The following is a 72,089-nucleotide window of genomic DNA, read 5'->3' as shown; positions in this document are numbered from 1 at the left end:
ATACCACCAAAGCAACTAATGCTAGGGAGGAAAATGAGAGGAAGAACAAAAGAAGAACACGAAGAACTCCAAGATCTAGATCCAAGAGGTTCCCCTCACTTAGAGGAGAAAGTGATTGATGGAAACATGGATCTAGATCTCCTCTCTCTTTTCCCTCAAGAACTAGCAAGAATCATTGGAGGGATTGAGAGTTAGCAAGCTCGAAGAAGGTCAACAATGGGGGAAGAACACGAGCTCAAAAGATAAGGTTCATTGGGGAAGAAGACCCCCTTTTATAGGTGGGGAAAAATCCAACCGTTATGCTCACAGCCCGCACCGAGCGGTACTACCGCTCCAAGGAGCGGTACTACCGCTAGGGCGGTAGTAGCCCTTTGAAACACAACAGCGAGGAGGCAAAAAAGCTAGAAGAACCGTCAGAGCGGTAGTACCGCTTGACCTCACGGTACTACCGCTAGGGGTAGTGGTACTAAAAAAATTACATCCGTGCCTACCACCGCTGTACTTGTGACGAGTTTTTTGTCCCGAGCGGAAGTAGCCATGGAAGTAGTCGCGGTAGTACCGCTCCAAGCGGTAGTACCGCTCCCAAGAGCGGTACTAAAAAATTACATCCGCAGCAGCCCCTTTTAAGGACACCAAAACTGACACAATTTCTGCAAACGGACTCCGAATTCGACGAAACAAAGTTTGTTGGAAAGCTAGTGTCAAGGGCTAACACAATCTTGATAGAAATATCAATAAGAAGCAAATGAGAAAAGGCCCAAAAGAAAATGGTGAGAACCCTTCCTCGGATAAGACCGGTAAAACCTCCAACACCGAAAACATCATAGAAGACGCATGCAAACTCTGTTTTCGATGAACTCAAGCTTGTCATCAAGATGACCATAAGCTCTAAGACTCACAAAGAGAACCAAACAACAACCAAGAAACATGATGCAAGGATGCAATGGTTTGAGCTCTCAACAAACGATACGATCAAGCTACTCACTTGAGAGCCCCCCTTGATAGTACGGCTATCGATCCTATAACCCGGTCTCCCAACTACCACCATGAGACCGGTAAAATAGAAAACCTATCAAGGGCAAACCTTTGCCTTGCACATGATCCACTTGAGCTAGATGATGACGATCTTGTCCTCCTCAAGATGGACCACCTTTCTTGATTGCGTTGGGTCGATGGAGACTAGATGATTGCTCCCCCATACTCCACTATGGGTGAGCCACTCTTCGGCACATCTTCACAAGTCCATTGACACCACAATGGATGGCAAGCTTCAAGCACTTGATCTCTTCGTGATGCTCCACTTGAACTTGCACACGGCAATCTTGATGAAGATCACCACTTGATGTCATCCTTTCCATGGGTTGTATGATATCTTCCTCTTGACGCAAGCCCATGGACACGTACCTAACCCCACATAGACTCTCACATAGACCATGGGTTAGTACACAAAGTGCAATGGACAATGCTTACCATACCATGGGCTCACTTGATCCCTCTCGGTACATCTTCTACGCTTTGTGAGTTTATCAACTTGATTCACTCTTGACTTAGTCTTGATCAACCTTGAATCTTTCCAACTCTCTTCGTTTGGATGATGTCTTGAAGGTAAACATGAATGATCACACAATATTCTTCTTCAAGACATGCTTGCAATAAGCTCAACACTCACATGACCAATCTTTGGATAATTCCTTAATAGCACCTTGGTCAACCCATAAACTCCTTGAAACCAACACATGGACTTCAAGAAATGCCTATGGAAAAATCCTTCAAATATAACTCAATGCAACCATTAGTCCATAGAAATGTCATCAATTACCAAAACCACACATGGGGGCACCGCATGTCCTTTCAATCTCCCCCATTTTGGTAATTGATGACAATCACTTTCAAGAGAGTTTATATAAGGAATTATGCATCACCATGCAATGCAACAACCAATAATGCATGCGTAGGAGATGCGTATGCTTAGGAACAAACCAAAGCCAGAAGAGACAACTCTCTAAACTTCTCCACAAAACTCTCTTAAACTTCTCCCCCATTGGCATCGATTGCCAAAATGGGCTAAAAGCTTAGAAGGCCAATATAAAATGTGTTCCTCCATAAATTGTGTATTTCTCAACAAGAGAGTGGAATGCAATACACATATCCAACGGTAAATACTTGGAGGAAGACAAACTATATTGAGGCCCAAAGATTGCAAAAGGAAGATATGCCACAAAGACATAACAAAGAGAGAAACAAGCAATCAAGCAATCAAAAGATACCAATTGAACCAACTAGGCCAATGATCCTACGAGCCACATGAATAAAGGATATTATGATAAGAGCAGAGCAGTGTTCTAAAGAAACTAGAGAAGCTCCCCATGATTTGTGCACATCAACAATTTTTGTATTTGGATACAAAGTGCACAAAATAGGATCATAGCTCCCCCAAAATCAATAGAAACTTACAACAAGTGCAAGAGAGCATATAGGAAACTAAGACTAGTACTTGCAACAAACACATGGTTGAGCAACAAGTAAGAGAGGCAACTTAAGAGTGGGCTCAACCAAAAAGATGTGTGTGAGTCAAGGCAATGCACTTGAGAAGACTAATGTACAGAAGAGCATTAAGCATCAATAAAGTCTTGAAAGAATGAGGCACACGGTGCAAGGCCTATCATTCCCACACACAACTAGCAAATGGGTTCACAAGCTTACTAATAAGCATATAGAGAACCTATGCTTGTGACAACCCGCGGTGAAGATAGAAGATGAAAGGCTCATCAAGACGAGGGATACCAATTAAGATGGCAAAAACCTCGTAAAGATAAGCATGAGGAAAATAATCATCACCACACAAGAGCGCATCAAGATGCAACGATAGAAGACACGCACTCAAGGCAAAAGCTTTCACGGAGCCACCAAAGAAATAACATAAGAAAGACAAGGTGGACGTGAAAGAAAGGATATCATCTAGATATGCAACTTCTCTCAAGTGTATAAGATTCTAGGTAGACGAAATCATGATGATATATATATCTACAAAGAAGGATGTACACCCGAAATAGTTACAACACGAAGGAACAAGATATCCAAAAGGAAGTCATACATATACCAATAAGATATTTGCTTGGAAGCATAGCACATGGCTAGATATGGTCTTACAGTATATAAATGAATTCCTACCACACACCCATCAAAGACATCACAACTAGCAACATGAGATCATCGTTGAGATGCTTTGAGAAAGGAAACAAGTATCACAAGATGGAATGAAAATCATGCTAAGATGCAACCTACACAAGGTTGAATGCAAGAAAAGAATGCATGAAGAGATACTTGTTACCGAGATATCATTGGAAGGATGTAGTAGATACCAATTAAAGGTAGGTAGTAGTTCATTGATCATCCTAGCTTGACTCCAATTAGCACATGATGACACCACCTTCCTTGTGAGTGAGCCAAGCGTCCAATGCATCTCCAATTGTTCCTGGAACAACAACACAAACAAAATGGTACCCAAACTCATTGGGACCAAAGAGTTAGAGAACCAACAATACATAGGACAAACTCAACATAAATATGTGCATATAGATATGAAAATGAATTTCATGCACATCTCATCCAATTTGAGACTTGGTGGAGTTTCCCCTATATATTGGGTCAAAGAAGGAAAGCATGCCAAAGAAACTACATGAAGTTAATATGCATGCTCAATACTTTCAAGAACCGATACCAATTGACAAAGAATTACCAAGTGAAGAAGAGATACCAAATGAATAAATCAACACTTGGAGGATATCAAATGAAAGATACATCAAGGAATGAGATATCCAATGATACACGCAAAAAGAAAGATGTCAAACTCCCAAAAGAGAGAATGGTTCCAAACAAACCAAGTGCTCTACAAAGTTTCATGATGGCACAAAGTACCAAAAAGAAACATTTTGCATTCCACCAACATACACTTGATAAGGATCACAAGGTGAGCGTTCTAAGAAAAGTAGGATAGCTCCCCCAAGCATTGTGCATTAAAGAGAATTTGCATTTGAATACAAAAAGCACAAGATGGGATCACCACTTTCACTATATCTATACAAACACTAGACAAGCTCAAGGAAATAACAAGATCCACAAGTGGTATGGAATACAATGGGAGTTGACACAATCCTAGGCATGAGATAAGGCAAAGAAAAGCAAAGGCCAATGTAAAGATGATCAATAATTTCTACCACACATAAGTGAGTACCAATTGTCATAAGACAAGAAGTATTTGGAAATAATTCCCGTTGGTAGATAGCAAGGATATCCAACATCATCTTCACACCAAACACAAGAAAATTGCAACTTGTAGAGCTAACATGCCACCTAGGAACAAGATAATCTACAATATCAACACTAGGTGACAATATCTCAAATGTACACATTTTGTAGGCTAGTAATATACATAGCATGTTACTCCCCCATAATGTGATACCAATTAAAGAAAACTTAACAAGAGGCAATAAGAGGATCCAACAAGAGATAATTAATGGACTATTTAGAATTTGAATTTCTCATGAGAAGATATACCACATAGTGACTAGATAAGCTTGCAATATCAATACTAGGTGGTATTCCTCATGTACACACATTTATGGGATTGCGAGGTGCACAAAGCACATCACTCCCCCATAATGGGATATTCCATTAATCTTTCACAAGAGCCAACTAAGATACAAACAAGATGCACAAAGGCTCAACGAACGACACACATGTACATGAAGTGCAAACCAACATACATATACTTGATTACTCAAGATAAGCAATTTGGAGACACAACATATACAAACACATGCAAGGAACAAAACCAAAACATGCAAATGGGCAAGTAACTTTCAATGTAAACAATTTAAGTACAAGTTACCGGAAGGAGGCACATTGGATATAGTATAGAAACTTGATAACCCAATTGACTTGGCTTGAGACAATAAGAATGATGAAGTCCCCTTAGTTCTTCATAATGTAGCCAAGTCTCCAATGCCCTCCAACAACACCTATTGATCAAGTTTGAGCTTGTTGGTCCCCAACCAAGTTGGGTCCTAAGAGGTTAGTCACAATAGGCTTGGCAACCCAAATGGTTCTTTGCTTGAAACCACTTTGAGTACCAAGAAACTTGGCAAACGCATTGCCAACCTTATCCTTCCCAAGAGAATAGATATCATCAATAATAATTGGGTTGGATAAGTTACCACTAGTGCATGAGGACGCAAGGTGACCTTTCTCACGACATAGGTAGCAATGTCTACTCGTCACTTTCTTCTCACTTGATTTCTCAACTTGAGAAGCATTAGCTTGAGTTTTCTTGGGAAGAGGCCTTTCTTCAACTTGAGGTTGAGCATGAGAGTGAACTTGTGTCCGCTTCCCTTGTTGCTTGTCACTAATGGCCTTCTTCTTCAAAGGGCAAGATCTAACATGATGCCCTTCAATTTTGCACTTGAAGCAAACAATCTTGGCCGAATTCTTGACTTGTTTTTGGCCCTTCTTCTTGTTGCTCTTGGACTTTTTCTTCTTATTGGAGTTGAATCCAAGTCCACCTTTGTCATTGGGGGATTTTTGCACACTCAAGATATTGTTGAGTGTGGACTGAAGGAAATATGCCCTAGAGGCAATAATAAAGTATTATATATTTCCTTATATCATGATAAATGTTTATTATTAATGCTAGAATTGTATTAACCGGAAACATAATACATGTGTGAATACATAGACAAACAGAGTGTCACTAGTATGCCTCTACTTGACTAGCTCGTTAATCAAAGATGGTTATGTTTCCTAGCCATAGACATGAGTTGTCATTTGATTAACGAGATCACCTCATTAGGAGAATGACGTGATTGACTTGACCCATTCAGTTAGCTTAGCACCCGATCGTGTAGTATGTTGCTATTGCTTTCTTCATGACTTATACATGTTCCTCTGACTATGAGATTATGCAACTCCCGTTTACCGGAGGAACACTTTGTGTGCTACCAAACGTCACAACGTAAATGGGTGATTATAAAGGTGCTCTACAGGTGTCTCCAAAGGTACTTGTTGGGTTGGCGTATTTCGAGATTAGGATTTGTCACTCCAATTGTCGGAGAGGTATCTCTGGGCCCACTCGGTAATGCACATCACTATAAGCCCTGCAAGCATTGTGACTAATGAGTTAGTTGCGGGATGATGTGTTACGGAACGAGTAAAGAGACTTGCCGGTAACGAGATTGAACTAGGTATCGAGATACCGACGATCAAATCTCGGGCAAGTAACATACCGGTGACAAAGGGAACAACGTATGTTGTTATGTGGTCTGACCGATAAAGATCTTCGTAGAATATGTGGGAGCCAATATGGGCGTCCAGGTCCCGCTATTGGTTATTGACCGGAGACGTGTCTCGGTCATGTCTACATGGTTCTCGAACCCGTAGGGTCCGCACGCTTAACGTTACGATGACAGTTTTATTGAGTTTTGATGTACCGAAAGAGTTCGGAGTCCCGGATGAGATCGGGGATATGACGAGGAGTCTCGAAATGGTCGAGACGTAAAAATCGATATATTGGACGACTATATTCGGACTTCGGAAAGGTTCCGAGTGATTCGGGTATTTTTCGGAGTACCGGAGAGTTACGGGAATTCGTATTGGGCCTTAATGGGCCATACGGGAAAGGAGAGAAATGCCTCAAAAGGTGGCTGCGCCCCTCCCCTGGTCTGGTCCGAATTGGACTAGGGAAGGGGGGCGCCTCCTTCCTTCCTTCTCTTTTTCCCTTTCCCTTTTCCTATTCCATGTGGGAGGAGGAATCCTACTAGGACTAGGGAGTCCTAGTAGGACTCCAACCTTCTGGCGCGCCCCAGGGGCTGGCCGGCCTCCCCTCCTCCATCCTTTATATACGGGGGCAGGGGGCACCCCATAGACACAACAATTGATCCTTGAGATCTCTTAGCCGTGTGCGGTGCCCCCTCCACCATATTACACCTCGATAATACCGTTGCGGAGCTTAGGCGAAGCCCTGCGTCGGTGGAACATCATCATCGTCACCACGCCGTCGTGCTGACGAAACTCTCCCTCAACACTCGGCTGGATCGGAGTTCGAGGGACGTCATCGAGCTGAACGTGTGTAGAACTCGGAGGTGCCGTGCGTTCGGTACTTGATTGGTCGGATCGTGAAGACGTACGACTACATCAACCGCGTTGTGATAACGCTTCCGCTATCGGTCTACGAGGGTACGTGGACAACACTATCCCCTCTCGTTGCTATGCATCACCATGATCTTGCGTGTGCGTAGGAATTTTTTTTTGAAATTACTACGTTCCCCAACAGTGGCATCCGAGCCTGGTTTTATGCGTTGATGCTATGCACGAGTAGAACACAAGTGAGTTGTGGACGATATAAGTCATACTGCTTACCAGCATGTCATACTTTGGTTCAGCGGTATTGTGAGATGAAGCGGCCCGGACCGACATTACGCGTACGCTTACGCGAGACTGGTTTCACCGTTCGGAGCACTCGTTGCTTAAAGGTGACTGGCGGGTGTCTGTCTCTCTCACTTTAGTTGAACCGAGTGTGGCTACGCCCGGTCCTTGCGAAGGTTAAAACAGCACCAACTTGACAAACTATCGTTGTGGTTTTGATGCGTAGGTAAGAACGGTTCTTGCTAAGCCCGTAGCAGCCACGTAAAACTTGCAACAACAAAGTAGAGGACGTCTAACTTGTTTTTGCAGGGCATGTTGTGATGTGATATGGTCAAGACATGATGTGATATAATTTGTTGTATGAGATGCTCATGTTTTGTAACCGAGTTATCGGCAACTGGCAGGAGCCATATGGTTGTCGCTTTATTGTATGAGATGCAATCACCATGTAATAGTTTTACTTTATCACTAAGCGGTAGCGATAGTCGTAAAAGCAATAAGTTGGCGAGACGACAACGATACTACGATGGAGATCAAGGTGTCGAGCCGGTGACGATGGTGATCATGACGGTGCTTCAGAGATGGAGATCACGAGCACGGTGCTTCGGAGATGGAGATCACGAGCACGGTGCTTCGGAGATGGAGATCACAAGCACAAGATGATGATTGCCATATCATATCACTTATATTGATTGCATGTGATGTTAATCCTTTATGCATCTTATCTTGCTTTGATTGACGGTAGCATTATAAGATGATCTCTCACTAAAATTTCAAGATAAAAGTGTTCTCCCTGAGTATGCACCGTTGCAAAAGTTCTTCGTGCTGAGACACCACGTGTTAATCGGGTGTGATAGGCTCTACGTTTAAATACAACGGGTGCAAAATAGTTGCACACGCGGAATACTCAGGTTAAACTTGACGAGCCTAGCATATACAAATATGGCCTCGGAACACAGAGACCGAAAGGTCGAGCGTGAATCATATAGTAGATATGATCAACATAGTGATGTTCACCATTGAAACTACTCCATCTCACGTGTTAATCGGACATGGTTTAGTTGCTTTGGATCACGTAATCACTTAGATGATTAGAGGGATGTCTATCTAAGTGGAAGTTCTTAAGTAATATGATTAATTGAACTTAAATTTATCATGAACTTAGTCCTGATAGTATTTTGCAAATTATGTTGTAGATCAATAGCTCGCGTTGTTGCTTCCCTGTGTTTATTTTTGATATGTTCCTAGAGAAAAATTATGTTGAAAGATGTTAGTAGCAAAGATGCGGATTGGATCCGTGATCTGAGGATTATACTCATTGCTGCACAGAAAAAAAATTATGTCCTTGATGCACCGCTAGGTGACAGACCTATTGCAGGAGCAGATGCAGACGTTATGAACGTTTGGCTAGCTCAATATGATGACTACTTGATAGTTTAGTGCACCATGCTTAACGGCTTAAAATCGGGACTTCAAAGACGTTTTGAACGTCATGGACCATATGAGATGTTCCAGGAGTTGAAGTTAATATTTCAAGCAAATACCCGAGTTGAGAGATATGAAGTCTCCAACAAGTTCTATAGCTAAAAGATGGAGGAGAATCGCTCAACTAGTGAGCATGTGCTCAGATTGTCTGGGTACTACAATCGCTTGAATCAAGTGGGAGTTAATCTTCCAGATAAAATAGTGATTGACAGAATTCTCTAGTCACCATCACCAAGTTAGTAGAACTTCGTGATGAACTATAGTATGCAAGGGATGACGAAAGTAATTCCCGAGCTCTTCGTGATGCTGAAATCGACGAAGGTAGAAATCAAGAAAAACATCAAGTGTTGATGGTTGACGAGACCACTAGTTTCAAGAAAAGGGCAAAGGGAAGAAGGGGAACTTCAAGAAGAACGGCAAGCAAGTTGCTGCTCAAGTGAAGAAGCCTAAGTCTGGTCCTAAGCCTGAGACTAAGTGCTTCTACTGCAAAGGGACTGGTCACTAGAAGCGGAACTACCCCAACTATTTGGTGGATAAGAAGGATGGCAAAGTGAACAAAGGTATATTTGATATAAAGATTATTGATGTGTACTTTACTAGTGTTTATAGCAACCCCTCGGTAATTGATACTGGTTCAGTTGCTAAGAGTAGTAACTTGAAACGAGAGTTGCAGAATAAACAGAGACTAGTAAAAGTGAACAAAGGTATATTTGATATACAGATTATTGATGTGTACTTTACTAGTGTTTATAGCAACCCCTCGGTAATTGATACTGGTTCAGTTGCTAAAGAGTAGTAACTCGAAAACGGGAGTAGCAGAATAAACAGAGACTAGTAAAAGGCGAGGTGACGATGTGTGTTGGAAGTAGTTCCAAGATTGGTATGATCATCATCGCACACTCCCTATACTTTCGGGATTAGTGTTGAAACTAAATAAGTGTTATTGGTGTTTGCGTTGAGCATGAATATGATTTGATCATGTTTATTGCAATACGGTTATTCATTTAAGTTAGAGAACAATTGTTGTTCTGTTTACATGAATAAAAACCTTTTATGGTCACACACACCAACGAAAATGGTTTGTTGGATCTCGATCGTAGTGATACACATATTCATAATATTGAAGCCAAAAGATGCAAAGTTAATAATGATAGTGCAACTTATTTGTGGCACTGCCGTTTAGGTCATATTGGTGTAAAGCGCATGAAGAAACTCCATACTGATGGGATTTTGGAATCACTTGATTATGAATTACTTGATGCTTGCGAACCATGCCTCATGGGCAAGATGACTAAAACGCCGTTCTCCGGTACTATGGAGAGAGCAACAGATTTGTTGGAAATCATACATACAGATGTATGTGGTCCGATGAATATTGAGGCTCGTAGCAGGTATCATTATTTTCTGACCTTCACAGATGATTTGAGCAGATATGAGTATATCTACTTGATGAAACACAAAGTCTGAAACATTTGAAAAGTTCAAAGAATTTCAGAGTGAAGTGGAGAATCATCGTAACAAGAAAATAAAAGTTTCTACGATATGATCGCAGAGGTAAAATATTTTAGTTACGGGTTTGGACTACATTTGAAACAATGCGGAATAGTTTCGCAACTCACGCCACCCGGAACACCACAGCATAATGGTGTGTCCGAACATCGTAACCGTACTTTATTAGATATGGTGTGATATATGATGTCTCTTACCAATTTACCACTATCGTTTTGGGGTTATGCATTAGAGACAGCTACATTCACGTTAAATAGGACACCATCAAAATCCGTTGAGACGACGCCTTATGAACTGTGGTTTGGCAAGAAACCAAAGTTGTCATTTTTTAAAGTTTGGGGTTGCGATGCTTATGTGAAAAAGTTTCATCCTGATAAGCTCAAACCCAAATCGGAGAAATGTGTCTTCATAGGATACCCAAAGGAGACAGTTGGGTACACCTTCTATCACAGATCCGAAGGCAAGACATTCGTTGCTTAGTATGGATCCTTTCTAGAGAAGGAGTTTCTCTCGAAAGAAGTGAGTGGGAGGAAAGTAGAACTTGATGAGGTAACTGTACCTGCTCTCTTATTGGAAAGTAGTTCATCACAGAAATCTGTTTCTGCGACACCTACACCAAGTAGTGAGGAAGTTAATGATAATGATCATGAAACTTCAGATCAAGTTATTACTGAACTTCGTAGGTCAACTAGATCAAGATCCGCACCAGAGTGGTACGGTAATCCTGTTCTGGAGGTCATGTTACTAGACCATGGCGAACCTACGAACTACGAAGAAGCGATGGTGAGCCCAGATTCCGCAAAATGGCTTGAGGCCATGAAATCTGAGATAAGATCCATATATGAGAACAAAGTATGGACTTTGATTGACTTTCCCAATGATCGGCGAGCCATTGAGATTAAATGGATCTTCAAGAGGAAGACGGGCGCTGATAGTAGTGTCACTATCTACAAAGCTAGAATTGTCGCAAAAGGTTTTCGACAAGTTCAAGATGTTGACTACGATGAGAGTTTCTCACTCGTATCTATGCTTAAGTCTGTCCGAATCATGTTAGCAATTGCCGCATTTTATGAAATATGGCAAAGGGATAAACAAAACTGCATTCCTTAATGGATTTATTAAAGAAGAGTTGTATATGATGCAACCAGGAGGTTTTGTCAATCCTAAAGGTGCTAACAAAATATGCAAGCTCCAGCGATCCATCTATGGACTGGTGCAAGCATCTCGGAGTTGGAATATACACTTTGATAAGTTGATCAAAGGATATAGTGTTATACAGACTTGCGGTGAAGCCTGTATTTACAAGAAAGTGAGTGGGAGCACTACAACATTTCTGGTAAGTATATGTGAATGACATATTGTTGATCGGAAATAATGTAGAATTATTCTGCAAAGCATAAAGGAGTGTTTGAAAGGAGTTTTTCAAAAGAAAGACCTCGGTGAAGCTGCTTACATATTGAGCATCAAGATCTATAGAGATAGATCAAAACGCTTGATAAGTTTTTTCAATGAGTACATACCTTAACAAGATTTTGAAGTAGTTCAAAATAGAACAGTCAAAGAAAGAGTTCTTGCCTGTGTTACAAGGTATGAAATTGAGTAAGACTCAAAGCCAGACCACGGCAGAAGATAGAAAGAGAATGAAAGTCATTCCTTATGCCTTGGCCATAGGTTCTATAAAGTATGCCATGCTGTATACCAGATCTATTGTATACCCTACACTGATTTTGGCAAGGGAGTACAATAGTGATCTAGGAGTAGATCACTGGACAGCGGTCAAAATTATCCTTAATGGAATAAGGAAATGTTTCTCGATTATGGAAGTGACAAAAGGTTCATCGTAAAGGGTTACGTCGATGCAAGTTTTGACACTAAATCTAGATGACTCTAAGTCTCGGTCTAGATACATATTGAAAGTGGGAGCAATTAGCTAGAGTAGCTCCGTGCAGAGCATTGTAGACATAGGAATTTGCAAAATCCTTACGGATCTGAATGTGACAGACCCGTTGACTAAAATTATCTCACAATCAAAACATGATCACACCTTAGTACACTTTGGGTGTTAATCACATAGCGATGTGAACTAGATTATTGACTCTAGTAAACCCTTTGAGTGTTGGTCACATAGAGATGTGAACTATGGGTGTTAATCACATGGTGATGTGAATTATTGATGTTAAATCACATGGCGATGTGAACTAGATTATTGACTCTAGTGCAAGTGGGAGACTGAAGGAAATATGCCCTAGAGGCAATAATAAAGTATTATATATTTCCTTATATCATGATAAATGTTTATTATTAATGCTAGAATTGTATTAACCGGAAGCATAATACATGTGTGAATACATAGACAAACAGAGTGTCACTAGTATGCCTCTACTTGACTAGCTCGTTAATCAAAGATGGTTATGTTTCCTAGCCATAGACATGAGTTGTCATTTGATTAACGAGATCACCTCATTAGGAGAATGACGTGATTGACTTGACCCATTCAGTTAGCTTAGCACCCGATCGTGTAGTATGTTGCTATTGCTTTCTTCATGACTTATACATGTTCCTCTGACTATGAGATTATGCAACTCCCGTTTACCGGAGGAACACTTTGTGTGCTACCAAACGTCACAACGTAAATGGGTGATTATAAAGGTGCTCTACAGGTGTCTCCAAAGGTACTTGTTGGGTTGGCGTATTTCAAGATTAGGATTTGTCACTCCAATTGTCGGAGAGGTATCTCTGGGCCCACTCGGTAATGCACATCACTATAAGCCTTGCAAGCATTGTGACTAATGAGTTAGTTGCGGGATGATGTGTTACGGAACGAGTAAAGAGACTTGCCGGTAACGAGATTGAACTAGGTATCGAGATACCGACGATCAAATCTCGGGCAAGTAACATACCGGTGACAAAGGGAACAACGTATGTTGTCATGCGGTCTGACCGATAAAGATCTTCGTAGAATATGTGGGAGCCAATATTGGCATCCAGGTCCCGCTATTGGTTATTGACCGGAGACGTGTCTCGGTCATGTCTACATAGTTCTTGAACCTAGGGTCCGCACGCTTAACGTTACGATGACAGTTTTATTGAGTTTTGATGTACCGAAAGAGTTCGGAGTCCCGGATGAGATCGGGGATATGACGAGGAGTCTCGAAATGGCTGAGACGTAAAAATCGATATATTGGACGACTATATTCGGACTTCAGAAAGGTTCCGAGTGATTCGGGTATTTTTCGGAGTACCGGAGAGTTACGAGAATTCGTATTGGGCCTTAATGGGCCATACGGGAAAGGAGAGAAAGGCCTCAAAAGGTGGCTGCGCCCCTCCCCTGGTCTGGTCCGAATTGGACTAGGGAAGGGGGGCGCCTCCTTCCTTCCTTCTCTTTTTCCCTTTCCCTTTTCCTATTCCATGTGGGAGGAGGAATCCTACTAGGACTAGGGAGTCCTAGTAGGACTCCAACCTTCTGGCGCGCCCCAGGGGCTGGCCGGCCTCCCCTCCTCCATCCTTTATATACGGGGGCAGGGGGGCACCCCATAGACACAACAATTGATCCTTGAGATCTCTTAGCCGTGTGAAGTGCCCCCCTCCACCATATTACACCTCGATAATACCGTTGCGGAGCTTAGGCGAAGCCCTGCGTCGGTGGAACATCATCATCGTCACCACGCCGTCGTGCTGACGAAACTCTCCCTCAACACTCGGCTGGATCGGAGTTCGAGGGACGTCATCGAGCTGAACGTGTGTAGAACTCGGAGGTGCCGTGCGTTCGGTACTTGATCGGTCGGATCGTGAAGATGTACGACTACATCAACCGCGTTGTGATAACGCTTCCGCTATCGGTCTACGAGGGTACGTGGACAACACTATCCCCTCTCGTTGCTATGCATCACCATGATCTTGCGTGTGCGTAGGATTTTTTTTTGAAATTACTACGTTCCCCAACATGGACTTCCCTTCATGACACTTTTGCAAGTCAATCTTCAAGGAAGTGACTTGGGCCTTGAGCTCTTTGATTTCCTCTACATGGTTAGTATCAACACAAGTACTAGATGAAGTATAAGCATCATCGTTAGAGCAACAATGCAAGGAAAGTAATTCATCACAAGATGTATCAATATTGTGAGTAGATGAATTACAAGGACTAGCACATGGTAATATAGCATTTGGCTAGAGGTAGTGCTAGTACCCATACGAGACTCGCTAGATGTTACCTTAGTGATCATAGCCTCATGAGCTATCTTTAGCACATTATGGGATACTAGAAGATCATCATGAGAGCTTGTGAGCTTTACATGATTTTCTTCCAACATCCCATAATTGCTAGATAGCAACTCAAGTTGAGCCCTTAGCTCAACATTCTCCTTCAACATGTCTGCTTCACAAGAGATAGAGTTAGTAGCACAAGCATCATCATTTACAACAAGAGGAGAAGATAACTTGGCAAGATCTTTTGAATATGAAGCTTTAAGTTGAGCATGAGACTCGGTGAGTTTGATGAGCTCACTCTTAATGACCCTTGAGCCATTTTCGAGGTGTTCAAAGTCCTCAAGGAGTTTAGCATGTGCAACTTCAAGCTCCTCATTTTTATTTTCAAAATCATTGGCCACCTCAAGAGCTCTATCACGAGATTCCCTCACTCTAGATAATTCTAGAGCAAAAGTCTCCTCAAGAGATTCCTTGGTGGTTTTTTCAAGTTCAAGAGCTTGAGAGAGGTCCGCAATCTCATTAGCGTAATCACGCTCATGACCTTCCATTTTCTCAATGGTGACCTCATGCTCCTCGAGATGAGATTCCAACTCCTCAATATATTTCTTGCCCTCAATGGCAATGGACATAATTTCCATGAAGTTGGAACGAGCAATTTTATTTTTATGAAGAGCTTTAAAAACCATTTCCCCCTTAATTTTTAAGGAGGCAACATTATCATTCTCTTCATCATAATCAACATCATCATCAGTTTTGCCATCATCAATATCATCACAAGATATATTGGGATTCAAAGTGGGAGATACCTTTGAAGCCTTAGCCATAAGGCAAAAAGCAATCGATGATGATGTAGGATCCCTTGAAGCACCGTTCAAGACCACATCTTGTTCCATGGAGTGTTGGGTTTCCTCTACATTGTTAGCACAACAACTCGAGGAAATAGATACATTTTTATCATGGCAACAAGACATAGCAAGCATATCATCATGAGATTTGAGCAAGCAATTTCTACAAGATATGCAAGAACTTTTAACACAAGCATGTGAAACATTTAGAGTGCTCGAAGTGTTAAAGTCCAAAGGTGAAGCATTGCAATAATAAAGTGATGAAGGATCATCAATAATAAGCTCACTATAATCATTACAATGAGCACCACTACTCACCATATCATTACCTTGTGGCAAACCACATGTAGGTGAAGTAGAAGAAGTTGAGAATACTATACGACCAGAGGTGGAAGGAGGACAATCATCTCCACAAATCTCGGACATGCCATATTTGTCTTGAAGCTTTGTCCACAACTCATGAGCATCCCGAAACGGCATGAGTTGAAATATAACTACATTGCTAAAAGCATCAAAAAGCACATTAGAAGCTTGAGCATTGAGATAAGAGTTTTTCTCATCCTCTAAAGATAATCTTTGTGGATCCTTTGGAGGAGAAAAACCCATATCTACAATTCGCTCTAAATTTGGGTCCATGACCCTAAAGAGATTAAGCATGCCAATTACCCAAACATCAAAATTTGTGCCATCGAAACTAAGAGTGTCAGAGAATCCTAAACCCCTAGTCGACATCCTTACTCTCTAGGCGGTTAAGCCCTATAAAGAGAGACGAGGGTATGATACCAATTGAAAGATCGTGGATGTCGCCTAGAGGGGGGTGAATAGGCGCTTTAAAATAATTACAGTTTAGGCTTGAACAAATGCGGAATAAACCTAGCGGTTAATTTGTCAAGCACAAAACCTACAACAACTAGGCTCACCTATGTGCACCAACAACTTATGCTAAGCAAGATAAACTACTAGGTGATAGCAAGATATATGACAAGAAACAATATGGCTATCACAAAGTAAAGTGCATAAGTAAAGAGCTCGGGTAAGAGATAATCGAGGCACGCGGAGACGACGATGTATCCCAAAGTTCACACCCTTGCGGATGCTAATCTCCGTTTGGAGCGGTGTGGAGGCACAATGCTCCCCAAGAAGCCACTAGGGCCACCGTAATCTCCTCACGCCCTCACACAATGCAAGATGCCGTGATTCCACTAAGGGACCCTTGAGGGCGGTCACCGAACCCGTACAAATGGCAACCCTTGGGGGCGGTCACCGAATCCGTACACGTTGGCAACCCTTGGGGGCGGTCACCGGAACCCGTCAAATTGCTCCGGGCGATCTCCACAACCTAATTGGAGACCCCGACGCTTTCCCGGAGCTTTACACCATAATGATTGAGCTCCGAACACCACCAACCGTCTAGGGCGCCAAGGCACCCAAGAGGAACAAGCTCTAGGGTGCCCAAACACCCAAGAGTAATAAGCTTCTCAAACTTCACTTCTACGTATCACCGTGGAGAACTCAAACCGATGCACCAAATGCAATGGCAAGGGCACACGGAGCACCCAAGTCCTTCTCTCCCAAATCCTACCAAAGCAACTAATGCTAGGGAGGAAAATGAGAGGAAGAATGAAAGAAGAACACGAAGAACTCTAAGATCTAGATCCAAGGGGTTCCCCTCACTTAGAGGAGAAAGTGATTGCTGGAAACGTGGATCTAGATCTCCTCTCTCTTTTCCCTCAAGAACTAGCAAGAATCATTGGAGGGATTGAGAGTTAGCAAGCTCGAAGAAGGTCAACAATGGAGGAAGAACACGAGCTCAAAATATAAGGTTCATTGGGGAAGAAGACCCCCTTTTATAGGTGGGGGAAAATCCAACCGTTATGCTCACAGCCCGCACCGAGCGGTACTACCGCTCCAAGGAGCGGTACTACCGCTAGGGCGGTAGTAGCCCTTTGAAACACAACAGCGAGGAGGCAAAAAAGCCAGAAGAAACGTAGGAGTGGTAGTACCGCTTGACCTCACGGTACTACCGCTAGGGGTAGCGGTACTACTGCTAAGGGTAGCGGTACTACTCCATGCGAGCGGTACTAAAAAATTACATCCGTGCCTACCACCGCTGGACTTGTGACGGGTTTTTGGTCCCGAGCGGAAGTAGCCACGGAAGTAGTCGCGGTAGTACCGCTCCAAGCGGTAGTACCGCTCCCAAGAGCGGTACTAAAAAATTACATCCGCAGCAGCCCCTTTTAAGGACACCAAAACTGACACAACTTCTGCAAACGGACTCCGAATTCGACGAAACCAAGTTTGTTGGAAAGCTAGAGATAAGGGCTAACACAATCTTGTTAGAAATATCAATAAGAAGCAAATGAGAAAAGTCCCAAAAGAAAATGGTGAGAACCCTTCCTCGGATAAGACCGGTAAAACCTCCAACACCGAAAACATCATAGAAGACGCATGCAAACTCCGTTTTCGATGAACTCAAGCTTGTCATCAAGATGACCATAAGCTCTAAGACTCACAAAGATAACCAAACAACAACCAAGAAACATGATGCAAGGATGCAATGATTTGTGCTCTCGACGAACGATACGATCAAGCCACTCACTTGAGAGCCCCCCTTGATAGTACGGCTATCGATCGTATAACCCGGTCTCCCAACTACCACCATGAGACTGGTAAAATAGAAACCTATCAAGGGCAAACCTTTGCCTTGCACATGATCCACTTGAGCTAGATGATGACGATCTTGTCCTCCTCAAGATGGACCACCTTTCTTGATTGCGTTGGGTCGATGGAGACTAGATGATTGCTCCCCCATACTCCACTATGGGTGAGCCACTCTTCGGCACATCTTCACAAGTCCATTGACACCACAATGGATGGCAAGCTTCAAGCACTTGATCTCTTCGTGATGCTCCACTTGAACTTGCACACGGCAATCTTGATGAAGATCACCACTTGATGTCATCCTTTCCATGGGTTGTATGATATCTTCCTCTTGACGCAAGCCCATGGACACGTACCTAACCCCACATAGACTCTCACATAGACCATGGGTTAGTACACAAAGTGCAATGGACAATGCTTACCATACCATGGGCTCACTTGATCCCTCTCGGTACATCTTCTACGCTTTGTGAGTTTATCAACTTGATTCACTCTTGACTTAGTCTTGATCAACCTTGAATCTTTCCAACTCTCTTCGTTTGGATGATGTCTTGAAGGTAAACATGAATGATCACACAATCTTCTTCTTCAAGACACGCTTGCAATAAGCTCAACATTCACATGACCAATCTTTGGATAATTCCTTAATAGCACCTTGGTCAACCCATAAGCTCCTTGAAACCAACACATGGACTTCAAGAAATGCCTATGGAAAAATCCTTCAAATATAACTCAATGCAACCATTAGTCCATAGAGAATGTCATCAATTACCAAAACCACACATGGGGACACCGCATGTCCTTTCACGTATGCATAGGAAGTATGTTAGACTTAGATGTGTTTGTCACATGTTTTATGATGATCTATTTGTGCTTCAATTCTTCTCTTTTATGTGAGCATCATTGAAATTATCAATGCCTAGCTAAAAGGCTTTAAAGAAAAGCGCTTGTTGGGAGACAACCCAATATTTTTCTTTCCTGTTTTTCAATAAATAATTCATATAGCCTCTGGTTAGATGTGTTTTTGTGTTCTAATTAGTGTTTGTGCCAAATAAGACCTTTGGGATGGCTTACGGTGATAGTTGATTTGATCTTGCTGAAAAACAGAAACTTTTGCGCCCAGAAAAATAATTTTCATAATTCACAGAAGCGTGCTTTTGATCTGAAGTTTTTACACAAGATTGATATACAAATTTCCCAGTTTGTCCTAATTTTTCAGAATTTTTGGAGTTACAGAAGTATTCGAAGTTCTCTGATTACTACAGACTATTCTGTTTTCTTTGTGTTGTTTGCTTATTTTGATGCATCTATGGGTAGTATCGGGGGGTATGAACTATGAAGAAGTTGGAATACAGTAGATATTACAATATAAATAAAGAATGAGTTCACAATAGTACCATAAAGTGGTGATTTGCTTTCTTATATTAACGGATCTCATAAGATTTTCTGTTGAGTTTTGTGTTGTGAAGTTTTCAAGTTTTGGGTGAAGATTTGATGGACTATGGAATAAGGAGTGGTAAGAGCCTAAGCTTGGGGATGCCCAAGGCACCCCAAGGTAATATTCAAGGACAACCAAGAGCCTAAGCTTGGGGATGCCCTAGAAGGCATCCCCTCTTTCGTCTTCGTCTATTGGTAACTTTACTTGAGGCTATATTTTTGATTCACCGCATGATATGTGTTTTGCTTGGAGCGTCTTGTATGATATGCGTCTTTGCTTTTTAGTTTGTCACAATCATCCTTGTTGCACACACCTTTTGAGAGGGACACGCATGAATCGAGATTTATTAGAATACTCTATGTGCTTCACTTATATCTTTTGAGCTAGGCAATTTTGCTCTAGTGCTTCACTTATATCTTTTTAGAGCACGGCAGTGGCTTTATTTTATAGAAATTGTTGAACTCTCATGCTTCACTTATATTATTTTGAGAGTCTCTCTAAACAGCATGGTAATTTGCTTAGGTTATGAATTTAGTCCTAATATGATAGGCATCCAAGAGGGATATAATAAAAACTTTCATATAAAGTGCATTGAATACCATGAGAAGTTTGATTCCTTATGATTGTTTTCAGATATGAAGATAGTGATATTAGAGTCATACTAGTGAGTAATTGTGGATTGGTAAGAATACTCGTGTTAAATTTTGTGATTCCCGTACCATGCACGTATGGTGAACCGTTATGTAACGAAGTCGGAGCATGATTTATTTATTGATTGGCATCCTTTGTGTGGAGGTCGGGATCGCGCGATGGTTCACTCCTACCAACCCTTCCCCTAGGAGCATGCGCGTAGTACTTTGTTTCGACGACTAATAGATTTTTGCAATAAGTATGTGAGTTCTTTATGACTAATGTTGAGTCCATGGATTATACGCACTCTCACCCTTCCACCATTGCTAGCCTCTCTAGTACCGCGCAACTTTCACTGGTGCCATACACCCACCATATACCTTCCTCAAAACAGCCACCATACCTACCTATTATGGCATTTCCATAGCTATTCTGAGATATATTGCCATGCAACTTTCTACTGTTTCGTTTATTATGGCACGCTTCATCATTGTCATATTGCTTTGCATGATCATGTAGTTGACATAGTATTTGTGGCAAAGCCACCGTTCATAATTCTTTCATACATGTCACTCATGAGTCATTGCACATCCCGGTACACCGCCGGAGGCATTCATATAGAGTCATATTTTGTTCTAGTATCGAGTTGTAATTTTTGAGTTGTAAGTAAATAAAAGTGTGATGATCTTCATTGTTAGAGCATTGTCCCATGTGAGGAAATCAAAATAAAAGAGGCCAAAGAAGCCAAATAAAAAAAGAAAAGAGGCCAAAGAAGCCATTCAAAAAAAAAGAGAGAAAAGAGAGAAGGGGCAATGTTACTATCCTTTTTTCACACTTGTGCTTCAAAGTAGCACCATGATCTTCATGATAGAGAGTCTCCTGTTTTGTCACTTTCATATACTAGTGGGAATTTTTCATTATAGAACTTGGCTTGTATATTCCAACGATGGGCTTCCTCAAATGCCCTAGGTTTTCATGAGCAAGCAAGTTGGATGCACACCCACTTAGTTTCTTTTTCAGCTTTCATAAACTTATAGCTCTAGTGCATTCGTTGCATGGCAATCCCTACTCACTCACATTGATATCTATTGATGGGCATCTCCATAGCCCGTCGATACGCCTAGTTGATGTGAGACTATCTCCTACTTTTTTGTCTTCTCCACAACCACCATATTCTATTCCACCTATAGTGCTATGTCCATGGCTCACGCTCATGTATTGCGTGAAAGTTGAAAAGGTTTGAGAATACTAAAGTATGAAACAATTGCTTGGCTGAAATCGGGGTTGTGCATGATTTGAATACTTTGTGTGATGAAGATGGAGCATAGCCAGACTATATGACTTTGTAGGGATAGCTTCCTTTAGCCATAGTATTTTGAGAAGACATGATTACTTTATTAGTATGCTTGAAGTATTATTGTTTTTATGTCAATATTAAACTTTTGTTTTGAATCTTATGGATCTGAACATTCATGCCACAATGAAGAAAATTACATGGATAAATATGTTAGGTAGCATTTCACATCAAAAATTCTGTTTTTATCATTTACCTGCTCGAGGACGAGCAGGAATTAAGCTTGGGGATGCTTATCTATAATTTTTTATTGTTCTATGCTATCATATTATTTGTTTTGGACGTATTATATGCATTAATATGATATGTTATATTATTTTTGGGACTAGCCTATTAACCTAGAGCCCAATGCCAGTTTTTGCTTTTTCCTTGTTTTTGAGTTTCACAGAAAAGGAATACCAAACGGAGTACAAATGGAATAAAACTTTACGATGATTTTTCTTGGACCAGAAGACATCCAGGAGACTCGGAGTTCAAGTCGGAAGAGCCACGAGGCGGCGACAAGGGTGGAGGGCGCGCCCCCTACCTTGTGGGCCCCTCGTGACCCCCTAACCTAGTTCTGCCTCCTATATATATTCACATATATTCCCAAACCACCAGAAGTATCCATGAAAACACTTTTCCACCACCGCACCTGTGAGATCCCATCTTGGGGCCATTTCCGGCATCCTGCCGGAGGGGGATTCAATCACGAAGGGCATCTACATCAACTCTATTGCCCTTCCGATGAAGCGTGAGTAGTCCACCTCAGACCTATGGGTCTATAACTAGTAGCTAGATGGCTTCTTCTCTCTCTTTGATTCTCAATACCATGTTCTCCTCGATGTTCTTGGAGATCTATCCGATGTAATACTCTTTTGCGGTGTGTTTGTCGAGATCCAATGAATTGTGGATTTATGATCAGCTTATCTATGAATATTATTTGAATCTCTTCTGAATTCTTATATGCATGATTTGGTATCTTTGTATTTCTCTTCGAATTATCGATTTGGTTTGGCCAACTAGATTGGTATTTCTTGCAATGGGTGAGGTGCTTAGCTTTGGGTTCAATCTTGCGTGATTTCACCCAGTGACAAAGTAGGGGTAGCGAGATACGTATTGCATTGTTGTCATCGAGGATAAAAAGATGAGGGTTTTTATCATATTGCTTGAGTTAATTCCTCTACATCATGTCATCTTACTTAATGCGTTACTTTGTTCTTATGAACTTAATACTCTAGATGCAGGCAGGAGTCGGTCGATGTGTGGAGTAATATTAGTAGATGCAAAATCGTTTTGGTCTACTTGACACGGACGTGATGCCTATATTGCATAATCATTACCTTGGATATTGTCATAACTTTGCACTTTTTCTATCAATTGCTCGACAATAATTTGTTCACCCACCGTATTATTTGCCTTCAAGAGAGAAGCCTCTAGTGAAACCTATGGCCCCCGGGTCTATTTTCCATCATATTAGTTTCCGATCTACTATTTTGTAATATTTTATTTTCCAGATATATACACCAAAAAACCCAAAAATATTTTATCTTTTGTTTAGTTCTATTTATTTATCTCTATCAGATCTCACTTTTGCAAGTAACCATGAAGGGATTGACAACCCCTTTATCGCGTTGGGTGCAAGTGTTTGATTGTTTGTGCAGGTATTGGTGATTTGCGCGTTCTTCTCCTACTGGATTGATACTTTTGTTCTTAACTTAGGAAAATACTTATCTCTACTGTGCTGCATCACCCTTTCCTCTTCAAGAGAAAAACCAATGCAAGCTCAAGAAGTAGCAGGCACATCGGCCAGCGGAGCTTCCCGACGTAGTCTGTGACCGTTAGAGCTGTCATGACTCGTACGTCGGGTCCGGAGGCGTTCGGATCCTGTGTGAAGTCATTAGGGATGCCCGACCATTGTGAAACAGGAATGCCATAGGGAGCGAGTGTGGCGGATGACGTCGGAGGGTACTCCACATCTATGACCTCCTTTGTCGGCACCTCCTTCCTGGCCTTCTAGTGGGCACGTTGCCGGGCATGCCGCTCATTGTGGCGATGGTCTCCGCTTTAATTCTAACGGCAGGGACCACCGAGCCAAGGTCCTTGGTAGACGGACAGCAGACTGAGCGTTGACGTCTTGGAATATGAAGGAGGTCGATGGTGCGGACACGGAGCACGGTCGAAGGAGGGCGATGACGCATTCACGAGAAAGGGAGGACGGACGCGGGAGAGAGGATATCAATTTCGGATGAAGGAGAGGGTGGTGGGGGTGGATCTGACCTGTCGGGCCAGATGCGATGGATGCTGTCGACTTGACCCTAAACAAACCCGCTTTCATGAGCTGCATTTCAAAGGCTGCACTTGGTCCGTAGGTTGATGGTTGTTCAGCTTACCGACCAACCAAATATTTTTCACTGGAAGTTAACTACAAATGATAGTTTTTCGGTGAAATCTATGTATTTAGGCCTTATCGACACTGGGCCTATTCCGAGATCACTTGATATCTGGAAGATTAAAGTTCCGCACCGAATTAAAATCTTTACGTGGTTTGTCGACAAGGGTGTGATCTTAAGTAAGGATAATTTGGTAAAGCATAGATGGGTAGGCAGTACTCGATGTTGTTTTTCTGATCAGGACGAGACTATAAAACACCTCTTTCTCGATCGTCCGTTAGCCAAACTCCTCTAGCGTACTTTGCATATAGCCTTTAATGTTAATCCTCCACTTAGTATCAACGCGTTATTTGGGATGTGGCTAAATGGAATCGAATCAAACTTACCTCGACATATTCGGATAGGGATATGTGCACTGCTTTGGGCTATATGAAACTGCAGAAATAATATGATTTTTAACCAATTTTTTACCAACTTTTTGCAGCTTATTTACAGAGCCACTGCTTGGATCCGTACATGGTCGCTACTCACTCATGCGGACTCCAGGGAGCTTTTGGTTACTGGGTATAACCGGTGAGAGATGGTAGCGTGGGCTATCTTCAACCGATTTGGATGGTGAACTACTAATAGGCTAGGTCTTTAAGTCATCGTAGCCTGTTCTTTTCTAGCCGGCTATGGCAGCCTTTATTTAATTATTTTGGGCTCCTTTTGTGAGCGGACTTTGGACCTCGTACTTTATTGGACTTCTTTTCTATCTATACCTACTAATAAAGCAAGGTACATTTCGCTAATTTTTCCGTTCACCGCCGAAAGAATTTTTTTCTATCCGAGGTGGTACTAAATTCTTATGTGTTCATCTGCTAGAAAAAAAAGGCTTTTCCGACATTTCGTACGAATTCTATTTTCTGCATAGGGCGAAAAATAGTCGGAGCTTCGCATAGGGCAACCAATAATGGGCTTGGCCCATTTTCTTTGTTCTGGGTTTTACTTCTATTTTTATTCTCCTTCCCCTATCTCTTTTTTCCCTTCCAAGTTTATTTTTCTTATAGAAATTATTTCATAAATTCAAAATTTTAGAAAAATGTTTGGAATTTCAATTTTTTTTATAAAATGTTCAAAATTCCAAAATTTTGCTGCTATTTTAAAAAACATTCAGAACTTGAAAAAAGTTTCCCGTTTTTCAAAAACTTTTATAGTTTTCCAAAATTGTTCAAGATTTCTAAAAAGAAAATGTCATTTTTAAAATGCTCCAAATTCGAAAAAAATTTGTTTTAGTTAAATTTTCACAATTAAAATAATGTTAATTGATACAGATTTTTGAAAAATGTTATGAATTTTCAACACATGTTCCCATTCTAAAAAATGATCACAAATTCAAATAATGTTCATGTTTTTATAAAAAATTTAGTGTTTTCAAAAAATGTTTGTGAATCTTAAAAGATGTTCCTGTATCAAATTTTGTTCACTTTTTTTGAAACTGTACATAATTTTTAAAATATATTCAGGATTTAAAAAATGGTTCAAGTTTCCTACAGTATTCAGAAACTTCATACCTTAAAATCCCCTCGGTTGAAAAGAAAAATAGATTGAATAATTCATGGGCCTTCTCTGGCGTATGATGACGAAACAAAACTCTTAAATGCCCTCGATCAATGAATGGAAAAATAACGGATTTGTTACTTCACACCCGGCGAAACCGAGAAGTTAAATGTTCCTTTTGTCACGTGCACACAGGGTTTTGCTTGCACATATAATTCTCACTAACTTTAAATGCATATTATGTTGCTCCTGTTGTAACACACGAGCATATGTGCTAGTACTTCATAAAATAGCTGCATGCATTATTCTGATGCAGAGGCCGGGATTTTTTTTTAATAAAAAAACTGAACCTGAACATACATGAAGTGAGTACGAGGGGTCTGTTTGAGTAGTGTCACACAGTGTCTTCTGAACAAATGAGGCCGAGTAGAGGGTCCGGTTAAAGATGCTCCCACGACAGCGCCACGCACCAACCGCGCCACGGACACACGGAGAGAGAAAGGAGTGGCCAGGACACAGAATCACTCTCGCCCACTCCACAGGAGCAGCGCAAAGGCGCGGTGCCGCCAGTGCTCATGCCGATGCTCTTTCCCTTCCCCGTCGCCGTCCTCTTCGCCGCCGCGGCCTTTGCTCCGAGGCACGCCTCCGCGCTCACCCGCCATGACTTCCCCGAGGGGTTCGTCTTCGGCGCAGGCACCTCGGCCTACCAGGTACTGTCTTGCGGTGCACTGTATGTTCATCCGTATCACACGCTTGGTTCTGCACCGTCTGAGGAGCTGAAACTCTTGACGACGTCAGGTGGAAGGCGCGGCCGCAGAGGATGGAAGGAGGCCCAGCATCTGGGACACCTTCACCCATCAAGGTCCGTGCAGTGCAAAGACCATGGACTCACGCTTCGGCAATCAGTACAAGGCCCCTTAATTCACTGTATAAATCTTGGGGATAAGTCCAGTATTATGTCTTTGCGATGACAGGTCACTCGTCTGACGGATCCACGGCAGATGTTTCAGCAGATCAGTACCATCACTACAAGGTAAGAACTAACTAGCTCTGCGTGAATCAAACATGGTTGCTATCTCTGAAATTCTGAACGAATTCGAACAGAGTGCATGTTAAGAAAGTTCGTCAGGTTCTTTGGTTTCAAATATGAGCAAATCCTTTGATCTCAGGAAGATGTAAAGCTTATGCACAAGATGGGTCTGGACGCGTACAGATTCTCCATCTCTTGGCCCCGGCTTATTCCTGGTAGGTACCAGTGTACAACTAATTTTGAGCATAATACCTTACCTTTCTGAAAAGTTGTGATGCTTGGTACCAAATTGCGTAGATGGAAGAGGACAGATAAACCCAAAGGGCTTGGAATACTACAACAATTTGATAGATGAGCTGATACTACATGGTATATGAATTGTTACTTTCCCTCCCTTTTTGTTGATGTGAAACTGAATTCTACAAATAATTCTGTTCCTCTCAAATATTGGCTAATCCTGCTAATTGTTCTGTCAATTTGGTAGGAATTCAGCCTCATGTCACTATCTACCATTTTGATCTTCCTCAGGCCCTGCAGGACGAATACAGTGGACTACTTAGCCCCAGATTCATGTAACTGCCCGAAATGCTAATGCAGTTACATGTTTTTTTTTGAATGAGCAATGTGTTACATGTGAAATGCCCCCTAGCATCCATGGATCAATCATGACCATGAAAGAAAAATCAGATAATTCACCGAAGGAATCAATTCTTTAGCAGTTCTAACTTTCTAACATGCGTTTCAGAGAAGATTACACGGCTTACGCAAACGTGTGCTTCAAGAGCTTCGGGGACAGAGTGAAGCACTGGGTAACCGTCAACGAGCCAAACATAGAGCCGATCGGCGGCTACGACAACGGCTCTCAACCGCCGCGCCGCTGCTCCTATCCATTCGGCGCAGACTGCGCCGAAGGGAATTCTTCGACCGAGCCGTACATAGCGGCTCACCATCTCCTGCTCGCACACGCTTCGGCAGTGTCCCTGTATAGAGAGAAGTACAAGGTCTCTTTGGTTGTCAACTCCCTTGTTGTCTCTGATGCATGCCACACATGGCAGGTTATGGTTGATTGAGCATGGGGTTGAAAACTTGAAATGATCAATTAATCATCATGTAGGCAGCTCAGGGAGGCCAGATAGGAATCACTCTGCTGGGCTGGTGGCATGAGCCTTCTACTGACACACCCCAGGATGCAGCTGCTGCCGTGAGGATGAATGACTTCCACATAGGATGGTTAGTAACAATACTATTATGTACTCCTAAGAAGAATTAGAAGAAGAGTTTACAGTAGTACTGGCACTGCCTCCTTCATCATATGAGACAGGTTCATGCATCCGTTGGTGTACGGAGACTACCCTCCGGTGATGAGGAGCAGGGTAGGCCGTCGATTGCCGGCTCTACCGGCGCCGGAGTCGGAGAAGGTGCGTGGATCGTTCGACTTCATCGGCTTCAACCACTACCTCATCATGCGTGCGCGATCGATCGACACCAGTTCCGGCCAGGAACCCAGGGACTACTACGTGGATGCAGCCGTCAAAAGTAATGAGCCCTGAACAACACTAGACTTTGGTTATTACTTATATCATTCAGAAGAATAGTAGGTTTCTGCAGGCTGCAGTGCAGTTTGGTCTGACTTGCCTCCCATGTTGATGTTGTTCTCCTGATGATGCAGATCCAGCAGCAGACATAACCACGGTATAACGATAATGCATATGGTGCAGGAGATGGTTTCTGCCTGCGCATGTGGTATCATCTCATCCTCATCCTGCGCCCATGATGATCTCCTTGATGCAACATGTGCAGGGCGAGGTTGAGACCGCCCCGTGGTCCCTGAGGAAGCTGCTGGAGCACCTGAAACTCAACTACGGGAACCCCACTGTGTGGATCCACGAAAATGGTATCATCTAATGGTATCATCTGAGTTCTCACGGATTCAGGTACGCAGGCCGACCTGCCATGAGGCAACAAAATGAGCTGTTCTTTCTTGGTTCAGGGTACGCAGACGCCCCCGGCACCCGGAGCAAGGCCGAGGAGGAGGAGGACGACGAGGACAGAGTGGAGTTCCTGCAAGATTACATGGAGACCCTGTACCTGTCCATACGGTGCACATGCAGCTTCTCTTCTCCGTCGTCTTCTTTCTCTCGCCTTCCTCCGATTCTTTTTTTTTTCCCTCTGATGAAAACTGTGTTGCAGGAACGGGTCGAACGCGCGGGGATACTTCGTGTGGTCGTTCCTGGACGTGTTCGAGTTCCTCGTCGGCTACCGGCTGCGCTTCGGCCTGTGCGGCGTCGACATGGGCGATGCGGCGAGGACGAGGTACCTGAGGAGCTCCGCCCGCTGGTACTCCGGCTTCCTCGGCGGCGGCGAGCTCCGGCCGGCTGCTCGGCCCCAGAAGTCCTACGTCCAATGAGAAAAACAAGAGACTCTCACATGTGTCTCTCCAGTCTCCACGTGTTTGTTTTCCTCGAGCTGCTCTGCGCGACGAAAATACCTGTACCGGGTTCCCGTGCAACGATACAAGGAGAATAAGAATACGTTTTGTAGTCTTGTTGAAAAATTATTATAAGGGGCTGACTATCTTCCAAACGACTGATTTTTTTCAGTTTCAGTTGGCCGTGCCACGTGTCACCCTTCTCCTTCCTCGTCGTCATTGTCTTTCTCCTGCCCCATGTCATTGTCTTTCTCCCGCCCTGTCGACCAGTCCACCGGGCACCGGCACCGGCCTAACCATTGTCTCCCATCACCTATGGCCAGCATCGCCGTCATGGCGTCTCGCCCTGTCTGAGCCGCCGCCTCCTCCGAGATGCTGCCGCCCACACAACACCACACCCATATTCGCCAACCTCCGACTATTAATAGCAAATGTGGAAAGTTAATCCTCCTTCTGCAAACCCGAAAACCAACCAAAAGAATTTTTTTATTGTTATGCTACTAGCCAACTTCAGTTTTTCGTCACTAACTTGGTCGAAAGGCTTCTGCTATTGCTCATGTAACGAACATCAAACTCCAAAGTATGGGAGGTCTTTTGAAGATTCTGGCGAAGGTTGTGCTGGTCGATAGCAGCCTCTTTGCAAGGTTCTGGCTCACACAATCGCTCATGGTCCGATGCTAGTGCCAAAGGCGTTGTTGGTGGCAAAAGATGGGGACCAAGGTAGGGAGAACAAGATTTTTTTTTTAAACTATCTACTGTGGAGCAAAGCCCCAGAGTCTTTTATTCCAACCTCAAAGAAAGAGTACAGTTACAGTTAGTCATATATACAAAAGGAAAGAAAAAACCTACCCCAAACTTACCTATAGTCTAAGGGAGGGAATTAACCCAAGCCAGAAGAGAGGCCCTGGTAGGACTAGCTAACCTATGAGATAATAAGGTTACATCATGTACAAAATTACACTTCCACCTAGCAAAAGAGGCTGTCTCTTCTCTAAAAGTTCCGCCATTACACAAAATCCAAATGTTCCAAGCAGCTGTAAGCATAACTTCAAAGAAGAAGGTGGGTCTGAAGGATCTCCTTGCATGAGAAATACAATCCTGCAAGTTTTCCCCACCAGTCCAATCAATTCCCAGGTAGCTCCAGACTCTGTTGCTGAAGGTGCAATTCATGAAAAGGTGCAGTCTGTCTTCATAAGTCTGAGCCGCACAAATGACACATTGATTGTCATCATCAGGCAGCCTCCAGTGTCTTCTGACAAGCATATCCTTGGTGTTTAGGCGATCAAAGAATAACAACCATCCAAAAACTTTGATTTTCATGGTGCACTTGCTCATCCAAAGCCATTTACATGTTTGAATTGTAGGCATGTGAGAATCAGGGAGGACAAGATGGCCACGAGAGCTTAGATAGGGACTTAGGGTCGAACTGGACCATGGCCCGTCCATTTTTTTGCACTTTTTTCTTTACCTATGCTTTGGAGCCTAGCCTAGCCCATCGCCTACAGTTCTCTCCTTTGGGCTGGCCCGCTCCGATTTTCCTTTGAAGATCCGCCAGGTGGCAACTGAGTTTTACTACTAAAAACGGTTGGAAAAGTGGGGTGTGGCAAAGGGATGTGCCTTGGCGACCAAGGGTGAGGACTCCTTTCATGACTTCATTGAGCTGCTTAAAGGTCACATGGACGTGACTTCAATCACCCAAGGTTTGAATTGCTTGGTCAACACAAAGAAGATCAACAAAGTCAACCAACTACTAGCGCTGCCTTGGGGGGACAACCCTACCAGACGTCAGTCAGCCAGGAGCACATGTTTTCTTCTCCAGTGATTGTTATTTTGGGAAAAGTCCGCCAGAGGTTTCGTTCTTTTTTCGAAATGGAGGATTACCCCCGGCCTTTGCATTTGGCCGTGCACACAACCATTTTATTATATTATTCAACAGTGCTCAACAATAAATACATGGTTATTATATTATTCAACAGAGCTCAGCAATAAATACATGGATAAACCCAAAACTACCTTCCTGACAACTACTGTCGCACACCTACACACTTGATGATGTACCCTGACCGTGTATCAACACACAACATTTATTCTGGTGATCTCAACAAGCCGCTGCTGACAAGTTGAGAGTGAAGGAAATATGCCCTAGAGGCAATAATAAAGTTATTATTTATTTCCTTATATCATAATAAATGTTTATTATTCATGCTAGAATTGTATTAACCGGAAACATAATACTTGTGTGAATACATAGACAAACAGAGTGTCACTAGTATGCCTCTACTTGACTAGCTCGTTGATCAAAGATGGTTATGTTTCCTAGCCATTGACATGAGTTGTCATTTGATTTACGGTATCACATCATTAGAAGAATGATGTGATTGACTTGACCCATTCCGTTAGCTTAGCACTCGATAGTTTAGTATATTGCTATTGCTTTCTTCATGACTTATACATGTTCCTATGCCTATGAGATTATGCAACTCCCGTTTACCGGAGGAACACTTTATGTGCTACCAAACGTCACAACGTAACTGGGTGATTATAAAGGTGCTCTACAGGTGTCTCCAAAGGTACTTGTTGGGTTGGCGTATTTCGAGATTAGGATTTGTCACTCCGATTGTCGGAGAGGTATCTCTAGGCCCACTCGGTAATGCACATCACTTAAGCCTTGCAAGCATTGCAAATAATGAGTTAGTTGCGGGATGATGTATTACGGAACGAGTAAAGAGACTTGCCGGTAACGAGATTGAACTAGGTATTGAGATACCGACGATCGAATCTCGGGCAAGTAACATACCGATGACAAAGGGAACAACGTATGTTGTTATGCGGTCTAACCGATAAAGATCTTCGTAGAATATGTGGGAGCCAATATGAGCATCCAGGTTCCGCTATTGGTTATTGACCGGAGACGTGTCTCGTTCATGTCTACATAGTTCTCGAACCCGTAGGGTCCGCACGCTTAAAGTTTCGATGACGGTTATGTTATGAGTTTATGAGTTTTGATGTACCGAAGGTAGTTCGGAATCCCGGATGTGATCACAGACATGACGAGGAGTCTCGAAATGGTCGAGACATGAAGATTGATATATTGGAAGCCTATATTTGGATATCGGAAGTGTTCTAGGTGAAATCGGGATTTTACCGGAGTACCGGGGGTTACTGGAACCCCCCCGGGGGGGTTTAATGGGCCTTCATGGGCCTTAGTGGAGAAGAGGAGGGGCGGCCAGGGCAGGCCGCGCGCCCCCTCCCCCTCTAGTCTGAATTGGACAAGGAGGGGGGGGCGCCCCCTTTCCTTCTTCTCCTCTTCCTCCTTCCCCCCTTCTCCTAATCCAACAAGGAAGGGAGGGAGTCCTACTCCCGGTGGGAGTAGGACTCCTCCTGGCGCGCCTCCTCCTGGCCGGCCGCCTCTCCCCCCTTGCTCCTTTATATACGGGGGCAGGGGGGCACCCTAGAGACACAACAATTGATCTGTTGATCTTTTAGCCGTGTGCGGTGCCCCCCTCCACCATAGTCCACCTCGATAATACTGTAGCGGTGCTTAGGCGAAGCCCTGCGTCGGTAGAACATCATCATCGTCACCACGCCGTCGTGCTGACGGAACTCTCCCTCAACACTCGGCTGGATCGGAGTTCGAGGGACGTCATCGAGCTGAACGTGTGCTGAACTCGGAGGTGCCGTGCGTTCGGTACTTGATCGGTCGGATAATGAAGACGTACGACTACATCAACCGTGTTGTGCTAAACGCTTCCGCTTTCGGTCTATGAGGGTACGTGGACAACACTCTCCCCTCTCGTTGCTATGCATCACCATGATCTTGCGTGTGCATAGGAAAATTTTGAAATTACTACGTTCCCCAACAGTGGCATCCGAGCCTGGTTTTATGCGTAGATGTCATATGCACGAGTAGAACACAAGTGAGTTGTGGGCGATATAAGTCATACTGCTTACCAGCATGTCATACTTTGGTTCGGCGTATTGTTGGATGAAGCGGCCCGGACTGACATTACGCGTACGCTTACGCGAGACTGGTTCTACCGACGTGCTTTGCACACAGGTGGCTGGCGGGTGTCAGTTTCTCCAACTTTAGTTGAACCGAGTGTGGCTACGCCCGGTCCTTGTGAAGGTTAAAACAACACCAACTTGACAAACTATCGTTGTGGTTTTGATGCGTAGGTAAGAACGGTTCTTGCTCAGCCCGTAGCAGCCACGTAAAACTTGCAACAACAAAGTAGAGGACGTCTAACTTGTTCTTGCAGGGCATGTTGTGATGTGATATGGTCAAAGCATGATGCTAAATTTTATTGTATGAGATGATCATGTTTTGTAACCGAGTTATCGGCAACTGGCAGGAGCCATATGGTTGTCGCTTTATTGTATGCAATGCAATCGCCCTGTAATGCTTTACTTTATCACTAAGCGGTAGCGATAGTCGTAGAAGCATAAGATTGGCGAGACGACAATGATGCTACGATGGAGATCAAGGTGTCGCGCCGGTGACGATGGTGATCATGACGGTGCTTCGGAGATGGAGATCACAAGCACAAGATGATGATGGCCATATCATATCACTTATATTGATTGCATGTGATGTTTATCTTTTATGCATCTTATCTTGCTTTGATTGACGGTAGCATTATAAGATGATCTCTCACTAAATTTCAAGAGAAAAGTGTTCTCCCTGAGTATGCACCATTGCCAAAGTTCGTCGTGCCCAGACACCACGTGATGATCGGGTGTGATAAGCTCTACGTCCATCTACAACGGATGCAAGCCAGTTTTGCACACGCATAATACTCAGGTTAAACTTGACGAGCCTAGCATATGCAGATATGGCCTCAGAACACTGAGACCGAAAGGTCGAGCGTGAATCATATAGTAGATATGATCAACATAGTGATGTTCACCATTGAAAGCTACTCCACTTCACGTGATGATCGGTTATGGTTTAGTTGATATGGATCACGTGATCACTTAGAGGATTAGAGGGATGTTTATCTAAGTGGGAGTTCTTAAGTAATATGATTAATTGAACTTAAGTTTATCATGAACTTAGTACCTGATAGTATCTTGGTTGTCTATGTTGATTGTAGACAGGTGGCCCGTGTTGTTGTTCCATTGAATTTTAATGCGTTCCTTGAGAAAGCAAAGTTGAAAGATGATGGTAGCAATTACACGGACTGGGTCCGTAACTTGAGGATTATCCTCATTGCTGCACAGAAGAATTACGTCTTGGAAGCACCGCTAGGTGCCAAACCTGCTGCAGGAGCAACACCAGATGTTATGAACGTCTGGCAGAGCAAAGCTGATGACTACTTGATAGTTCAGTGTGCCATGTTTTACGGCTTAGAACCGGGACTTCAACGGCGTTTTGAACGTCATGGAGCATATGAGATGTTTCAGGAGTTGAAGTTAATATTTCAAGCAAATGCCCGGATTGAGAGATATGAAGTCTCCAATAAGTTCTACAGCTGCAAGATGGAGGAGAATAGTTCTGTCAGTGAGCATATACTCAGAATGTCTGGGTATAACAATCACTTGATTCAACTGGGAGTTCATCTTCCGGATGATAGCGTCATTGACAGAATTCTTCAATCACTGCCACCAAGCTACAAGAGCTTTGTGATGAACTATAACATGCAAGGGATGGATAAGACGATTCCCGAGCTCTTCGCAATGGTAAAAGCTGCGGAGGTAGAAATCAAGGAGCATCAAGTGTTGATGGTTAATAAGACCACCAGTTTCAAGAAAAAGGGCAAAGGGAAGAAGAAGGGGAACTTCAAGAAAAACAGCAAGCAAGTTGCTGCTCAAGAGAAGAAACCCAAGTCTGGACCTAAGCCTGAGACTGAGTCCTTCTACTGCAAGAAGACTGGTCACTGGAAGCGGAACTGCCCCAAGTATTTGGCGGATAAGAAGGATGGCAAGGTGAACAAAGGTATATGTGATATACATGTTATTGATGTGTACCTTACCAGAGCTCGCAGTAGCACCTGTGTATTTGATACTGGTTCTGTTGCTAATATTTGCAACTCAAAACAGGGACTACGGATTAAGCGAACACTCGCAAGGACCAAGTGACGATGCGCGTGGGAAACGGTTCCAAAGTCGATGTGATCGCCGTCGGCACGCTACCTCTACATCTACCTTCGGGATTAGTATTAGACCTAAATAATTGTTATTTGGTGCCAGCGTTGAGCATGAACATTATATCTGGATTTTGTTTGATGCGAGACGGTTATTCATTTAAATCAGAGAATAATGATTGTTCTATTTATATGAGTAAAATCTTTTATGGTCATGCACCCTTGAAGAGTGGTCTATTTTTGATGAATCTCGATAGTAGTGATACACATATTCATAATGTTGAAGCCAAAAGACGCAGAGTTGATAATGATAGTGCAACTTATTTGTGGCACTGCCGTTTGGGTCATATTGGTGTAAAGCGCATGAAGAAACTCCATACTGGTGGACTTTTGGAATCACTTGATTATGAATCACTTGGTACTTGCGAACCATGCCTCATGGGCAAGATGACTAAAACGCCGTTCTACGGAACTATGAAGCGAGCAACTGATTTATTGGAGATCATACATACTGCTGTATGTGGACCAATGAATATTGAGGCTCGCGGCGGGTATCGTTATTTTCTCACCTTCACAGATGATTTAAGCAGATATGGGTATATCTACTTAATGAAACATAAGTCTGAAACATTTGAAAAGTTCAAAGAATTTCAGAGTGAAGTTGAAAATCATCGTAACAAGAAAATAAAGTTTCTACGATCTGATCGTGGAGGAGAATATTTGAGTTACGAGTTTGGTCTACATTTGAAACAATGCGGAATAGTTTCGCAACTCACGCCACCCGGAACACCACAGCGTAATGGTGTGTCCGAACGTCGTAATTGTACTTTACTAAATATGGTGCGATCTATGATATCTCTTACTGATTTACCGCTATCGTTTTGGGGTTATGCTTTAGAGACGGCCGCACTCACGTTAAATAGGACACCATCAAAATCTGTTGAGACGACGCCTTATGAACTGTGGTTTGGCAAGAAACCAAAGTTGTCATTTCTTAAAGTTTGGGGCTGCGATGCTTATGTGAAAAAGCTTCAACCTGATAAGCTCGAACCCAAATCGGAGAAATGTGTCTTCATAGGATACCCAAAGGAGACTGTTGGGTACACCTTCTATCACAGATCCGAAGGCAAGACATTCGTTGCTAAGAATGGATCCTTTCTAGAGAAGGAGTTTTTCTCGAAAGAAGTGAGTGGGAGGAAAGTAGAACTTGATGAGGTAACCGTACCTGCTCCCTTATTGGAAAGTAGTTCATCACAGAAACCGGTTCCTGTGACGTCTATACCAATTAGTGAGGAAGTTAATGATGATGATCATGGAACTTCAGATCAAGTTGTTACTGAACCTCGTAGGTCAACCAGAGTAAGATCCGCACCAGAGTGGTATGGTAATCCTGTTCTGGAGGTTATGTTACTAGACCATGACGAACCTACGAACTATGAAGAAGCAATGGTGAGCCCAGATTCCGCAAAATGGCTTGAAGCCATGAAATCTGAGATGGGATCCATGTATGAGAACAAAGTATGGACTTTGGTTGACTTGCCCGATGATCGGCAAGCCATTGAGAATAAATGGATCTTCAAGAAGAAGACTGACGCTGACGGTAATGTTACTGTCTATAAAGCTCGACTTGTTGCAAAAGGTTTTCGACAAGTTCAAGGGATTGACTACGATGAGACTTTCTCACCCGTAGCGATGCTTAAGTCTGTCTGAATCACGTTAGCAATTGCCGCATTTTATGATTATGAAATTTGGCAAATGGATGTCAAAACTGCATTCCTGAATGGGTTTCTGGAAGAAGAGTTGTATAGGATGCAACTAGAAGGTTTTGTCGATCCAAAAGGAGCTAACAAAGTGTGCAAGCTCCAGCGATCCATTTATGGACTGGTGCAAGCCTCTCGGAGTTGGAATAAACACTTTGATAGTGTGATCAAAGCATTTGGTTTTATACAGACTTTTGGAGAAGCCTGTATTTACAAGAAAGTGAGCGGAAGCTCTGTAGCATTTCTGATATTATATGTGGATGACATATTGTTGATTGGAGATGATATAGAATTTCTGGATAGCATAAAGGGATACTTGAATAAGGGTTTTTCAATGAAGGACCTCGGTGAAGCTGCTTATATATTGGGCATCAAGATCTATAGAGATAGATCAAGACGCTTAATTGGACTTTCACAAAGCACATACCTTGACAAAGTTTTGAAGAAGTTCAAAATGGATCAAGCAAAGAAAGGGTTCTTGCCTGTGTTACAAGGTGTGAAGTTGAGTAAGACTCAATGCCCGACCACTTCAGAAGATAGAGAGAAGATGAAAGATGTTCCCTATGCTTCAGCCATAGGCTCTATCATGTATGCAATGCTGTGTACCAGACCTGATGTGTGCCTTGCTATAAGTTTGGCAGGGAGGTACCAAAGTAATCCAGGAGTGGATCACTGGACAGCGGTCAAGAACATCCTGAAATACCTGAAAAGGACTAAGGATATGTTTCTCGTTTATGGAGGTGACAAAGAGCTAGTCGTAAATGGTTACGTCGATGCAAGCTTTGACACTGATCCGGACGATTCTAAATCGCAAACCGGATATGTGTTTACATTGAACGGTGGAACTGTCAGTTGGTGCAGTTCTAAACAAAGCGTTGTGGCGGGATCTACGTGTGAAGTGGAGTACATAGCTGCTTCGGAAGCAGCAAATAAAGGAGTCTGGATGAAGGAGTTCATATCCGATCTAGGTGTCATACCTAGTGCATCGGGTCCAATGAAAATCTTTTGTGACAATACTGGTGCAATTGCCTTGGCGAAGGAATCCAGATTTCACAAGAGAACCAAACACATCAAGAGATGCTTCAATTCCATCTGGGATTTAGTCCAGGTGGGAGACATAGAAATTTGCAAGATACATACGGATCTGAATGTTGCAGACCCGTTGACTAAGCCTGTTCCACGAGCAAAACATGATCAGCACCAAGGCTCCATGGGTGTTAGAATCATTACTGTGTAATCTAGATTATTGACTCTAGTGCAAGCGGGAGACTGAAGGAAATATGCCCTAGAGGCAATAATAAAGTTATTATTTATTTCCTTATATCATGATAAATATTTATTATTCATGCTAGAATTATATTAACCGGAAACATAATACTTGTGTGAATACATAGACAAACAGAGTGTCACTAGTATGCCTCTACTTGACTAGCTCTTTGATCAAAGATGGTTATGTTTCCTAGCCATTGACATGAGTTGTCATTTGATTTATGGGATCACATCATTAGAAGAATGATGTGATTGACTTGACCCATTCCGTTAGCTTAGCACTCGATCGTTTAGTATATTGCTATTGCTTTCTTCATGACTTATACATGTTCCTATGACTATGAGATTATGCAACTCCCGTTTACCGGAGGAACACTTTTTGTGCTACCAAAGGTCACAACGTAACTGGGTGATTATAAAGGTGCTCTACAGGTGTCTCCAAAGGTACTTGTTGGGTTGGTGTATTTCGAGATTAGGATTTGTCACTCCGATTGTCGGAGAGGTATCTCTGGGCCCACTCGGTAATGCACAACACTTAAGCCTTGCAAGCATTGCAACTAATGAGTTAGTTACGGGATGATGTATTACGGAACGAGTAAACAGACTTGCCGGTAACGAGATTGAACTAGGTATTGAGATACCGACGATCGAATCTCGGGCAAGTAACATACCGATGACAAAGGGAACAACGTATGTTGTTATGCGGTCTGACCGATAAAGATCTTCGTAGAATATGTGGGAGCCAATATGAGCATCCAGGTTTCGCTATTGGTTATTGAACGGAGACGTGTCTCGGTCATGTCTACATAGTTCTCGAACCCGTAGGGTCCGCACGCTTAAAGTTTCGATGACGGTTATGTTATGTGTTTATGAGTTTTGATGTACCGAAGGTAGTTCGGAATCCCGGATGTGATCACGGACATGACAAGGAGTCTCGAAATGGTCGAGACATGAAGATTGATATATTGGAAACCTATATTTGGATATCGGAAGTGTTCCAGGTGAAATCGGGATTTTACCGGAGTACCGGGGGTTACCGGAACCCCCCGGGGGTTTAATGGGCCTTCATGGGCCTTAGTGGAGAAGAGGAGGGGCGGCCAGGGCAGGCCGCGCGCCCCTCCCCCTCTAGTCCGAATTGGACAAGGGGGGGGGGGCGCCCCCCTTTCCTTCTTCTCCTCTTCCTCCTTCCCCCCTTCTCCTAATCCAACAAGGAAGGGACGGAGTCCTACTCCCGGTGGGAGTAGGACTCCTCCTGGCACGCCTCCTCCTGGCCGGCCGCCTCTCCCCCTTTGCTCCTTTATATACGGGGGCAGGGGGGCACCCTAGAGACACAACAATTGATCTGTTGATCTTTTAGCCGTGTGCGGTGCCCCCTCCACCATAGTCCACCTTGATAATACTGTAGCGGTGCTTGGGCGAAGCCCTGCGTCGGTAGAACATCATCATCGTCACCACGCCGTCGTGCTGACGAAACTCTCCCTCAACACTCGGCTGGATCGGAGTTCGAGGGACGTCATCGGGCTGAACGTGTGCTGAACTCGGAGGTGCCATGCGTTCGGTACTTGATCGGTCGGATCGTGAAGACGTACGACTACATCAACCGCGTTGTGCAAAACGCTTCCGCTTTCAGTCTACGAGGGTACGTGGACAACACTCTCCCCTCTCGTTGCTATGCATCACCATGATCTTGCGTGTGCGTAGGAAATTTTTGAAATTACTACGTTCCCCAACAGAGAGCACCAACCGGTCGAGTTAGAGCATCTCCAGCCGTCCCCCCAAGAAGCCCCCCCAGGACCACTTTTTAATCGCCGGCGGTAAAAAACGTCCCAACCACGGCCCCAGACTCTCAATTTTCGTCGGATTTGCCCAAAACTAGCGTCGGCACTCCCAGGCCAAACCCAGCCCATCGGGGAGCACTTGGGGCGGAGAGAGAAGATTTTGCATGCATTTGGCCCACATTCAGCCTCCCACTCCCTCTCTCCTCCCTTTTTCTCCTTGTCCTACCCACTTGCATGCCTTCTCTTTTGTTCTCTCCCCACATAATCCCGTCGACGCCTTCGCCATGTGCACGCTGGCCCTCGCCATGCTCCTCGGGCCGCCCCCGCGAGCGAGCGGGGGGAGCGGCGCCCCCGCCCGTGCACTCCACGGAGCCTGAGCCGCGGTCTCAGGTGGCGCAGGCGAATTGCCCGTCGGAGTTTCCGGTGCAGAGGGGGTGGCCGCCGTGCTCGCAGACGGACGGCGCGGATGGGACGACGTACAAGTCCTCGGGGGCGAGTGATGCGGTCCCACGGACGGGCAGCTGGCGGAACTCCTCCTCGAGGCGCGCCATGACGACCCGCAGCGCCGCCTCGACGAGCGGACCGGCCTTGTCGGCCTGGGCGCGGACGGGCGAGGAGGACGGCGGCGTGGAAGGATGGCACTGTGAGCGCGGCCGTGGGAGGGCGCGGCATGTGAGCGGGAGCGCACGGCCGCGGCCTGGCCGGCGAGCGCGACCTGGACGGGGTGGCCTGGGGGGGGGGGGCTGGGAAATTTTTGACCCCCACGCTAAATTTTCGCCGGCACAACCCACTAAAAGTTTGCTCCTGGGGAGGTAACCGGCTGAAGATGCTTTTAGACCCTCCGTACACATCGCATGCGCACGCTCTAGAATCGGTCAGAGATTATTTGTTGTGGTGTGCTATCTGCCGTGTCTTCACTAATTGTTTGCGCCTTGTAAGGTTTGATTCTGGATGTATTGATTTTTGCGTGGTTTGCCTCGCAGGTGCTAACAGAAAAAAGAACAAAGCTACATCTACGGACGACCTACGAGTAATCTACATCCACCGTTTAAATTGGGAGGGGGGTTGATTAATCATTTTATTGGGGTTGGACCAATAAAAAACTGAACCTTTGAGCCCGTATATGCGACAGTACTTGGCAGCCCGTAAGTCTAGCATTCTTGTGTCGCATGCACACTCACGTGTCACGTGGCATGCACCATTTTCTCAGGAATTTTCGAAGTACTAGCACCTACCGTATATTCCAAGAAATTCTCGCAGGAAGCCGTAGTCCGTATATTGTTTTTAAACTACTCTGTGTAAGTGTGTACGTGAAGAATCATCATGGAGTACGAGTTTGAGTTAGTAATGCTTGAACTGGAAGCACACCTGCTGTCGGCCAATGGTCGCCACACGGCCGGGCTCTCCTAGGGAAAAGGTTGAAAAAGGAGATATGCGGGCCCCAAGTTCTAGAAGCGGACCAAACATGAGAAGATCCCCGTGGAGAAGAGAGCGGACGGGACACTACGGTTACGTTTACCAATTTGATTTGAGTTGGTCCCGTCATTCTCTCGTTGCGTCGATGGCCATCTGGGTGTGTGTGTGTGACCGTCTTCTCTTTCCCAGGTGAGGAGCGAGGACACGCCGCCGCCGTACGTGGAGCCGTCGCACCCCGCGGACGAGAACACAAACGATCCTAAGTCGTACGTAATCCTACTATAAAAGCATCTCCAGCCGCCTCCCCAACAGGCCCCCCGATGACATTTTTTAGCGCCGGCGTAAAAAAACGACCCCAGTCGCGCCTTCAAGATGTTGTTTTCGTCGGTTTGGGCCGAAACTGGTGTCGGCGGACCCAAACCGAACTTGACACGCTGCGGGGCGCCGGGAAAACTGATTTTGGCGTGAACGGGAATGAGCCCGCCGAGTCAGCGACACACCGCTTCGTCGTCCTCATCGCCTCGTCTCCCGCAGGAATCAATGCCAAGACTGCCGCGCCGGTCAGCCTTCCATTGATGCCTCACGGGTGGCGCAGTGAAGGCGCCGCGACGCGCGACCCGCCCCGCTTCGGCTATAAAAGCCGACCTCCCTGCCGGTGAACGCCACAGTCGCCACAACTCGCCACCTCTCTCGCCTCGTCTCGCCACAGAAGCCATCCCCCGCGGCCGCCTCAACGCCGACGGGCGGCGCGAATGGTGGGGCGTACCCGGCCGGACCTTCGAAGCCGTCCTCAACCACATCGAGACCAGCACGCCGCGCCTCGAGTACCCGGCACCCCCGTCCTTCTCTAGCCGCCGTGGTAGTTCCTGGACGCCGCGGCGAATGGAGGCGGCGACCTCCTCCTCGTCGGGTTCCGGGTCGCCGGCGCTCCGTCCCGTCAAGCCGAAGCTGCAGGAGACACCGCTTGGGTGCCGCACCCGCAGCGACGCCCTTGTCATCAACGAGGGCACCCGCCCTCCCCTCGTTCCCTTCGCCTCGTCCGGCCGAAGACCGAGCCAGGGTTGCTCCCCGTCAAGAAGGAGCACACGGAGATGGACGCCGACAAAGAGACCGCCCTCAAGTGGGTGAAGGCGGACTGCATCCGTGAGCAGGTGGAGCGCTGGCGCCGGGCCTACGAGGAGATCAAAGCTCGGCGCCGCGGACGCGATGAGGGCGGCGGTGTCGTCCTCGATAGCGACGAGGAGGAGGACGCGCCAGGTCCGTCCAACCCCGCGCGTCGGCGACCCTAGTCAGGGATGCAGCAGGGACGGCGGCGGCTCCGGAGGGACGCAGGGCGGCGGCGGCGACTACACCCGGTTCTACAGGCTCCTTGGCATGTAGAACGCGGGCGGCGGCAGCGGCGTAGTAGGGCTAGGTGGTTGTTTTCTGTTTTTTTACAAATTTGAATGAAATCGCCGAGTTTGTGCCGTGTTTGTGCCGAATTAAACACTGGTTCGGCCCCAGACGGCGTCTTGGGGCCCGAACGGCTGGAGATGCTGTAACTAGTAATTGTGTGGGGCTCGGTTAAAAAAAACTGTGTGGTGTTCGATCGCTGGTTAGAGTTGCACCCGTACGTGGAGCAAGTTCGTAGTCTAACCAACATTGACATTTACAAGGTTGACCTGTTTGGATCAATTGGTTTTTAAATTCTATACCAACAGTGGAGGTGGAGGACAAATGCGCTGCGGATGCATGTACGGCATCGCTGTCGCAGCGGCGGTGGACCGGTAGCGGACGTCGACGTGGGCGGAAGCGGTGGACGGTGGTGGTCTCGGTCGACGACGCGCGTGGTGGACGTACGTCTCTCTACGGGAATTAAGCTTTGCTCTGCTATTATCATCCTTCACCCCGGCTGTACCTAGGCAACCGGCCGGTCCTTCGAGGCCAGAAATTCGGATTCCTTTTTCCCGGCGGCGCGCGACAGCTCGGATTCCGGCCGACCATCACCATGCGGCGAGCCATACGCCGCACGAGCACACCGCTCGAATGCAGCCATGCACGCCAAAGCTACGTACGGTCGCATTCGCACCGCGCGCACGAGAACGCCGTCGATCGGCGCCCGCCTGCCTGGGCGCGGTGCGTCAGCAACGACGTGGCCGGCCGCTGGGTTTGGACGGTAGCGCGCTCGGGCGAGCACAGCGGCGCATCACCGAGGTGGACACAGGAGCGCATCACCGAGATGGGAAGAAAACGGCATATAAAAGCCCGCGCGCCCGGCCGGGGTGGCCATCATCACCACCGGGAGAGAGAGAGAGAGACCGTGGACGGAGCTAGCAGTAGCAGGCGGGCCGATCGATGATGGCGGCGCTCTCCTCCCTGGTCCTCGTCCTGCTGCTCGTCGCCGTCGCGACTCCGGAGGCGGCGGCGGCGACAATCACCAGGGGCGACTTCCCCCCGGGGTTCATCTTCGGCGCCGGCTCCTCCTCTTACCAGGTGCGCCACTCGGACTCGATCTGCTCACGCCCAGCGGCCAGCTACCCGCCTCCCTCGACCTCGCCGTTGCGTATATCGTAGTATCAATCACTATACCGCCGGTGGTTCTGGTTCGTACGTCTGGATTTCTCCTCACCCTCAGTCAAAGCGGTCCAATAGCATCGCGCTAGCTGCTGAGCGCTGACAGCCAGACCAGCACTACTGCACTAGCATAGTACCTACCACCTTCCTTGTAGCTCCGTGATGAAAACAGATGCAGTATATATGTATGCACCACCGCATGCATGTCATGTGCTCTGCTCCGGTCCGGTCGTCGCCGATCGGTCTGCACCATACGTACCACACTCAACCACATGTTCATACACGCGGAAGTTAAGTGTTTCCTCTCCTCTTCCATGGAAGAAAGCTGCTGTCCTCGCTTTCCCTTTTCGTTCCTCCGCTCTCCTTCGTCTTCGACCGCGTCACGCGTGACTCGCCGCGTCCTTTTCTTGTACAGAAAATTATGCGTGCATGCCCAATACCACCGGTCATGCAGGGCATGTCGATGGTTTTCTAAACGCTCTTATATTTCTTTACTGAGGCAGTACTAACTCAACTCTTACCTTCATAAGAAAACGATACTTCTCTTTCTTTCGCTTTTTACCGGTCTCTGATTTCTCTCCTCTCCAAGACTCCAAGCTACAACAACTGTTCTGCGGCCCTCCCTTCCCTTTCCTTTCGTCTGCTCCTCGGTCTTTCTCACCCGTCACATGCGACGCATCCCATCGAAAGAAACTCAACAGACCGTGCCATCCCCGCGCCATCCTTCAAATGGATGGATGGAACAAGACGCGTGAGGAACTCATGGAGGCGGAGTTTCTAGCGCCAAAGGGCTTTCTCTTCTTCGTTCCTTCAACGTGTTCTCGCCCCCTCCCGCCATGTTTTTTTCTTAATGATCTGAAGCGAATAAATAAAAGTGCATGGTGATGGTGCTGGATAATTAATTTCAAAAGCACTTAGTACACACTACTCCCTTCAGTGGCGTTGCCAGAAATAAAATGATGGGTGTGCACACTCCAAAAATAGTTAATTGAGCTAGTGACCATTATGCTTGGGGCTATTTGAAAGGATTAATTGAGCAAAACTCATATATGGTAGAAAAATACCTCAAAATTCAAGGTGTGCCACGGCAACCCGCTGGCTACGCCACTATTCCCTCCATCTCATAATACAAGATCATTTTTTACACTATATCATAGTGGAAAAAAATGATCTTCTGTTATGGGATGGAGGAACTAGTATATAGACGGAAAACATTTTGTATCAGTAGTCTGATAGTAGGAAGCAATCCTCAGACCGCATGAAATCTGTCAATTTCTAATTAATCCCACGGTCAAGGCCCAGTCGTGCTAGCCACCTGTATTTGACGATGCCCCTATTTCCTTCCCGTTCCATCTCTCCCAAACCTGTTCCTCCCTCATGCCTCCGCCGGACCTTCATCCGAGCTCGCCGTCAACCACGACGCCCCCGCCCTCTCCGAGTACGCAGCCATGTCGTGCACAACGTTGACACCTCTTCGCCGGAGACACAATTCACCCCCGACGATGCAATCCACCACGCGCCCAGCTCTGTTCCCGTCTACGGCTCTACCGATCTAGTCCTCGACGCGGCCCCAAGTGACCTCGGTGGTGCACCATCCCGACATTAATTAGATGGTCGTGCCCACCCTCTCCACTGTGTTTGTTGCATCGCGAGGTGCCTGGACCCTGGAGGTCTGAACCGAATGCCAGAGTACGTACCTCCCGTGGGCCGTCGGGCGGAGAAGCAGCATTGATTTTTTGCCCCTTTTCGAAGTTTCTCCTCTGAATCAAACGTATTGCAATGCGTGGAATCGACCATTGTTCCATCATCATGGGTCCCCACTCACAGATCATGCACAAGATGATGTTTCCGGTAACCATGCATGCTTCGTAAGCTTCAGATATGTGTGCTTCAACATTCCAATTTGTTTGCATCGACGGATGACACAGGTTTGTAGATCAAAAAAATGATCGATGCACACACATGTTAGCAACATTCGTTGCTAGCTTCAAGTTACAAAATTCTATGCTTCCACTAGGTATGAATTACATTGAGATAGCAACAAATTTGATGCTTCTTAATATCCATGCTTCCTAACTTTATCGTACTTTCTTTTGATCCAGATAGTTTGCTGCAATGAAACATACTTCTACTATTTTTATACATGTATCCACTACTGCATTGTCAAGAAAATTGCTTGTATTCGAACATTGTCATCATGCTTCATATATTTCATATATGTGCTGACAGGGCAGACACTTGTTTTTTCCTTCTGGAATAATGCCAAATCAAATCTAAAAATTGTACATAAATCAATGGTGGTCTAATATAGCATGTAGAAAGAGTACATGCTTCCTTACATGGGATTCTCTGCTTCTACACTACTGTACCACATACATGTAATGCACACTGTTGCTTCGTATCTTATATGCTTATGCACCATGTGTAACAAACGTATATTTCAAGCATGGATATGTGTTGGCTTTGTAGCCGGTGGGCACCACTGTAGACATATCTGGAGGCGACCGATGCATGTGCCAGTAAGTGTGATGTCACTTGGATTTGCCTTACAATGAGGAGGACCGCAAGCGAAGTAAAGCAAGACTATGGTTTTTAGACCTCAATATACAATGTTAACTTAGGAAGCATTGCATGCACTTTTGGTGACTTGAAGGAAATAAATTTGTATTATATCTGAAACTTATTGTATGAACTAACGAAGCAGGAAACAAACTTATATCCAGTTAAAAGAAAACCATGGATACACTTTAGCATTGGACGGAAGCAAAGTTTTTCTTTTGTGTGTGTGTGTTAGAAACTGGTATAAAGATACATGAGACTTAAATTTTGTGGCATGGAAACAAATTCTTCAAGAAAAATTTTGTTACTAGGAAGCAAAGTGCTTGGATCTAATTTTACTGTTACGTCCATAAAAAATCGGTCGCAATCAAGGCAAATTATCTCGTCGATGATGCTTCTAAAGCAATTCCAACTGCTTCTATAGAACAGAAAACATGTATCCTGCCATTCAAACAATTGGTTCCATAACATCAGAAAATGATGCTTCCTGACCGCAAAAAAAGAAAAGAAAATGATTATTCCTATCATAAGAAAAATATTTTCATGGTACAAAATTTATGCTGCCATCTCAAATTAGAAACGTAACTAACTGTTGGATTTAATTGAGATAAACAATCATTGTTTACCAAAATTGTTTCCACAAAAGCTGGGATTTTACATCATTATCGGAAGCAGTTTTTGGAAACTAGTGGGGCTAGCGATTGCAGATAGGTAGTGATGTTCCGCAGAATTGGAACCACTAATAGCCTGAAACTCCTTTCGCAAAAAGTAAAAATAAAATAGATAGCCTGAAACTCTTTAAGCTATATGCTCACTCTTATACCTGACAGTTCAGACAATGGTCAAAAACAAAGAAAAAGGATTGAGAATGGTCAAAGTTAACTGCGTTCTCTAGCTCTTAAAATTCTGTTGTTTAAATCTTCAGGATTCAGATCACAGCTGATTATTATTTGTTGTATTGTATGGAATACTTTGCTGACCTGAATATTCGGCTGATTTTTCCAGGTTGAAGGTGCGGTCGCAGAGGACGGAAGAAAACCCAGCATCTGGGACACGTTCACACACTCAGGTTAGTTCTACTTTCCCCGCGATCTGTGCGTCTGAATCTGCCATGCGAATTATAACATGGAGTTTGGAGTTATAACATGGAGTTTGGAACATCCACAGGGCAGTTTGTCGACGGTGCCACTGCTGATGTGACTGCAGATCAGTATCACAAGTACAAGGTCAGTTTGTGAGACCAAGTGATGTTAAATGGTTGACTTTTCAGACCAAGAATTTGGTGTTAATCTTACAGCTGATTTTGTGTTTGACAACAGGAAGATGTAAAGCTTTTGAGCGACATGGGCGTCGACGCCTACAGATTTTCAATTGCCTGGCCTCGCCTTATTCCCGGTAAGGCCATACCCACAGTATCATGTTGACTATGTCTTTCAGAAATGAGGCCGTCAGTTCACTGATTTGATTATTTGCAATCCATGAAGATGGCCGAGTAGCTGTCAATCCAAAGGGACTGGAGTACTACAATAATCTTATCGATGAACTCCTGGCTCATGGTATTTAATCCTTGGCAGACTGAATCCTTCCTCGAAGAATAAAAATTCAAGGATCTTCAGATGTCCAGCTGCACAGAAGTGACTCATGCATATTTCTCTGCTTTATGTAGGAATCCAGCCTCACGTCACGATATATCATTTCGACTTCCCTCAGGCTCTTCAAGACGAATACAACGGCATGCTTAGCGGAAAATTCATGTACGTACTTTCTTCTTGCCCCACTAATCAAAACCGTCACTACAAGTGCAAATGCCTTTTCGTAGAGAAGAAATAATTTGCTTTTTTTTTGTCTCCTTGTCACATGGTTGCAGAGATGACTACACGGCATATGCAGAAGTGTGCTTCAAGAACTTTGGCGACAGGGTGAAGTACTGGAGCACTGTCAATGAGCCAAACGTCGAGCCCATCGGCGGATATGATACGGGTGTCCTCCCACCGCAGCGATGCTCATTCCCCTTCGGCGCCCTCAGATGCGCTAATGGCAACTCTACCACAGAGCCATACATAGTAGCTCACCATCTTCTCCTCGCACATGCCTCAGCAGCGTCTCTATATAAAGAGAAGTACCAGGTTAGGAACAATGCCGCATTTTACAGAACCATCCTGTTCATTTGGGATTAATCATTCCCACGTGTGTAATATTCCTTTTTGTTATTTCAATGACCAGGCCAAGCAAGGAGGAAAAATTGGACTCACATTGCTCGGTTGGTGGTACGAGCCTGCGACGCAAACACCTGAGGATATAGCAGCAGCTGAAAGGATGAACGACTTTCACATTGGATGGTCTGTTCTTCTCTATACCTCAAGTTTCATAGTAACGGCTATAGTTTGTATGTAACTAAAGCTAAATATCACGTGATCATGGCACAGGTATATGCATCCGTTGGTGCACGGAGATTACCCCCCTGTGATGAGGAAGAATGTTGGGTCCAGGCTACCATCTTTCACCGCTGAAGAGCTAAAGAGAGTGCGTGGGTCTTTTGATTTTGTCGGATTTAACCACTACATCGCGTTATATGTGAAGGCTGATCTTAGCAAGCTGGATGATGAGCTGAGAGATTACATCGGTGATGCAGCAGTGAAATATGAGAGTAAGAATTCTAATAACCTAAAGTCCTATCATGTGTTGTATGTGCAATGAGAGGACAGGATTAACCTAATTCATTTGCACATGTATTCTTGCAGTGCCATTTTTTAACTCGAAGAACCAGGTATTCACCGATACAATTTATTTAATTTCTAATCAATTTAGTTGGGAAATGAACTTTGTTCCCAACATAACTAAATCATTTGTATGTCTGTGTGGGCGTGTGGCTAAAATTATACTGTAACAGCTCCTGTTTGGGTTGAAAAGCGATTTCCAGTCGTCGACACCGTGGGCTCTGAAGAAAATGCTGGGGCATCTCCAGCTCAAATACAAGAACCCTGTAGTCATGATCCATGAGAACGGTAAATTCTACTAACAGAAGTTTCAGCTACCCTAGAACATCATGATCCCAAGGAATCATCAACCTGAAATATCATGTTCTCAATGTTCATATTTACCAGGAGCTGCTGGGAAGAACACCCCGGATGACGACGAGTTCAGGTCGCAGTACCTGCAGGACTACATCGAGGCGACCCTCGAATCCAGCAGGTACCAACACCATCTATTCATCTCAGCACAAGAGAAATATGACAGTGAAATAAATTGACACAGTTTATCTCACCGTTCTTTTTGTTGCTGGGTGATCAGGAACGGGTCCAATGTGCAGGGCTACTTCGTGTGGTCATTCCTGGACATGTTCGAGTATATATTCGGCTATCGCATAGGTTTTGGCCTCTATGGTGTGGACTTCAACTCTGAGGAGAGGACGAGATACCAGAGGCACTCCGCCAAGTGGTTCACCGGCTTCCTCCATGGCGGCGAGCTCAGGCCGGTGGCTCTGCCCGGCAAGGTCTATTCCCAGTGATCATGTCACACTTCTTCACGCTTCCGTATCCCACGAGGAGGAAAATGCACTAATAAGCCTGGATGGTTAGGTATTGTTTTTGGATGGAAATTGAGCTTTGCTTGGGCAGTAGGGTGTATAGGCATCTGCTTCTTTGGATTTGATTCTTCCTAATATATACTAGCCTATCCCCGCGCGGCGGCACGCCGCGCCCGTCGGTGTGGTTATATATGCAATTATGCATTGTGTTTATTTTTCTGCAATAAGAGTGTGACTATTTTGAAATAAGAGATTGTTATATGAAATTATGGATGTGGGAAAATAAGATGGAAAGCTGACCTCCGGTGTGGAAATGACAATGCCGCAAAACAAATGTGACAGATATAAAGTTGTATTCAACAAAAAATGTCAGACTGTTCCTCACCTAACACAAAAGCCATGATGAGAAGACATTGGCCCTTGTGAACTGATAATTTTTTTAGAACATTGAGTTAAATTGAAAGACAAAGTAAATGAGAGCATGAAATAATTCCAAAGTAATGTTATATGAATATTCAACTCTTAAATCTGCGCCAATTCTCTCTAAATATCAAGTCTTCGTGAACCCCATTTGGTGTTATTTGACAAATTAACAGAACACGGAAAGCAATGGAAACCTGTGGTCCAGTCCTAGCTCCGCCCCTGCCCACACTGCTTGTCCTTCCTGTGGAGGAACGTCGTACCCATCCTGGGCGACGGCTGCGTGTTTATATAGCCAAGGCGTGACTCCTGGTATAGCGTACAAGATCGTTCAGATTACAGGAGACTTGGAGAGAAAGAGATAGAAGAAGATAAGAGGAGATTACAACCATATGGCAACTAATTAGACATCCTAGTCTATCTTCGGTTTGGACTCCTCCATCGATAGTTATCTCCATCACCTGAACGCTGTCACGTAGACATTAGGAGGTGCAACATATTTCATTCAACACCCTCCCTTAGTCACAACTTCGTCAAGTTGAGATTACGCTTGAATTCTTCGAAGTTTCTTGTGGGCAAAGCTTTTGTGAATCCATCTGCAACCTGATCTCAAGAATGAACAAAACAAATTTCCAATTGTTTATGGGCAACTCGTTCTCTGACAAAATGGAAATCAATTTCACTATGTTTTGTCCTTGCATGAAAAACAGGATTGGCAGATAGATAAGTAGCACCAAGATTATCACACCACAAGCATAGGGATTGAGTGTTTTTAATACCAAGCTCTCTCAACATGGACTGAACCCAAATGATCTTAGCTGTGGCATTGGCCAGGGCCTTGTATTCAGCTTCTGTGCTTAAACGTGACACAGTGGCTTGTTTCTTTGCACACCATGATACCAAGTTTGGACCAAAAAATACTGCAAACCCACCAGTGGAGCGTCTGTCATCTACACATCCTGCCCAGTCAGAATCAGAGAAAGCACTGACAAGTGTGAATGAAGATTTGGTGAAAGTAAGTCCAAGATTCATGGTATTTTTCACATATCTCACAATACGTTTACCAGAAGTCCAATGAGTTTTAGTCGGTGCATAAAGAAACTCACAAACTTTGTTCACAGCAAAAGAAATATCAGACCGTGTCAAGGTCAAGTATTGGAGTGCTCCTACCAAGCTTCTGTACCTGGTGCTGTCATCATGACTCAAAGGTTCCCCTTCTACAAGTGACAGCTTTTCCGTGCTAGATAACGGAGTTGGTGAAGGTTTGCATCCTTGTAACCCAACTCTTCTTACCAGGTCAGCAGCATACTTCTCTTGAGAGAGATGAAGACTATCTCCTTGTTTCTTGACCTCAATCTCTAGGAAGAAATGCAAATCTGCCAGATCCTTGAGAGCAAACTCAGCACTCAAATCCTTCAGCAGTCTTGATATGGCCTCATCAGATATACTTGTGACTATAATATCATCAACATATATGAGAACAAATATTGATGTTTTCAGCTAATTGTAAATGAACAAAGATGTGTCAGACTTAGAAGGAATAAAACCAAGAGCTTGTAATTTCTGACTGAGTCTAGAGTACCATGCCCTGGGAGCTTGCTTCAGTCCATATAGAGCTTTGTCAAGTTTGCATACATGAAGAGGTTTGTTTTTGTTTTCAAACCCAGGAGGTTGTTTCATATACAATTCCTCTTCCAGAACGCCATGGAGAAACGCATTCTGCACATCTAGCTGACGAAGACTCCATCCCCTGAAAACAGCAATAAAGAGCACAAGACGAATAGTTGCAGCTTTAACAACAGGACTAAAGGTGTCCTCATAGTCTATGCCATACCATTGTTTAAACCCTTTTGCAAAAAGTCTGGCTTTGTAGTGATCTATGGTTCCATCAGATTTCCTTTTGACTCTGAAAACCCACTTGCAATCGATCGAATTTTTACCTTGCCTTGGAGGAACCAAGTGCCATGTTTTATTTTTCAGAAGTGCCATGTGTTCTTCTTCCATGGCCTTCTTCCACATTGTATCACTGAGTGCCTCCCCAAGGGAACGTGGTTCGCCATCTATAGAGCAGGCAAGACCAAACTTCATTATTTGCTTGTAATTAACTGGCTTAGTTACCCCTTTTTGGAGACGTGTTCGTGAAGCAACAAGAGGTGCAACAGAGATGTCCGGCGCAGGAGATCCCGTTGCTGATGTAGTAGGTGGATCAGATCCCAAGATGCCCCCTGCACCGACCGCCTCGTCTACATCCGAGCCAGACGGATCGTCTACGACATCTGGAGCGTGAGGCGTCAGGGCCGAGGCAGAACGCGGTGCAGTGGATCCGAGGCTGCAGGACAAATCCAGCGCAGGCCCATCAGGCCGCGATGATGAGGTGGGCCCAGCCGAATTCGCGCCGGATCGCGCGACAGGAGGCATGGCCGGATCGGCGTTGGAGCCCGCGCCTGCCCCTGGCGCCATACGGGGCTGCACCCCGGTCGGCGGGCGGCGCTCGTAGAGGAGGGGCCCAGCAGGGGCCCAACGGGTCTCCGTGCGCCGTGTGGGGGCGTCCGAGTGGTGCGGGCCGGAGGGAGCATCCGGGCCAGTGGCGGGGCACCGTGTGGCGGATGCGGAGCCGCGACGGGCAGGCGACGCGGGATCCTACGCGCCGCCATCCTGGTGCGGGCCAGATCCCGAGGACGATCCGCTGTCAGCCTGCAGGGGAATCGATCCCGAGGAGGATCTGCTCCCCAACTCTGGACACATAAAATGTGTCGTGTTGGGAGCGATTTCTGCATTATTTTTGCTGATTTCTGCACCTGTTTCTTCACGGTTATCATCACCTGCATCATCACACAACTCATGGACGTGGTTATGAGCATTAGTCAACATTGAGTCACTACAATTATTTTCCCCTTGGGTGATTCCAGTAAGGCTGGAGGGCAAGAGAAGAATCTCTTTGCGAAGGAGAGCTCCGGCATTAGGATGAAGATCGGAAAAGGGAAACTTGGTCTCATCAAAAACAACGTCTCAAGAGATATAGATGCGACCAGTCGAAACATCAAGGCACTTGACACCTTTGTGTTGAGTGCTATAACCTTGGAAAACACATTGTTTAGAGCAAAACATGAGCTTGCGAGGATTGTAAGGACGAAGGTTTGGCCAACAAGCGCAACCAAACACACGGAGAGTGGTATAGTCCGGTTTAGTGTGGAGGAGACGCTCAATAGGAGTTTCATAGTTGATGACACGACTAGGTAGCATATTGATGATGTGAACGGCCGCAAGGAAAGCCTCATCCCAAAACTTAAGGGGCATGGAGGCACCAGCTAACAGTGCTAGACCAACTTCAACTATGTGTCTGTGTTTGCGTTCAGCAGACCCGTTTTGCTGGTGAGCGTGTGGACAAGACACATGATGAGATATGCCAATTTTCTGAAAGAATGAGTTTAATTTCTCATACTCTCCACCCCAGTCGGATTGGAGAGCGAGAATTTTACAATCAAATTGGCGCTCAACAAGAGCTTGAAAGTTGAGAAAAACATGAAACACATCGGATCGCTTCTTAAGAAGATAAATCCATGAAAATTTGCTATAGTCGTCAATGAAACTCATATAATACGTGTGTCTACCAACAGAGGAGGGGGAAGGCCCCCACACATCAGAGAAAACAAGTTGCAAAGGCTTGGTAGAAATGCTGGTAGAAACTGGATAGGGCAATTGATGGCTTTTAGCCTTTTGACATGAATCACAAATTGTTTCAACATCACGCTCTCCAATATATGGGAGCTTATTTTTCCTAAGCAAACGCTCAACTAAAGAAAAAGATGCATGTCCTAGACGATCGTGCCATCGTGTTGAAGGCACTTTGGTGGCACTAAAAACTTGTTTGTTGAGTCTTCTAATCTCCGGGATCAAAGGGTAAAGCCCACGAACGCATCTACCTCGATAGAGCACCTTCTTCGTTGCCTGATCCTTGATCAAAAAGACGTAAGGGTGAAACTCAAGAAAGACATGATTGTCAATAGCAATGCGATGGACGGAAAGAAGCCTTTTTGAAGCACTAGGGACATGCAAAATTTTCCTAAGATGAATATTCTGATGAGGGGTTTTAACAATTGAGTGACTAACATGACTAATTTTCATACCTTCTCCACTTGCCGTGTGGATGTGATCTTTGCCACGGTACTTCTCGCGCATGGTCACCTTCTCCAGCTCACCGGTGATGTGGTTCATGGCGCCGCTGTCGACGTACCCGTTGGTGTCGACGCCACATGAGCCATCAGCAGCTCCGGCCACCTTCTCATCCTGAGATGAGTCATCTTCATCTTCCTCGAAGCGATACCAGCAGTCTTTTGCCGAGTGACCCGGCTTGCCATAGATTTGGCACCTGATCGTCTCAGGACGCGATATGTTCTTGGAGCTGTTGTTGCGCCGGCCTCTGTTGTTGGAGGAGGAGGGCCGACCGCCGCACGTGTTGTTGTCGGCGCCGCTGCTGTTGCCGCCCCTGCCCTTGCCGTTCCATGGTGGCCCACGGTAACGAGAATCCCCGCCTCAGCCGCGGGTGGCAATGTTGGCAGATGACTTGAATCCGCCTCCCGCGCCTTGGAAGAGAGCCACCCTCTGATCAAAGTTGCGCATCTGCCCGAACAACTCGTCGAAGGTGACCGGAGTGGTCCAGGCGTCGAGAGCAGACACCAGCGGCTGGTACTCCATTTCAAGCGCGTTGAGGATGTAAGAGATGAGCTCATCATCCTTCAACGGCTTGCCAGCCGCGGCGAGCTCGTCGGCGAGTCCCCACATATGTGCGAAGAAGGTAGCCACCGATTGCGTCCCCTTTTGCGCGTTGGTGAGGGCATCACGTATGTTGTTGATGCGGGACAGCGACATCGACGAGAACATGCTCGCCAATGCCGTCCAGAGCTCTCGTGTATGCGCGATGGAAGTCACCTACACTAGCACCTCTTTTGATAGGTTATTCAGAAGATACCCAAGTACCTGCTGATCCTCTCAGAACCAGATGGCATGGAGAGGATTGGGGACGGTTTCCTCCTTTCCATCCTTGTCCTTGCTGATGACGAACTCGGCCGGCTCCGCCATGCTTCCATCAACGTACCCGAAGACTCCAGCTCCTCTCAACTGCGTCGTGATCTGGGTGCGCCATAGGACGTAGTTGGTGCGGGTGAGGCGCTCGGTGATCTGGCCGGAGAGATGGGAGGAAGCGGTGGCGGATGAGGCCATGGCAGAAAGCTGCGGTGGAGAGGAGGAGGGCTAGATGGGAAGAGTTAGGCTCTGTATACCATGTGGAGGAACGTCGTACCCATCCTGGGTGACGACTGAGTGTTTATATAGCGAGGACGCGACTCCTGGTATAGCGTACAAGATCGTTCAGATTACAGGAGACTTGGAGAGAAAGAGATAGAAGAAGATAAAAGGATATTACAACCATATGGCAACTAACTAGAGATCCTAGTCTATCTTCGGTTTGGACTCCTCCATCGATAGTTATCTCCGTCACCTGAACGCTGTCACGTAGACATTAGGAGGTGCAACATATTTCATTCAACACTTCCGCCCTCACCTTGTCTATGAGACGCTCGGTCGATGGCGAAGCACCATCAAATACAATGGCGTTACAATGCTTTAAAAGCTCCCACAAAGCCAGCAAAAGGATGGTATGGAGGTCCTTCCTGTTCATGGAGGTAATTCCACTCTTGCTGCACAACCATGACCCGAGAGAATCCTGCTGGTTTGGCACCCAGTCTAGTTTGCCCAATGCCTCGCAAACAACTGTGCACATCATCCTGGCGAAAACACACGCAAGTAGTACGTGACTTATCGTTTCTTCCCCTTGATCGCAAAAAGGGCATACGTCTTGATGTGGTAAACCTCTCCGGGTAAGGAGATCCGAAGTCCAACACCTGTTCCTCAGAGCTAACCAGGCAAAGAACCGGCATTGTGATGGTGCCCGAGACTTCCAAGTCAGCCTCGACGTCGGTATTACTTCACGGCCCCCAAACTTGCATGCGTACACCGATCTCACCAAGAACTCACCGTGTGCTTTCCAAGACCGAGTGACAGCATGCGGCCTGTTAGCCTCCGGCTCCCAAACGGCTACCCTCGGTCACAAATCCAAGAATTGTTGCAGGACCATGCCGTTGATGTTTGGCCCAATGTCCGTCGCCCACGCTTCGTTCTCCGCTACCTAGCCGACCATTCTGGATTGTCGGACCCGAGCCGGTATCATGCTATACAACTCCGGTGCCATCTCCTGGATCCTCATCCCATCTAACCATCTATCCTCCCAAAACAATGTGGAGTGCCCATTTCTTGCGTTAGTCCCTGTTGCTACCTGAAATATCTGCATGGATTCAGCCGGCACCCGGCGGTGATGGCTTTGTGCCTTCCTATGTGCAGTAGTAAGATGTAAGATGAACACATTAGAAAGAAAATAGCTAGAAAACTCCAGCACATTAAGTTATGTTACTTTGTGAAATAGTAGTAGACCGCAAGACAAACTGCAGAAGTGCATCTCATTTCAGGCACCACGATAACCTATATTCCCTGCCGGAAAGAACATATTGGCACAAGGTGCAAATTCACACATAGATATAGGAAGTACTACTTTCACCTTCCTCCATTCAACTATTAGAACTTTGGAAGGCTTACGGTAGCTAACAACAACTTAACCTCCATACTATAGCAGATCTTCACATAAAGTGATAAGAAACATGCCCCTGAACTACAATTATAGTTGATAAACTCACAAGGGGCTAATAAGTGGAAAGAGTTGAACAAAACTGACTATTGGGTGCTAATGATTGAGAAAAGCTGCACAAAACTGGCTATTTGGTGTCGATGTATGCCTCTTTGCACAGAATAAGATGTCGGAGCAGAGTAAACAAAAAGATGCAAGGGAATCAACAAAAAGTGAGTGGCCCAAATTAAAGATAATCTAGAACTCTTGTTAAATCATAAAGTCATATGTGTCAATGACTACTAAAAAAGTAATAGATGTGCAAGAGATACATCACCCATGTAGTAACTATAAACACAAAAGCACGGGCTTTCAAAGCACCTTTTCTAGAGACATTAAGAATATAGGAAGCCCAGGTCTAGTGGTCAGCAAGACAGACAACATGGCAACTTCTTGGACATAGATCCACTATTCCATAAACAATATGCTTGACCATGCATCTTCGATGATTAATCTGCTAACTTGACGCCCTTGCAGATGTTGGCCTGCTAACATAAACATTTTTTGCATTATTGCACTTGCATATGTGATGTGAAACACTTGCATATCAGTAGCAGTGAAGAATTCAGCCAAAAGTATAACTATGTTCTACTCCCTCCGTTCCACAATACAAACTGTTTTGCAAGCTAAAACATATTGCAGAAACATCTTATATTATGGGACGGAGGGATTATTTTATATGCAATGCTCCTGTGAGGTTACAATGGATTGGTAGTAACAAACGTCCATGTGGGCGGAAACGGTGGTGGTCTCGGTCGATGACGCGCTAAGGGAATTAAGTTTTGCTCTGCTATCATCGGGCCGGAAAGGAAACGGGCGGCGGTCCCCTTCATGTGTACTTGTGGTCATATGGTGCGAGCTTGCGTGCTGTTCGTTCACTCTCTCGAAACAGGCTTGTGTGATGCATGTTGGTTCACTCTGGTTGTGGGATAACCGCATAAGTAGATCATGTACGAAGCTAGCTGGTCCGGCGAGGTCAGAAGGTCAGATTCCTTTTCCCCGCATGGCGACAACTCAGATTCCGGCGACCATGCCGCAAGCCGTATGCTGCACGAGCACACCGCCCCCGGCACCTAGAGCAAGGCCAAGGAGGAGGAGGAGGACAACGAGGACAACCTATTACCCCTGATACGTCTCCAACGTACCTACTTTACCAAATATTTTTTCCCTTGTTTTGGACTCTAACTTGCATGATTTGAATAGAACTAACCCGGACTGACGCTGTTTTCAGCAGAATTGCCATGGTGTTATTTTTGTGTAGAAATAAAAGTTCTCGGAATGACCTGAAACTTCACGGAGAATATTTTTGGAATTAATAAAAAATACTGGCGAAAGAATCAACACCAGGGGGCCCACACCCTGTCCACGAGGGTGGAGGGCGTGCCCACCCCCCTAGGGCGCGCTCCTGCCTCGTGGGCCCCCCGAGACTCCACCGACCTCAACTCCAACTCTATATATTAACGTTCGGGGAGAAAAAACCCAGAGAGAAGGATTCATCGCGTTTCACGATACGGAGCCGCCGCCAAGCCCTAATCTCTCTCGGGAGGGCTGATCTGGAGTCCGTTCGGGGCTCCGGAGAGGGGAATCCGTCGCCGTCGTCATCATCAACCATCCTCCATCACAAATTTCATGATGCTTGCCGCCATGCGTGAGTAATTCCATCGTAGGCTTGCTGGATGGTGATGGGTTGGATGAGATTTATCATGTGATCGAGTTAGTTTTGTTAGGGTTTGATCCCTACTATCCATTATGTTCTGAGATTGATGTTGCTATGACTTTGCTATGCTTAATGCTTGTCACTAGGGCCCGAGTGCCATGATTTGAGATCTGAACCTATTATGTTTTCGTGAACATATGTGAGTTCTTGATCCTATCTTGCAAGTCATTAGTCACCTACTATGTGTTATGATCCGGCAACCCCGAAGTGACAATAATCGGGACCACTCCCGGTGATGACCGTAGTTTGAGGAGTTCATGTATTCACTAAGTGTTAATGCTTTGTTCCAGTACTCTATTAAAAGGAGGGCTTAATATCCCTTAGTTTCCAATAGGACCCCACTGCCACGGGAGGGTAGGACAAAGATGTCATGCAAGTTCTTTTCCATAAGCACGTATGACTATATTCGAAATACATGCCTACATTACATTGATGAACTGGAGCTAGTTCTGTGTCACCCTATGTTATAACTGTTGCATGAAGAATCGCATCCGACATAATTATCCATCACTGATCCAATTCCTACGAGCTTTTCACATATTGATCTTTGCTTAGTTACTTTTCCGTTGCCACTATTACAATTACTACAAAACTGCTATTGTTACCTTTGCCACCGTCACTGTTACTTCCATACTACTTTGCTACTAAATATTTTGTTGCAGATATTAAGTCTTACAGGTGTGGTTGAATTGAAAACTCAACTGCTAATACTTGAGAATATTCTTTGGCTCCCCTTGTGTCGAATCAATAAATTTGGGTTGAATACTCTACCCTCGAAAACTGTTGCGATCCCCTATACTTGTGGGTTATCAAGGCTATTTTCTGGCGCCGTTGCCGGGGAGCATAACTCTATTCTTTGAGTCACTTGGGATTTATATCTGCTGATCACTATGAGGAACTTGAAAGATGAAAAAACCAAGATTTATCCCTCAACTACGAGGGGAGGTAAGGAACTGCCATCTAGCTTTGCACATGATTCTCCTTCTGTTTTGAGTAAACTTGCGACACAGAAACCTGCTTCTGCTATTAATTCTGATATGTCGCATGTTATTGATGATGCCACTTCTGCTATGCATGGTACTTATGATGAAACTACTTCTATGCTTGATAATACTGTGCCATTAGGTGAATTTCTTGATGAGCAACTTTCTAGGGTTAGAGAGAATGAAATTATTGAAAGTGATAATATTGATGAAAGTGATGATGAAGATTCTCCCCCTAGATATGAATTGCCTGATGTGCCTGAGGGTTATGTTATGGATGAAGAAACTGCTAGAGACTTTTTTGCTTGCAAAGATAGATATGATCTTAAGAAACTGTTAGCTAAACTGAAAGAAAAGTCTTTGAATGCTAGAATGAAATATGACCCTGCTTTTGCCACTTCACCTATCTGTATTTCTGATAAGGATTATGATTTCTCCGTCGATCCTGAGTTAATTACTTTGGTTGAATCTGATCCTTTTTATGGCTATGAATCTGAAACTGTTGTGGCACATCTTACTAAATTAAATGATATAGCCACCCTATTCACTCATGAGGAAAAAATTCGATACTACTATATCCTTAAGTTATTTCCGTTCTCATTAAAGGGTGATGCTAAAACATGGTTTAGTTCTCTTGATCCTGGTTGTGTGCGTAGTCCCCAGGATATGATTTATTACTTCTCTGCTAAATATTTCCCCGCTCATAAGAAACAAGCTGCCTTAAGGGAAATATATAATTTTATGCAAATTGAAGAAGAGAGTCTCCCACAAGCTTGGGGGAGGCTTCTCCAATTACTTAATGCTTTGCCTGATCATCCTCTCAAGAAAAATGAAATACTTGATATCTTTTATAATGGACTAACCGATGCTTCCAGAGACCACCTGGATAGTTGTGCTGGTTTTGTTTTCAGGGAAAGAACTGTTGATCAAGCTGAATTGCTATTGAATAATATGTTGAGTAACGATAATAATTGGACACTTCCTGAACCAACTCCTAAGCCAACTCCGAAGAAAAGGGGTATTCTATTTCTTAGTCCTGAAGATATGCAAGATGCAAAGAAATCTATGAAAGAAAAGGGTATTAAAGCTGAAGATGTTAAGAATTTACCACCTATTGAAGAAATACATGGTCTTGATAACCCGACACAGGTAGTAAAGGTAAATTCTCTCTATATATTTGATGAAGGTGATATTCCTCACTATAAGTCTGCTAGCCAATGCTTGGATGAGTTTGATAATTTTATTGTTAAACAAGAAAACTTCAATGCTTATGTTGGTAGACAATTGAAACGTAATGCTTATATGATTGAACACTTGAGTGATTATATGTCTAGAGTTAAAGGTGAACTTAAACTTATTATTAAACATGCTTCTATGGTTACCACTCAAGTAGAACAAGTGCTTAAAGCTCAAAATGATTTGCACAATGAATTAAATAATAAGAAAAATGATAATGTTGTTAGAGTTCTGACTAGAGGGGGTAAAATGACTCCGGAACCTTTGTATCCTGAGGGCCACCCTAGGAGAGTTGAGAAAATTTCTCAGAGTACTAATGTTGATACACCTAGTCCTTCTAAAAAGAAGAAAAAGAAAAATGATAGGACTTTGCATGCTTCTAGTGAACCTGTTGTTGACACACGTGAGAATCCCAATGATATTTCTATTTCTGATGCTGAAACACAATCTGGTGATGAACATGAACCTAGTGATAATGTTAATGATGATGTTCATGTGGATGCTCAACCTAGCAATAACAATGATGTAGAAATTGAACCGACTGTTTATCTTGATAACCCACAATCAAAGAATCAACGTTATGATAAGAGAGACTTCGTTGCTAGGAAGCACGGTAAAGAAAGAGAACCATGGGTTCAGAAACCCATACCTTTTCCTCCTAAACCATCCAAGAAAAAGGATGATGAGCATTTTGAGCGCTTTGCTAAAATAATTAGACCTATCTTTTTGCGTATGCGTTTGACTGATATGCTTAAAATGAATCCTTATGCTAAGTACATGAAAGATATTGTTACAAATAAAAGAAAGACACCGGAAGCTGAAATTTCCACCATGCTTGCTAATTATACTTTTAAGGGTGGAATACCAAAGAAACTAGGAGATCCAGGAGTACCAACTATACCATGCTCCATTAAAAGAAACTATGTTAAAACTGCTTTATGTGATCTTGGAGCCGGTGTTAGTGTTATGCCTCTCTCTTTATATCGTAGACTTGATTTGAATAAGTTGACACCTACTGAAATATCTTTGCAAATGGCCGATAAATCAACTGCTATACCTGTTGGTATTTGTGAGGATGCGCCCGTTGTGGTTGCAAATGTTACTATTTTAACGGACTTTGTTATCCTTGATATTCTCGAGGACGATAGTATTCTATTATTCTTGGTAGACCCTTTTTTGAATACTATAGGGGCTGTTATTGAGTGCAACAAAGGCAATGTCACTTTTCATGTTAATGGTAATGAGCATACGGTACACTTTTCGAGGAAACAACCTCAAGTCCACAGTATCAATTCTATTGGAAAAACTTCAATGATTATTATTGGAGGTTTTGAATTTCCTCTTCCCACTGTCAAGAAGAAATATGATATTCTTATTGTTGGGGATGTGCATATCCCCGTTGAGGTAACCTAGTGTTATTCAAAAATTCTCCAGTTTCATGTTATTCGGAAAGAGTTTGTTAACAAGACTTGATCAACCTTGTTAGTGGATTCCTTTTGATGTGCATGAGATGGATGAAGTTAGAAATCACAACTCTCTGTAGCCTCCTTTTACTTTCTGTTATTCAAATTAAATAAAGCAAAAATAGTATTTTCTATCTGTTTTCTGAACTATCCTTGCAATAAAAATACCCCGAAAATAAAATTTCTCCAAATGTCCTGAAAATGAAATATGATTTTTGTAGAATATTTAAGAATATCTGGCACTGAGAACATACCAGAGGAGGCCACCACCTGGCCATGAGAGTCCAGGGCGCGCCCACCCCCTGGGACGCGCCCCCTGCCTCATGGGCCCCACGTGCCCCCCTCCACTTATTCCTGCACGCACTCACTTCGTCTTCCTCCAGAAAAAATCCTCCCATAGCTCAAACCCGTGTTCTAGCTCATCGTGCTGCCATTTTCGATCTCCTTGCTCAAAGCTTCATTCACAAAACTGTTTTGGGGGATTGTTCTTCGGTATGTGACTCCTCCAATGGTCCAATTAGTTTTTGTTCTAGTGCTTTAATTATTGCAAATTTTTGCTGCATAGGTGGCCCTGTCCTTGAGCTTGCATGTCTAATTCATATGGTCCCAAGTAGGTCTAATGCATGATATAGCTTCTAGGCACTTGTAGGAGTAGTTGCTATCAATCTTGTTGAGTTTGGTTCACTTTTATTTTGAGTCACTAAAAATTTCAGAAATTTTCAGAGGGAGAAAATGTTGAAGAGATTGTTGAGAGGCTCTTCGAGCCGAAGCTCGAAGGATAAACAAATTGAAGAGAATAAGAAGCCCAAATATAATCTTCCTCGCACTGCGAAGGTTCGGCCGTGTGAATGACCTTGTAATGAGTTCTTGAGAGCCGCCGGAATTTATGATGATTTTTATCACTTGGCTAAGAATGCAGGCCTCACCGACTTCCTCCACGACCAGCGCGAACAGTATCTCCTACTCACTAATATTTTCGTGCAAAATTTTTATTTTCATGCTAAGAAATCACCACCTTCAGTGGAGTTTCATTTATATGATGAGGCTAAGGAGATGTCACTCCGTGATTTTTGCCGGGTCTGCAAGATACCATTTGTAGGCATCATCGAGGAACCACACCGTAATGATGTGGGGGAATTTATTGATAAAATTGTTGTAGGGGAAACGAGGAAAGTTTCAGATCCAAGAATTACTAGTATACATTTTCCTGTTCTACGTTACTTTGCAATATTTGCTAGTAGATGCTTGATTGGTCATGGGAACAGTGGAAATCTTAGTGCTCCGGATATTGTTATTTTGTCCCATGCTTTGTTTCGTGATACAACTTCCAGTTTAGGCGCTATTATTGCTAAACGATTAAGTCTGAACCGTACAAAGGGCCCCATCTCCAGAGGCATCTTTGATTCGCGCCTTGCTGCACACTTTGAGATACCTATTAGGCATTATGAGAAAGAGGAAAAGTTGCTACCCCCTGTTTTTATAGATTATAAGAGTACGGTAGCACATGACTTTATTGTTAAAAATAAGAAGAAACTGCTTAAGTATAATTTGATATTCGGTAAAACTCACTATGAGGTTATTACTTTGCCTACGCCCTCTTTGTTTAACATACTTTCAGGCACGTACCTCATCCTGCCAGAGGCCATTTATGCATACTGGAGTCTGACACAAGTTCCAGAACCTGAGCCTGAGCCACCACTTGACCCTTATCGACAGTCTGTTTATCAGTGGGATCCGGAGGAGATCGCGAACTAGTGGCACCCTGAGGACCCTCCTCAGTACACTGGAGAGAGCAGCTTCGGTCCATGGGACTAGACCAACTTAGGCCAAAAGCCTAAGCTTGTGGGAGTACGTATTTCTCAACGACATTACATTCATGTTCACACACTCATTCTAGTTGTCGGTGCTCATTCTTTTTCATTGTACTATCCATGCTAGTTTATTTTCTTTTCTAAGTCTTTTTCTTGTGTGTTTGAAAAACCTTAAGAAAAAACAAAAAAAAGTTGTAGCTTTTAGCTAGTTTACTTTCCATGCCTGTAGTAGTAGTAGTTAAAAGAAAACCCAAAAGGATTTCTCGTTCTTCTTTTTGCTTGTTGGGAGCTTTCCCGTATAAATAGTTTTATTTCTTTTCTTTTCTTTGGGGGTCGAGAGGAGAAGACCATAATGAAAATGTTGAAGTGGCTCTCATATGCATTATTGTTGATTTAACCAAGAGCCCATATTACCTTGTCTTCTCCCTTGTATTAAATGCTTGCAGATTCCAGCTTAGTCCAATGCACGTGCACTATTATTATTATCCACACCGTTCGGTCGTGCAAGTGAAAGGCAATAATGACGATATATGATGGATTGATTGAGATGAGAGAAGCTGATATGAACTCGACCTCTCTTGTTTTTGTAAATATGATTAGTTCATCGTTCCTGATTCAGCCTATTATGAATCACTGCTTCCCTCTGCGAAGGGCCTATCTATTTACTTTTATGTTGAGTCATCCTCCTCTTATTAAAACACCAGTTGGAGAGCATTGCTGTCATTTGCATGCATTACTATTAGTTTATATTGAGTATGACTATGACTGGATCTCTTTTACCATGAATTACAATGTTTAGTCAGTCCTTGATCTTCAGAGGTGCTCTGCATTTATATTTTGTGGTCTCAGAAAGGGCTAGCGAGATACCATGAATTACTATGACTCGATCTCTTTTACCATGAATTACTATGACTGGATCTCTTTTATCGTATCTACTTTTCCAAACACTTTTGCCCTTGTTTTGGACTCTAACTTGTATGATTTGAATGGAACTAACCCGGACTGACACTGTTTTCAGCAGAATTGCCATGGTGTTATTTTTGTGCAGAAATAAAAGTTCTCGGAATGACATGAAACTTCATGGAGAATATTTTTGGAATTTATAAAAAATACTGGCAAAAGAATCAAGACCAGGGGGCCCATACACTGTCCATGAGGGTGGGGGGCGCGCCTACCCCCTGGGCGTGCCCCCTGCCTCGTGGGCCCCCTAGTGCTCCACCGACCTCAACTCCAACTCTATATATTCACGTTCAGGGAGAAAAAAAATCAGAGAGAAGGATTCATCGCGTTTTACGATACGGAGCCACAGCCAAGCCCTAATCTCTCTCGGGAGAGCTGATCTGGAGTCCGTTCGGGGCTCCGGAGAGGGGAATCCGTCGCCGTCGTCATCATCAACCTTCCTCCATCACCAATTTCATGATGCTCACCGCCGTGCGTGAGTAATCCCATCGTAGGCTTGCTGGACGGTGATGGGTTGGATGAGATTTATCATGTAATCGAGTTAGTTTTGTTAGGGTTTGATCCCTAGTATCCATTATGTTCTAAGATTGACGTTGCTATGACTTTGCTATGCTTAATGCTTGTCACTAGAGCCCGAGTGCCATGATTTCAGATCTGAACCTATTATGTTTTCATGAATATATGTGAGTTCTTGATCCTATCTTGCAAGTCAATAGTCACCTACTATGTCTTATGATCCGGCAACCCCGAAGTGACAATAATTGGGACCACTCCCGGTGATGACCGTAGTTTGAGGAGTTCATGTATTCACTATGTTTTAATGCTTTGGTCCGGTACTCTATTAAAAGGAGGCCTTAATATCCCTTAGTTTCCACTAGGACCCCGCTACCACGGGAGGGTAGGACAAAAGATGTCATGCAAGTTCTTTTCCTTAAGCACGTATGACTATATTCGGAATAAATGCCTACATTACATTGATGAATTGGAGCTAGTTCTGTGTCACCCAATGTTATAACTGTTGCATGAAGAATCGCATCCGACATAATTATCCATCGCTGATCCAATGCCTACGAGCTTTTCACATATTGATCTTTGCTTAGTTACTTTTCCGTTGCCACTGTTACAATTACTACAAAACTGCTACTGTTACTTTTGCCACCGTTACTGTTATTTCCATACTACTTTGCTACTAAATACTTTGCTGTAGATATTAAGTTTTCCAGGTGTGGTTGAATTGACAACTCAACTGCTAATAGTTGAGAATATTCTTTGGCTCCCCTTGTGTCGAATCAATAAATTTGGGTTGAATACTCTACCCTCGAAAACTGTTGCGATCCCCTATACTTGTGGGTAATCATTCCTATGGCTCGGATGAGTATAGTTATTTATATCGCGACAGCAATAAACAGTTCCTTGTTCCCATGAACAAAACATCCCCTTTTTCTTTGCTCTTCCAGAACTGGTATAGAAATTGGTGCTTTTTCTACTTTGTTTACGTTAGTGACTGGGGGGTTTCAGGGAAGGCCTATGTGGGGTACCTTTCGGGTATGGGATGCTCGTTTAACTTCTGTATTCATCTTGTTCCTTACTTACCTAGGTGCACTGCGTTTTCAAAAGCTCCCTGTCGAACCGGCTCCTATTTCAATCTGTGCTGGACCGATCGATATACCAATAATAAAGTCTCCAGTCAACTGGTGGAATACATCGCATCAACCTGGGAGCATTAGCCGATCTGGTACATCAATACATGTTCTTGTGCCCATTCCAATCTTGTCTAACTTTGCTAACTTCCCCTTCTCTACCCGTATCTTGTTCGTTCTGGAAACACGTCTTCCTATTCCATCTTTTACCGAATCTCCCTTAACGGAAGAAATAGAAGCTCGAGAAGGAATACCACTAAAAACCTAGTTCGCTTTCAAATAAAAACCTAGTTCACTCGCTAAAGCATCCATGGCTGAATGGTGAAAGCGCCCACCAACCTAGAAAGGCAAAATGGGTCAAAAGGTAGGTTCGATTCCTGTCGCATGCACTGCCTCTTAAAGACAGAAACAGAGGAGGGAAAGAAGGTAGTATAGGGAACTTGCTTTTGGATTCTTATCGAAAGTGAATCCCTCTAACACTTCTGTTAGTGTTTTATGAGAAAATCTTTTATAGACACAACAAGTGTGAAAATCCTTAGTCACTAGGCAAGAAAGCTCGAGGGAACAAAAAGGATACAATTAGTTCAGAATAAAAAAAGTACAATTTCAAAGGAAAGAAGGAATGGCAAGTTTCCCTCCATTGAACATCAATCAATCTAGAAATAGGTAAAGGAAGGCGTATCACAGGGGTATTTTTCTTTTTTCTATTCACTTCCATGGGGTCCTAAATTGGAAACATGAACACAAACGAAATCATATTGAAATTACATAAAAAAGAAAAGGGAGGAGTAGCACTTGGTTTAAAGAAAAGGGAGGAGATGGATCGACTTCTGTCTTTTTCCTTTCTTTGATGATCTTGAACACATCTATTTGAATTTCTCGTATGGAGAAAAACCTCTTGAGCGCTATCTGATCTTATTTTTGTATTTCAAATATGGGACCTGCCTTTTTAATGGGACATACCGGCAACATGCCTACTCATGCATGTGGCCAAGTACTCGACCAATCCTCGGAGAGAAGGGATGAACGAATTCTCGAGGTCTGGTTCATTGAGGTCAGCATCACATGAAACCTTTAGCACTTCTGTTCGATATTGGATGGAGTATGGCTGGAAGGTCAGCCTAGCTAGTCTGGTCAATCGGCCCTGACTTGTCTTCTCCTTGGTACCTACTGATGACCCACAAGTATAGGGGATCTATCATAGTCCTTTCGATAAGTAAGAGTGTCGAACCCAACGAGGAGCAGAAGGAAATGATAAGCGGTTTTCAGTAAGGTATTCTCTGCAAGCACTGAAATTATCGGTAACAGATAGTTTTGTGATAAGGTAATTTGTAACGGGTAACAAGTAATGAAAGTAAATAAGGTGCGGCAAGATGGCCCAATCCTTTTTGTAGCAAAGGACAAGCCTGAACAAACTCTTATATTGATAAAAGCGCTCCCGAGGACACATGGGAATTATCGTCAAGCTAGTTTTCATCACGTTCATATGATTCGCGTTCGGTACTTTGATAATTTGATATGTGGGTGGACCGGTGCTTGGGCGCTGTCCTTACTTGTACAAGCATCCCACTTATGATTAACTCCTATTGCAAGCATCCGCAACTACAAAAGAAGTATTAAGGTAAACCTAACCATAGCATGAAACATATGGATCCAAATCAGCCCCTTACGAAGCAACGCATAAACTAGGGTTTAAGCTTCTGTCACTCTAGCAACCCATCATCTACTTATTACTTCCCAATGCCTTCCTCTAGGCCCAAACAATGGTGAAGTGTCATGTAGTCGACGTTCACATGACACCACTAGAGGAGAAACAACATACATCTCATCAAAATATCGAACGAATACCAAATTCACATGACTACTAATAGCAAGACTTCTCCCATGTCCTCAGGAACAAACGTAACTACTCACAAAGCATATTCATGTTCATAATCAGAGGGGTATTAATATGCATATAGGATCTGAACATATGATCTTCCACCAAATAAACCAACTAGCATCAACTACAATGAGTAATCAACACTACTAGCAACCCACAGGTACCAATCTGAGGCTTTGGGACAAAGATTGGATACAAGAGATGAACTAGGGTTTGAGAGGAGATGGTGCTGGTGAAGATGTTGATGAAGATTGACCCCCTCCCGATGAGAGGATCGTTGGTGATGACGATGGCGATGATTTCCCCCTCCCGGAGGGAAGTGTCCCCGTCAGAACAGCTCTGCCGGAGCCCTAGATTGGTTCCGCCAAGGTTTCGCCTCGTGGCGGCGGAGTTTCTTCCCGAAAAGCTTTCTTATGATTTTTTCCAGGGTAAAAGACCTCATATAGCAGAAGATGGGCATCGGAGGCCTGCCAGGGGGCCCACAAGGCAGGGGGGCGCGCCCAGGGGGGTAGGGCGCGCCCCTCACCCTCGTGGCTAGGGTGTGGGCCCCATCTGGTATTTTCTTCGCCCAGTATTTTTTATTATTTCCAAAAATGACTTCCGTGGAGTTTCAGGACTTTTGGAGTTGTGCAGAATAATCTCTAATATTTGCTCCTTTCCAGCCCAGAATTCCAGCTGCCGGCATTCTCCCTCTCCATGTAAACCTTGTAAAATAAGAGAGTATAGGCATAAGTATTGTGACATAATGTGTAATAACAGCCCATAATGCAATAAATAATGATATAAAAGCATGATGCAAAATGGACGTATCACCTACCGCTATTGAACTTCGGCACCTATATTCCTGAAGCAAGACAGACCTTCATGAAGACATTCTATTTTGGAATAAGATCGGACATTTCCACACTGAGGTGAAATTACATTTGAAGAAAATAATCCTGGACTATGAAAGCTGCCCTTGTGTGGTAGAACCAGGTCTTCCACTGGGCGATCAGCCAAGTACTGAAGCCCCTATCTTGATATAGAATAGAAGTGAGTTCACACTAAAAATAGAAGAAGCCCTATGATTTTTTTAGCCCTGCTATCAATCACTTCGGTAAAGGGATCGAAAGATTATGGTCTGAAATAGAGATTTGAGAGTCCCTTGTGTGAGTACGTGCTGAAGAGCAAGGAGTGAAAGCGCGTTCATATTTCTTTCTGCTAGTTGTTTCCTACTAATAGTGATTAGTTAGTGCCCCATACATAGCCAATGTCCGCCTGTGTTCACATCCAGTCTTCTCTATACACTAGTGCAGCTTCCAGCTCTATGCTATGTATGGTAGTCATTTGACTCGGGAATCCGTGATAAAAGCTTTAGTCCGTGCCTGGCAGTTTCAGCCGTGGTCCAGTCCAGCAGCCTCTTTTCGATCCAAGAGTCGCATGAGAAGAAAGCTTCCGGTTAGCTTCAGTTAGTGTTAGTTAAATAGAACGAGAACCTCGTAACTATGCCAAGCCCGATCTTGGTTCCAATGCTACAGAGAAAGGTTATGGGTAAAAAGAAGGTCTTTATCCTGGTGCTGCGGTGACTGGTGTTGCTGATCGAACTCATTTTCTTTCGAGGATATCGAAAATCTCTGAATTTCTGCGAAATGAATTTACACATTTATTGTGAGGGGCTTTGAAAAGCGAAAGGATGAAGACTGATTTAGATCCTCTGAAAGCGCAGGAAGTATGCCTTTTGAGCTTTTTCTCCACCCACCTCTGAGCATCCTATTGGAATGGTCCTAGGAAAGACTACGTATGAGAAATCATTCTCACAGCCAACTTTCCTTCTTCTGAGCAAATAAATGTAGTATTTAGTCCAACCAATCATTGGTGAATCTATGTCTTTCGTGAAAAGTGGAGTATTTGTGCCCAAGATCTTTCTATTCCCTTTAGTAGGTCCACACATCTCGTATGGTAAATATACCTTTGTGCCCTATAAGGTAAGATTGATTGACGGAGTCAAGAGATGGAGATCTTGGTTTAGCAGCGGCTGCCTGTCCTTTTCTTTCATGAAAGGTATGATCTAGAGTGTGATTCTGATCCCGTGATTGGGTGCTTGGCGTAGAATGAGTGGAGCATACTAGGAATGCCAAATGCTCGCTCAGTAAGGGAGTTCTGTTAGAGAAGAGTGGGACTAGAAAGAGGGAATACCCATGTCAGGCCATGTAAGGCCAATAGTTGAGGTACCTGGATCCAGACAAAACTCCAAACATGTAAGAATCTACCTTGAAGCAAGGTTTCTACTGGTTAATGCGCTCCACCCTATTGATGACAGCTAATGTTACTAAAAGCTTAGATGAAGAAAGAGCTTCTGAGCGAAGGCTTGTTGGCTTTGGTTGTTGGCGTGGATTATCTTGTTAGGCTCTGCAGAGATGGTGAGCGTGAAGAAAGGACACTACCATCAAAGAAAGACAGCTCTCAAATGGATGTGCTGGTCTATGATGACCAAGTAGAAGCATTCGTTCCACATAGGTGATTTTTATAGAAGCATAGGCGCAAGCTCTTCTCAAAAGAATTTTGTTTATATGATTCAGTCGTCCGTTTGTTTTGTTTTGAATTGACATAGAGAAATCTTTCTCACGTTCCCTTAATTCAGGAATATGTGGCGAAGGCTACTTGTTCCTCGTATATATATATAAAGGAAAGGGGTTACTTTTCCTTTACGGCAATAAGAGTTGATTCCCTTGCTTGTAGTTTTGGATCGATTCCGTGTATTTCACATATCTAAGAGTGGTTAGGAGAGAGAATCAATGTTTATGGGAAGAGGGAAAGAAAGATCAGGGGAAGAAGCGGGGTGGAGGAATTGGTCAACTCATCAGGCTCATGACTTGAAGACTGCAGGTTCGAATCCTGTCCCCGCCTAATCATAGTCAAAATCTGAGTTTGATCCTGGCTCAGAAGGAATGCTAGCTATATGCTTAACACATGCAAGTCGAACGTTGTTTTCGGGGAGCTGGGCAGAAGGAAAAGAGGCTCATAGCTAAAGTTGTCTCGCCCTGCTTCAAAACTATAGGGCGCGCGCTACGGCTTTGACCTAACGGCCTCCGTTTGCTGGAATCGGAATAGTTGAGAACAAAGTGGCGAACGGGTGCGTAACGTGTGGGAATCTGCCGAACAGTTCAGGCCAAATCCTGAAGAAAGCTCAAAAGCGCTGTTTGATGAGCCTGCATAGTATTAGGTAGTTGGTCAGGTAAAGGCTGACCAAGCCAATGATGCTTAGCTGGTCTTTTTGGATGATCAGCCACACTAGGACTGAGACACGGCCCGGACTCCCACGGGGGGCGGCAGTGGGGAATCTTGGACAACGGGCGAAAGCCCATCCAGCAATATCGCGTGAGTGAAGAAGGGCAATGCCGC

At 44.4% G+C, this 72,089-nt stretch overlaps 2 protein-coding genes across 4 annotated transcripts; both read left to right on the top strand.

Moving 5' to 3' along the window:
- Positions 1-25,874: 25,874 nt before the first annotated feature.
- Positions 25,875-29,071, top strand: LOC109762056 (beta-glucosidase 32). 2 transcript variants are annotated; one of them, XM_020320869.4, is made up of 13 exons: positions 25,875-26,168; positions 26,257-26,320; positions 26,433-26,491; positions 26,628-26,703; positions 26,786-26,857; positions 26,973-27,060; positions 27,234-27,489; positions 27,603-27,718; positions 27,810-28,024; positions 28,158-28,180; positions 28,289-28,382; positions 28,479-28,587; positions 28,679-29,071. In XM_020320869.4, the coding sequence occupies exons 1-13, from the start codon at positions 26,034-26,036 to the stop codon at positions 28,893-28,895; spliced, it is 1,524 nt and encodes a 507-aa protein (XP_020176458.1). In that variant the 5' UTR covers positions 25,875-26,033; the 3' UTR covers positions 28,896-29,071. The 2 variants fall into 2 exon arrangements, with proteins under 2 accessions (XP_020176458.1, XP_073356627.1); XM_073500526.1 differs by lacking the exon at positions 25,875-26,168 and having other exon boundaries at positions 26,251-26,320; positions 26,563-26,703.
- A 14,380-nt stretch (positions 29,072-43,451) lies between these two features.
- Positions 43,452-50,106, top strand: LOC109762064 (beta-glucosidase 31-like). Of its 2 annotated transcripts, none has more exons than XM_020320882.4 (13): positions 43,452-43,694; positions 47,340-47,403; positions 47,502-47,560; positions 47,654-47,729; positions 47,819-47,890; positions 48,001-48,088; positions 48,202-48,460; positions 48,558-48,673; positions 48,761-48,981; positions 49,076-49,101; positions 49,225-49,339; positions 49,439-49,526; positions 49,626-50,106. In XM_020320882.4, the coding sequence occupies exons 1-13, from the start codon at positions 43,557-43,559 to the stop codon at positions 49,840-49,842; spliced, it is 1,539 nt and encodes a 512-aa protein (XP_020176471.1). In that variant the 5' UTR covers positions 43,452-43,556; the 3' UTR covers positions 49,843-50,106. The 2 variants fall into 2 exon arrangements, with proteins under 2 accessions (XP_020176471.1, XP_073356625.1); XM_073500524.1 differs by lacking the exon at positions 43,452-43,694 and adding an exon at positions 46,245-47,045 and having other exon boundaries at positions 47,104-47,403.
- The last annotated feature ends 21,983 nt before the right edge of the window (positions 50,107-72,089 follow it).

This window comes from Aegilops tauschii, chromosome 5 (genome assembly GCF_002575655.3).
Source record: "Aegilops tauschii subsp. strangulata cultivar AL8/78 chromosome 5, Aet v6.0, whole genome shotgun sequence".
NCBI lineage: Eukaryota > Viridiplantae > Streptophyta > Magnoliopsida > Poales > Poaceae > Aegilops > Aegilops tauschii.
The sequence above is the reverse complement of the archived record's forward strand: the minus strand, read 5'-3'. Positions and strand labels throughout refer to the sequence as shown.

Excerpts from the sequence above, each read along its gene's own strand:
- LOC109762056 (XM_020320869.4), top strand. The coding sequence starts at position 26,034 with ATGCCGATGCTCTTTCCCTTCCCCGTCGCCGTCCTCTTCGCCGCCGCG. Across the intron at positions 26,704-26,785 it reads TTGGCCCCGGCTTATTCCTG|ATGGAAGAGGACAGATAAAC; the intron begins GTAGGTACCAGT and ends CAAATTGCGTAG. Across the intron at positions 27,061-27,233 it reads CTACTTAGCCCCAGATTCAT|AGAAGATTACACGGCTTACG; the intron begins GTAACTGCCCGA and ends CATGCGTTTCAG.
- LOC109762064 (XM_020320882.4), top strand. The coding sequence starts at position 43,557 with ATGATGGCGGCGCTCTCCTCCCTGGTCCTCGTCCTGCTGCTCGTCGCC. Across the intron at positions 43,695-47,339 it reads CCGGCTCCTCCTCTTACCAG|GTTGAAGGTGCGGTCGCAGA; the intron begins GTGCGCCACTCG and ends TGATTTTTCCAG. Across the intron at positions 47,404-47,501 it reads GGACACGTTCACACACTCAG|GGCAGTTTGTCGACGGTGCC; the intron begins GTTAGTTCTACT and ends GAACATCCACAG.